General features: G+C 45.5%; 2 protein-coding genes across 4 annotated transcripts in view; both read left to right on the top strand.

The window, feature by feature from the left end:
- The first annotated feature begins 21,298 nt into the window (after positions 1 to 21,298).
- Positions 21,299 to 25,296, top strand: PTAFR (platelet activating factor receptor). 3 transcript variants are annotated; one of them, XM_040338038.1, is made up of 3 exons: positions 21,299 to 21,663; positions 23,531 to 24,507; positions 24,966 to 25,296. In XM_040338038.1, exons 2-3 carry the CDS (start codon positions 23,535 to 23,537, stop codon positions 25,016 to 25,018), a joined length of 1,026 nt encoding a protein of 341 aa, XP_040193972.1. In that variant the 5' UTR covers positions 21,299 to 21,663; positions 23,531 to 23,534; the 3' UTR covers positions 25,019 to 25,296. The 3 variants fall into 3 exon arrangements, with proteins under 3 accessions (XP_040193972.1, XP_040193973.1, XP_040193971.1); XM_040338039.1 differs by having other exon boundaries at positions 24,969 to 25,296; XM_040338037.1 differs by having other exon boundaries at positions 21,305 to 21,663; positions 23,531 to 25,296.
- A 17,954-nt stretch (positions 25,297 to 43,250) lies between these two features.
- EYA3 (EYA transcriptional coactivator and phosphatase 3) overlaps positions 43,251 to 72,089 on the top strand; it is a 103,799-nt gene continuing 74,960 nt past the window's right edge. The window contains 1 exon segment of the mRNA XM_040338040.1: positions 43,251 to 43,395. The gene's annotated coding sequence lies outside the window, so the exon portion shown is untranslated.

Genomic DNA, 72,089 nt, shown 5'->3' on the forward strand with positions numbered 1-72,089 from the left:
CCTCATACAAAATTCCCAGACATTCCTCCGGGCCCCCCTCGGTCTCCAGGCAGTGGGCCGCAGAGGGACGTGATGGAGTGACTTCTGTGTTGGGTGTTGTACGTCTCCAATTGTTATTTGTAGCTCTTAGAGGGCAATAACGAGCAATATGTCCCGTGTTGCTGCAGTGATGGCACGTCACCCTAGACGAATCCCGGGGGTAGTTGTTAGGCCCCTGAGGACGTGGTGGGACTGGAGCCCGAAACTCTGGGCGTGGGGTGACGGTTGGAGTACGCGGTTCTACCTTCTGAGCCAGCCGCATAGTACCCTGGCTTACTTTCCTTGTCTCCGCGTACTCATCTGCTAGCCGAGCCGCCTCGTTTAAGTTAGCGGGACGGCGATCTCGTACCCAGTCTTGTATGTCTGCGGCCAGGTCTTGGAAGAAATGTTCCATTAGGAACAGCTGTAATACTTCCTCCCCGGTGTTGGCCTTGCACCCTTGGACCCAATGGGATGCCACCCTTTGTAACTGGTTTGCCCATTCCATGTGGGAGTCCACAGCCTTCTTCTTGGACTCCCGGAAGCGCCGGCGGTAGGCTTCTGGCGTTACGGCGTATCGGGTTAGCAGCGCCTTTTTAACTTGCTGGTATTGTAAAATATCCTCTGGGGCGAGAGCCCGAAAGGCTTCATTGGCTTTGCCCGACAATTTCCCAGACAAAATAGTGACCCATTGGTCTGGTGGTACCTGGTGTAGTGAGCACTGCCTCTCAAAGTCCGCCAAATATCCATCGATTTCCTCCTCACTTTCCACAAAAGCTTTAAATGCAGTGAACGGTATTTTCTTTTCTGTAGCAGCAGGTGGGGGGTAGGAACTGCAGGTGTAATGGGCTGTCTCGCTCTTACCAGTTCCAGTTCTTGTCCCCTCTTCGTTTGTATCTCTTCCCTTGCTTCCCGGAACAGCTGGTTGATTAGTTCCACGGACGTTTCTGGATACAAGGATAATCTCCGCTGTACAATCCCAGTAATTACATCTTCTTCGCTGACCGGTGCAAGGGGCTCAGTTCCTTCCATGGATCCATCCATTTCGTCCAGCTCCAGCAGTTCAGCTATCAGCTCCCTCCGTGGTCTGTTGCTGGCGCTCCTACCACGAATCTCCAATAGATCTTTCAGTGTGGATCTTTTCAGCCTGGCGTACTGCGACTCCATTCAGAACTTGTTCTTTGGATAAAAGGACCATCCCACCGCTGCCAACCAATGTAACGGCTACCCACTGGTAGTGAGGGGTATCGGCCGTTGGAGACGTCCTTTTTGCTGACAAGTTATGATATGCAGGTACCGCTGGTATATCCCATCGAACGCCCTTCCAAGAAACGAGACGTGCTACGTTTGAAGGGTCAAGCAGACTGTCTTTATTTGGCATATTTCACCTGCTTATATCTGCTTACAACTGTTACAAGAACAATGACATCTCCTTGAATTAATCACTTGGCCAGTTTCTAGCCGCTTCGGCACCGCAAATCACTTAACATTTCCTGGCCAGGCACATTCTTTTCTCAATAGAATTCAATTAACTTTTAAAACAATTATCACTCACACATAATCCCCATCAGCATACACCTCACAGGGGGGCTGTTTACCTGCACACAAGAGAGAGTTCTCATTATCTATGCGAAGGGAACATTAGCATTCAGCAATGAAAGAGACTTGAACAATTAACCCTTTGAGCTCAGAATACAATGTGGTACATCCAATTGTGACAGGCCATGCAGTTCCTTGTAGTCCCCCTGCACGAAGATTATAACTGTCCCGGCAGCATGCATATGTCCGTTACAGACCCCGAGCTATTTCCCTTCATTGAGGAACTGAAAGATCTCATTAAAGATGAGTGGGAAAGGTCAGACAAGCGGCCTAGTCTTTCCAATAACCTTGCCAAGATGTATCCTTTAAAGGAATCCAAGGTCAATTCCCTAATTAATGCTCCCGTTGTCGACTCGTCCCTAATGCGGCTTGCTAGGCACGTTACCCTGCCGATTGAGGACGCGGTCACCTTCCGAGATATACTCGATCATAAAATCGATCTAGAGCTAAAAAGGCATATTCAACGGCAGGAGGCGCCTGCAGACCAGCTATCACCACAGCTGCAGTAGCTAAGGCCATCTCTGCATGGGCGGCCAATATTAAGAGGTCCCTTCTAGAGGGAACCGACCAAGAAAAAGTAATCTCTTACTTACAGGAATTTAGATTAGCAGGCGACATCATTCGGTCCTCTGCTAGATCCATGCTAGCCTCAGTGATGGCACGAAGAGCCTTATGGCTGAAGCCCTGGATAGCTGACGAGGCGTCTAAATCAAATTGGTGTAAGATTCCGTACGACAGCGCAAACTTTTTTGGTGCAAAGCTGGATTCAGCGATTTCCAAGGTCACTGGAGGAAAGTCGGGGCTTATCCCCTCCGACAGGAGACCAAAACCTCAAAAAGGTCCTGCCTTCAAACGTATGGAACTTTTTGGGGACATTACCGGGGAATGTCTTCCAGCCTACCAAGATACCATCTTCCCCAGACAAGAGGGAGTTACTCCTTCAGTATGTATCGAAATTAAAACAAAAAGGGGGCAGTCATAGAAGTTCCACCATACCAAAAAGGGAGGGAATTTTATTCCCCTTTATTTTTGGTACGGAAAAAATCGAGGGACCTACGTCCTGTCTTGGACCTAAAGAGACTCAACAGAAGAATCAAGATAGAGGCCTTCAAAATGGAAAGCCTCCAATCCATTCTGCTGGCAGTGAACCTGGGAGACTGAATGCTGTCAGTAGATTTATCGGACGCTCATCGTCACTTTCCGCTTCGTCCCGCATTCCAGAAGTTTCTCTGCTTCTCTGTCAACCAACGTCATTTTCAGTTCAGGTGCCTACCATTTGGCATCTCTTCGGCTCCCAGGACATTTACCAAAGTCCTCCTACCTCTGATCGCACTCTAATGGAATGTCATCCATTACCTGGATGACATTCTGCTCTTAGAAGATTGGGAAACTCTGCTCCGTCAGCGGGAGATCCTAATCCCGACTCTTCAGGACTTCGGCTGGCTAATCAACCAGAAAAAGAGCAGTCTTCAGCCTACACAAGTCATGGTGTTCTTGGGGGCTGAATTAAATACCAGACTGAACAGGGTGCAGCTTCCTCAAGAGAAAGTAAACCCCTAGGTACTGAAGATACAAAGTCTGTTGTCTTCCAAACGCCTGCCGGCCAGAACCTGCCTCAGCATGCTGGGGTCCATGTCATCAACCATACCCATGGTGCAGTGGTCCCAGTGGCACATGAGAATTCTGCAGAATGTCTTTTTGAGGCAGTGGAATGGAGTATCAATGCTTCAGACCATCCGTATCCCCAGCTGGGTAAAGCAGTCGGTATGGTGGTGGACACACTCCTCCAACCTCAGAAGGTTCAGACCAATAGCTCCTCCAAACCTGGAGGTAGTAACGTCGGATGCCAGCCAGATGGGTTGGGGAGCGCATTACCGAGATCAAGCAGCTCAATGACAGTGGCACTTTCCAGCTCAGGGGATAGTGTCGAATATATTGGAGCTCCGGGCAGCCTTCCAAGCCCTCATAGCCTATGCACCTCTGCTACAGGGGAAGAGCGTCCTTATCCGCATGGACAAAAAAGTTGCGGTAGCCTATATTCAGAGACAGGGCGGTACCAGAAGTCGCAAGCCCCTGTTGGAGGTTCGCCCCATAATGGAATGGGCCCAAGTACACCTGTTGGATCTGAGAGTGGTATATGTTACGGCAGCGCAGAACATGCTGGCCGACTACCTGAACTGAGAGACTCTCTCAAACAATGATTGGTCTCTGAGCCACCATGCGTTCTCACTTCTTACAAAGGCGCGGGGAGTCCCAGAGATCGACTTAGCGGCAACGCCAGCGAATACCAAATGCCAGAGGTTCCTGTCCAGAGCACCCTTTCCATCAGCCATGGAAACAGACTGCCTAGTCCACCCATGGGACTTCGAACTGGGGTACATCTTCCCTCCAACTCCCCTGATCGTGAGATTCCTTTCCTGGCCCCGGAGATCCTCGGCCACAGTAATCGTGGTGATACCATTCTGGCCGAGAAGACCATGGTTCACGACCCTCTTACAGCTCAGTACCCAACCTCCAATCCACCTACCGGTATCAGCGGACTTCCTATATCAAGGTCAGTTTTTCCATCCGGCTCCAGACAGGTTGCACCTGACAGCATGGAGGTTGAGAGGGTTAGGCTAAGAGAACAAGGTTGCTCCCAAGAGGTTATATCAACTCTAATACAAGCCAGGAAAAACACCACGAACACCACCTACACAAGAGTCTGGGAAAGGTTCGTCTTGATGGCACAACAAAAAGCTTGGGACCCCATCTCTCCAAACCCATCCCAAGTTCTGTAATTCCGATAAAGGTCTAAACTCGAGTACCTTAAAAGTACAGATATCCGCCCTTTCTGCCAAAACAGGTACTAAATGGGCTCTTCACCCTTTGGTCATCCAATTCATGAGAGCTTGCATGAAGATCAGACCTCCTAGAAAACCACCTTTCCTTGCATGGGATCTCTCAGTGGTTCTCAAAGTCCTTTCCAATCCACCTTTTTTTTCCATTTGATTTGATTTCACTGTGGGACCTGACTTTAAAGCTGACCTTCCTCATCGCTATTACTTCAGCAAGAAGGGTGTCAGAGATACAGGCACTTATGTCTAGAGAGCCCTATTTAGTTTTCTTATGTGACAGGGTGGTACTGAGACCTTCAGATCATTTCATAACGAAGGTAGCCTCATCTTTTCACTACAACCAGGACATCGTCCTTCCATCCTTTGCTAACGAGAATGGCGAGCCTCATGCTTTGGACATTAAATCTACTATGTCCAACTATCTTTCAGCTACTACCCACCTTCGGAAGACGGATACCCTCTTGGTTATACCACACGGGAGCAGACGAGGCCAAGCAGCGACTTCCCGTACCATCGCCTCTTGGCTGGTCAAATCTATTGAGAAAGCATATTCCATCCAACAACTAACGATCCCGGAGGGCATCAGGGCCCACTCGACCAGAGCAGTGGCGACCTCATAGGCAGCATATTGTGGTATTTCATCAGAAACCATCTGCAGAGCAGCAACCTGGTCTTCCAGGCATACCTTAATTTCCCACTACAGAGTGGACGCTGCTCACTTGACTACAGCCGACTTCGGTAGATCTATCATTAGAGCCAATTCTTCAGCATTATAGGGAATAAATATTATTTTCTGGCACCCTCGCGACTGGCGAGTTATTTCCCAGTGTATGCTGCCATGAATGCGTCAGGAAAATGGAAAATTGTATACTCACCTTTCCGTAATTTTCCTTTCCTGACGCATCTTTATGGCAGCACACAGATGCCCACCCTACTGTTTAATGATGATATGTACAGAGAATGGTGTGGGGTGTCTCCTCTTCAAATTTATAGTTAACCAATCCTGTAAAACAACAGACCCAAATAATTAAGACAACATTGGCTGCTTGGGGCCGAACGTATGTCACTAATTAGGTCAGGGGAAGGGGGAAGGGGATTTTGGTGGGGACTTTTCACGGCACTGGTTGGAAACGGTATGGTAAAAAGTAACAAATGTTTATTTGACATAAAACAAGTATCATAAAACAACATTTAGGGACAGTCCCCACATTGCACATCAGAAATTTAAAACAATAAAATAATCTAAACAATGATTCCTAAAGTATGAGAGTGAGTCCGTCCTCTACTGGGGTAAAATTGTGTTCCACTCGAGATCTATGCCCAAAGAATACCATCCAACATCAATAATTAGATGTGGAAGGAACTGCGAGTGAATAAATAATGAAATCCAATGGATAAAAGTGCCTAACTGGCCGCACAGTGTACATGGGATAATAATCCTTTTTTTAAAAATATGTGTCATAAATCCTTAAAGTGCTTGATAAAAAACAAGTGCAAAGTGCTAATAAATAAAACAATAATAGCAGTGAATGAAAGCTCCAGCTCTCCTGGAAAGTGGTTAATTACTAATTAGCAAACACATGCAGGAAAAAGAAACAACTGAAAAGAAGTCCAAAAATGCAAGTGTCCTAAAAACCTAAACGGTTCAATCATAAAACTGTTGTTTTTCTGTGCGATGAAAATAATATAATAATAAAAAAAAAAAAAAAAAATCATAAATAATAGTCCAAAAACAGATAGTACAATATCACTGCAGGATTAATGATAGTGAATAAAACTATATCCAGTGCACAATCAAGTGATAATGATAATATTAAAAATAAAGTGCAAAGTGCAAAGTGCAACTGTGCTCCATTTAACAATTCAGATGATCAGTGGTTAATTCAGTGAAGACTTGTTACATTGTGCTCATTCAGTGAAGACTTGTTACATTGTGCTCATATGTCTGTGAATCAAACCAGCCCGATTTTCTTCAGTGTGGGGATTATTTTTACCAGCCTCTTACCTTCCTGAGGCTTTTACCAAGCCTGTAACAGGAGCTGCTCTGCAGTCACATAGATAAAATCCAGGATCCAAAGACGGCTCACACTCCTCCCCATTCAGGCTCTCAAAAAGAAACACAGGAATGCCTCCATAGCATAAAACCACAGGATATCAGTTTAATAAAGAAAAACGAATACACTCACAAACATTGCTGTGTTAAACAGCGTGTGTACAATCGAGTGTCACCGCTATGCGGCCGCAAAGCAGGTGACTTCACCAGCAAGCCCTCTGTGTCCTCCTCACGCGTATCGCGACAGCCCTACGTCGCTTAATCATAGGATTAAATGCATAAGCAACGTAGGGCACTTTTATCCATTGGATTTCATTATTTATTCACTCGCAGTTCCTTCCACATCTAATTATTGATGTTGGATGGTATTCTTTGGGCATAGATCTCGAGTGGAACACAATTTTACCCCAGTAGAGGACGGACTCACTCTCATACTTTAGGAATCATTGTTTAGATTATTTTATTGTTTTAAATTATTGTCGGTTTTTAGTATTTGCAAGCGCCACTACATCCCCCTGTCTATCATCTCCATCCCTGTGTAGTATAAAGAAAACTAGGATTGGGACTTTTAATGAGGCATATGAAAAGCATACACCTCCATCCCTGTTGGTTAAAAGAGAGAAAGGAGTTTTTGGGACTTTGTATGAGATGCGTTTTTAAGCAAACAGTAAGTATAAATAAAGTTGTATATGTAATAACCAGGCTCACACTAGATCTTTTATAGAGACAGTTTTTTCCAACTCTAAGCAACTAGAAAATTATCTATTGCAGTGGGGTTGAAAGGGTTAATTGCTCATTTAAGTCTAGGAGAACAATAAGGGGCCTTTCACAGGGACGGATAGAATGGTGCTTTTAGCTGCGGATTTTCTATTTTTCTACCGCAGATAAAAGCACACAATGCTTTCCTATGGCCCCATTCACACACAACGTTTAGCTGAGATTTTGTTGCATGCGGTTTGGTGCGAATAGAAAAAATAGAATTGAATGCGTCCAGGTGCCATTTAGCGCAGCTATATGCACTTAACCGCAGGTAATCGCAGTCTTTTGTGTCAACTGCGGATAGCAGCGTGAGAAAAAAAAAAAAGAACAGGAAGCACATCATAATCAAAAAAAATAAAAAGGGTTGCTATGGAAATCACGTAACCACACGTAAACGCAATGTACAAATGCAGCTAATCGCAGTGCCCAGAGCCTTGAATTTCACTGAAAATGTACATGCTTTTAATTGCGGCAAAACTGACGTCCGTCTGAAAGGGGCCTAAAAGAAGATTTACTTACCAGATCCTTTTGTCATCCCCACAGCTAGACCAGTTCCATTGGTCTAGGGTCCTGGTATCATTAAGACCAATGCAGGGTCCATAGCTTTGCACTGAATATGTTGACGCTGAGGAACAGTCCCCCTCTGGAGCATGGGGGAGTGCCATCCGCTCGGTGAGCGGAGGATCAGGTAAGTTAAAGTGTTTCTCCCCTCTCCTGTGGTTGCAGCCCCACTGCAATACAGACACAAGATTAAGCCCGGGGGGGGGGGGGGGTTTACATCCCTGGACCAGTGAAGTGGCTTCTCAGTGTCTGACAGTGGGGGGATCGTGGCAATCTGGTACAGCGGGACCAGGTAGGATGGAAAGGGGTCCAGTGTAAGGTCACCTTAAAGATTTTCTGTAAAGGTGAGCTAACATTTTGAAGCCTTGTACACGCCAGCATTTATTTTTTTCATTTAACCCAGTAAGGCTAAACGGGAAAAAAAAACTAATAGCTTAGGAAGAGCCGCTGTACTGACTATCTGACATTAGTACAGCGATCTCCCCTGCTGTGCTATTGTCTTCTGACAGGGGTTGGCTTACCAGCCAGAACACTCTAGTCAGCGCTCTCAGCCACTGCTAGTTTTGTAATAGCCCTTTTTCTATTTTTGTCCCTTGACAAAAAAAAGTAATGAGCCATAAACCAGGTGGAGACAGAAAATGCATTTAAAATCACACCTTTAATAAAATAACAAAAAATAACACAATTCAGGAATGTAGTCAAAACTGAAGCCAGGGTTTGAATGCCAGAGCGGGGTAATCAGACGAGCCAGGATCAGGAAGTCAGCTTCGTAAGGAGCAAAAACAGGAACAAGTATCAGAAGAGAAGTCAGCCATGCCAAGTCATACACAGGAGCACACTGGAGATCAAGGACCATGCAAAATCACAGAGAAAATTAGCAAAGCTAAACCTGTTTAACCCCTTGCCGCCCGCCGCCAAATGACGCAGGGGTGGTGCGGCTCTCATTCTGGGACAACGTCATATGATTTATAGCACAGTAAATATAGAGCCATTTTTCTGTTGTGTCGATCCATAAGCCCAACTCTCTAAAAGCCATGGTTCCTTCAACAGGTCATGTTTTTAGGCCTTCCATTATTTTGCACAGGTGATTTAAACAGTTTGACTGCCTTAGTAATTACCACAGCCGTTTCATCTGAGGGAAATTCTGAAAACATAACTTGTTGGGGCACCCTGAGGACTGGAGTTGAGAAACACTGCTTTACACTACACTGCTCATAGGCAACTGATCTAAAACAGCTGTATGCAGTTTGAAAATCAAATATCTTTATAATAAAATGTTTATTATATTCACTCCAGCAAGTGGTGCAAAGTGAGCGTATGGGATAAAGGCTCTGTAATGTGAGTAGGTGGTTTGCAAGTGAAATGTTGTCTTTTTTGCATTAATAAAATATGGCAGGATAAGGGTGAACAACCAAGAGGCGCTCCGATAAACATCTTTATTTTACATAGGACATATTGGGCCATATTCTCAGTAGAGTTACAACGGAGTATCTCAGGAAACTCAGTCGTATCTCTCTTTTTTGACCCGCGTATCTATGCGAGTGATTCCTAGAATCATTTTCGCATAGATGCGCTGAAGATCCGACATGTGTAAGTCACTTACACTGTCGGATCTTAAATGTAATTCGCCGCCGGCCGCTAGGTGGCGTTTACGTTCAGGTCTCATTTGTTTATGCAAATGAGCCTGATACGCCGATTCCTGAACGAAATTGCGTTGCGTAACCATCGCTTGCGTAAGCGTAAGGTTATCCCTGCTATATGAGGGGTAACCTTACGCCAGTCCCACGTATGCCATGTTAAGTATGGCGTCGGGTCCGCATCGTCTTTTCCCGTCGGGTACGTCGTTCTTGAATACGACTTTACGTCAATGACGCACACGTCGGCGTCATTGACGTTTTCCGCCGAGAACTGGAGCATGCGCACTGGGCTATTTTTAGCCCGGCGCATGCGCAGTTCGATCAGGACGGGGGTGCGCTTAATTTAAATATAAGCCGCCCCCTTTGAAATACGCGGGGATACGCCGGGCCTTTTACACTACGCCTCCGCAAACTACGGAGCAAGTGCTTGAGGAATACGGCACTTGCTCCATTAAGTTGCGGCGGCGGCGTAGTGTAAATAGCTTACGCGAGGCCGCCGCAGATTATTGGAGAATCTGGCCCATTGGCCTTAACTCATCAAATAGCACCCCCAATATTTAGTTTCCCCACATCCCTGCCACCCTATTCATCTGTTGTACGTAGTCTAATTAGTAAGATTAGTTGAAACGTTCACAGGCTTAGCCTTCTCTCCATTCCCATGTTACAGTATTTAGGCTTGTAAATTCAGGCCTAGAGCCGGTTCACACTGGGGCGACCTGGGATCCGACTTCAAGACGCCCCAAGTTGTACGGTCCAGAAAATTAATGAAAGTGAATGGGAGCTGTCTTAATGTACACTACTGAGGTCGCTCCGACTTCAGAAAAGGTTCCTGTACTACTTCAATCTGACTTCTAGGCGACCTGTACCCATTGATTTCAATGGAAGTCGCCTCCAAGTCGGATCCCCGTTCACAGTAAGGCAACTTTACAGGAAGTCGCCCCAGTGTGAACCTGTTCTAAGGCAAGCTCCTCCCGCCCACAGGGGAACTCCACGCCAAATTTTTAATAAAAAACCGGCATGGGTTCCCCTCTAGGAGCATACCAGGCCCTTAGGTCTGGTATGGACTTCAAGAGGAACCCCCCTACGCCGAAAAAACGGCATGGGGGTTCCCCCAAATCCCTACCAGACCCTTATCCGAGCACGCAGCCCGGCCGGTCAGGAAAGGGGGTGGGGACGGGCGAGAGCCCCCCCTCCTGAGCCGTACCAGGCGGCATGCCCTCAACATGGGGGGGTGCTTTGGGGCAGGGGGGCGCCCTGTGGCCCCCCCACCCCAAAGCACCTTGTCCCCATGTTGATGGGGACAAGGGCCTCTTCCCAACAACCCTGGTCGTTGGTTGTCGGGGTCTACGGGCGGGGGGGGCTTATCCGAATCTGGGAGCCCCCTTTAATAAGGGGGCCCCCAGATCCCGGCCCCCACCCTATGTGAATGAGTATGAGGTACAACGTACCCCTACCCATTCACCTGGTGGTAGAAAAATGTAAATAAAAAAATACACTACACAGGTTTTTAAAGTAGTTTATTAGGCAGCTTCGGGGGTCTTCTTCCGACTTTGGGCGTCTTCTGCTGGGCACCACTGATGTCTTCTTTCAGCTCTTTTACCAGCGGTGGCCCGGTCTTCTCCCTTCTTCCGACTTCGGGGGGTTTTCCAACTTCTCCGCTCTCTTCTCCCGCTCTCCGGTTCCTTTTCTCTTCTGCCGCCCAGGAGCATGCTGGGACTGTGACGTCATAAGAGGCCTATATAAATCGCTGCGCACCGCACACCGGCCATTACAGCGGAAGGGAGCGTTGAGTCAACATCGAAGAGGAGAAGAAGGCGACGCAGAAGACCGGGCCCCCCGCTGGTGAAAGAGCTAAAAGAAGACAGTGGGGGTGCCCGGCAGAAGAGTGGGAGAAGAGAGCGGAGAAGTCGAAAGACCCCCCGAAGTCGGTGGTGCCTGGCAGAAGACCCCCCGGAGCTGACTAATAAACTACTTTAAAAACCTGTGTAGTGTTTTTTTTATTTACATTTTTCTACCACCAGGTGAATGGGTAGGGGTACGTTGTACCCCATACTCATTCACATAATAGGGTGGGGGGGCGGGATCTGGGGCCCCCTTTTTAAAGGGGGCTCCCAGATTCCGATAATCCCCCCCGCCCGCAGACCCCGACAACCAACGGCCAGGGTTGTTGGGAGGAGGCCCTTGTCCCCATCAACATGGGGACAAGGTGCTTTGGGGTGTTGAGGGCATGCCGCCTGGTACGGCTCAGGAGGGGGGCTGCTCGCCCGTCCCCACCCCCTTTCCTGACCGGCCGGGCTGCGTGTTCAGATAAGGGTCTAGTATGGATTTGGGGGGAACCCCACGCCGTTTTTTTGGCGTAGGGGGATCCCCTTGAAGTCCATACCAGACCTAGAGGGGGAACCCATGCCGTTTTTTTATTTAAATTTTGGCGTGGAGTTCCCCCCTCCTGGAGGTGACCTTAAGTCCTGTTGTGGTCGCATTGTGATTCATACTCAAGTCGTGTTGAAGTTGCCTCACAAAGTCGTGCTGAAAGTCGTATTGCCCTTGTGTGAACCGACTCTAAGGCCCCGTACACACGACCGGATCTGTCCGCTGAAACTGGTCCGACGGACCAGTTTCAGCAGACATGTTCGGTTGTGTGAAGGCCCGACCGGACAATTGTTCGGCGGATCGGACAGTTTCCAGCGGACAAAAATTTCTTAGCATGCCAAGAAATCTGTCCGCTGGAAACCTGTCCGTCGGACATGTTCGGTCGTCTGTACAGACTCGCCGGACACGTCCGATCGGCCGCGATCCCTCGCATGCGTCGTACTGATTTGACGCATGCGTGGAAGCTTTGAACTTCCAGGGCCGCCCACGTCGCCGCGTCATTGTCTCGGCCACGTCCCCGCGTATTGTTTACGCGTGGATTTCTGTCTGATGGTGTGTACAACCATCAGACAGAAATCTCCGGGCGGACATGTCCGCTGAAAACGGTCCGGCGGACCGTTTTCAGCGGACTGTCCGTCCGTGTGTACGAGGCCTAATAAGAGTACTGGTAAGTAACAGATTCTTACAAACAAAATCAGATTGCCACACTTGTGTTAATGTCTAAACAGGATTTGTGCCTGTTTTGCAGAACAAGGAAGTGGCATTGCTCAATAGCTCAAAAAACAACACCCTAACAAGTATGATCATAAAGATACAGAGAGAGCGTGTTCAGGGGATAAAATATAAACGTAAAAATGTACAGCATGAGAGCGATATTGTCATAATATCACTGGGCTATATCATTGCTTTACTAGAAAAGGTCTGACTCAACAACATTAACTCATGACCTAGCTTGGAAAACACCAATATGTATCACTTATGTTTCAAATCCTCAAATGCGGCACAGTCTTATTTGTTCACAGTTCTTGACATTTTTCAATCTTACCTTGCCCTTTTGTTAGCATTTCATGATCTCTATTAAAAAAAGGAAGCACAAAATAAATAACCAGGAATGAGACACAAAAATACATACAGTATTTCACAAAATGAGTAAACCCTTCACATTTTTATAAATATTTTATTATATCGTTTCATGTGACAACACTGAATTAATTACACTTTGCTACAATGTAAAGTAGTGAGTGTACAGCTTATATAACCGTGTAAATTTGAATGTCTCCATTTGGACATTTTCACATAGGGGGTGTACTCACGTTTGTTGCCAGCAGTTTGGACATTAATGGCTGTGACTTAAGTTATTTTGAAGGGACAGCAAATTTAGGAGAAGGAGCTTTTGCCATTTGAAATAGATTTTTTTGTAAGTTGTCTCTACCTACTGTAGGCACTCCAGTCAAAAATTTAAACAAGCATGCCACCAAACAGGTTGATGGTGTTCTTAATTTTGGAGATTTTATTGACAGACAACTGGACTCTCTACTTAGGTCCCGGTCAACTGGAATAATTCTGTTGGTGCTACCTTTGGTTGGTGAAACCATATAATGATCGGTCACATTCCTTGAAGAGGCCCCCTCTATTAAAACAAACTTGTGTTTCCAGAAGTTTTTGGAAATAATGTCTGGAGTCCTGAATCTCAGCTTTGATGATCTCTCACAAGCATCTCAACTTTTGTCTCTTATAGGGGTGCTCTCTGTTTAAATACATAGGGCATTATTTTACATAGTTAGTCAGGTTGAAAAAATACACAAGTTCAAGCATTAAAATAAACTAAAAAATATCGTACAATCCCATATACCCAATTCTCTACCCAGAGGAAGGGGAAAAACCCCAGCAGAGCATGCTCCAATTTGCTACAGCAGAGGAAAAAAATTCCTTCCTGATCCCCAGGCAATCGGATTTTCCCTGAATCAACTTTACCTATAAATGTTAGTACCCAGTTATATTACGTACATTTAGGAAAGTATTCCGGCCTTTCTTAAAGCAATCTACTGAGCTGGCCAAAACCACCTCTGGAGGGAGTCTATTCCACATTTTCACAGCTCTTACTGTGAAGAAACCTTTCCGTATTTGGAAATGAAATCTCTTTTCCTCAAGACGTAAAGAGTGCCCCCTTGTCCTCTGTGTTGACCGTAAAGGTAATAACTCAACATCAAGTTCACTATATGGACCCCTTATATATTTGTACATGTTGATCATATCCCCCCTTAATCTCCTCTTCTTCAGTTCCTCTAATCTTTCCTCATAGCTGAGCTCCTCCATGCCTCTTATCAGTTTGGTTGCCCTTCTCTGCACTTTCTCCAGTTCCCCCAATATACTTTTTGAGAACTGGTGCCCAAAACTGAACTGCATATTCCAGATGAGGTCTAAGGCCCCGTACACACGACCGAACATGTCTGCTGAAACTGGTCCGCGGACCAGTTTCAGCAGACATGTTCGGTCGTGTGTAGGCCCGAGCGGACAGGATCGTTTGCTCGTCTGTATGCGGCCTTACTAATGATTTGAACAGGGGCAAAATTATATCTCTCTCTGGAGTCCATATCTCTCGTAATACAAGAAAGGACTTTGCTCGCTTTGGAAATCGCAGCTTGGCATTGCATGCCAATTATTGAGCTTATGATCTACCAAAACCCACAGAATCTTCTCCACTATGGATCCCCCCAGTTGTACTCCCACTAGTATTATGTATGATGCGTGCATATTCTTGGCCCCCAAGTGCATAACTTTACATTTATCAACATTAAACCTCATCTGCCACATAGTCGCCCAATTAGACAGTGCATTGAGGTCGGCGTGTAAATTGTAGACATCCTGTACGGACGTTATTCCACTGCATAGCTTGGTGTCATCTGCAAAGACAGAAATTTTACTTTTGATCCCAGACCTAATATCATTTATAAAGATATTAAAAAATAAGGGTCCCAGCACTGAACCTTGGGGTACACCACTGATAACCTTAGACCATTCAGAGTAGGAATCATTAACCACTACTCTCTGAATTCTGTCTTTTAGACAGTTTTCTATCCATTTACAAACTGATATTTCCACGCCTGTAGACTTTACCTTACACATAAGCCGTGTGCAAGTCATTTGACTAAGTGCCTGGGACATTGAGGATATGCACAAATAATATCTGATTCACTTGCCCTATAAGGGAATGCACCTCTTCAGACCTGTTCTTGACAATGTCAATACCAATGTTACTGTAGTGTCTCAGTCCTCTTTTATCTCTCCCTTGGAGTTAGGGATTCTGTAATTTGGGCAAGGCACCAAGCTGGGGATTGTCTCTTTCCTCCACCCTGGAAGGACTTCCCTATGGGATGGATACTCTTGTCTAGTCCTTAGTCTGACTTTTCAAGAAAAGACAGTTTCTGAGTCACTGGGGATTAATCTAGTGGTTAATCTTTGATAATTAAATATTTGATAACTCCCCCTGCAACAGACCAGGTGATCTACTCTCTGCGCTAAATAGCGTTGACTGTGTAATTTGTAATGACACTGGGGTAGATTCAGGTAGATGGGCGCATCCTTATTCCGGCGTAGCGTATATCTCATATGCCTGCGTAATCGTTCGAGGTTATCATAGTATTCAGCAGGCATTTTCGCGTAACTTTGCGCCAGCGTACCAGAAATTTGAAGGCGCAAGTGTAAGTGGGTGTGCCCTTATGCAAATGATGGGCTGAACGTTGAGCAGTGGATTACGCCCGGCGTATCCTCGACGGAGCATGCGCAGTCCCGTGGATGTCTGATCGCTTCCCTGTGCGCATGTGCACAACTACGCCCGTCCTACTTCCTGGGATACGCTGGCCCACCTGCTTAAGCAGAGCGCATAAATACACCCAGACATGCGCCTGTTCTGCGCAACATTACATCCGGCTTTTTTCACCCCCCTGAGCAAGGTAATTTTGCAAACAACTTGACATGGCAACTCCTCAGAAGGAGAAAAAGAGGAAACGCAACTTGAATGCAGCGGAGATGGAGGTCATGTTGGCGGCACTGACCAAATATGACGCCGCCTTGTATGGTGCCCAGCGCAAAAACACGAGCACGTCACAGAGGAGGACAATTTATGAGGCTATCACCCTGGATATCAATGCCATTGGCAATGAAGAGCGGAGTTGGGATGATATCCAAAAAAAACTTAACAACATGTGGCGTCGGGTCCGGGACAAATTGGTCCTTATTAGAAAATATGCCAGGGGCACGGGAGGAGGACCAGCCTGCCCACTGCGGTTAACACCGGAGGAGGAGATAGTTGCACAGTGTTTGTCGCAGGAGCAGGTGGAGGGCTTCCCAGGATACGACTCCACTGTTGGGGACTTGTGGACAGGTAAGTGTGTTTTATCTCCTATTTGGTGTGTAGCATGGGAGGGGGTAGAAGGGAACATGTGACAAGTGTGTGGCTCTACCAACATGTGTTTTTTTGTGTCATCCACAGATGTTGAGGATGAAGCTGGGCCGTCGTCGGCTGCAGGGCGACCCACAACATCATGTGGTCCAGTCGGCCCCCATGGAAATCCTGGGCATGTTGGTGGAGGAGAGCGCCCATAGAACATCTATGGAGATTGTTTTGGAGGAGTCCATTGACCTCCACCATGAGGACTCAATATATCTTGAGGAGGATTCCACCATCCCTGAACTCCCCACCACCTCCCCGACCATCACGTCAACCCCCTCCAGGGCAAGCCCCTCCCCGTCTTCTCCATCAGCACGGGCCCCAGCCTCTCCTCCCAGGAAGGCTCTTTAAGACGAGGGGTGTACCCGGAGGCCTCCAAGAAGGGCTGCAGGAGGAGCAGGGCCGTCAGACCCGCCATATTGGGGCTATGGTGGGAGACTTGCGGCGGGTGGCGGACAGCCTGGCCTCCTCTGCCAAGTCACAGGCTGCATGCGCAGTGTCAGTGCAGCAGGCCCTCACCCTGCATGCGGAGCTGGGAACCAAAAATACTGCAAGCCTGCAGGAAGTCAGGCGATGGTCACCTGCATGGTGGAGCAGCAGGCTACCACAGCAGTGCTCACAGCAGAGGTGAGCAGGTTGGCAGGGGCTGTAGAGGCCAACACTGCTGCTGTGCGTGAGGAGGGGAGACAAACACGGCGGCACCAGCACCAGAACACCACCCGGCAGCTTCGGATGCTGGCGCAGACCAATTCTGTGCTCACCCGCCTGGCCAACGCAATGAAGGGCAGGCAGGCACCACCTGCCAGGAGTGAGCAAGTAGGGGATGATGCTCCTCCCCCCCACCCCAGGCTCCATCACACCAACTGAGGAGCCATAGCCGGGGGACCCGTGGCACCAGCCTGGGCAAAAGAAAAAGAAGATGAATTTTTTTTTGGCCCCAACTCTGCTTTTTTTTGTGTTTTTAATTTTTTGGCTCTGAATATGAGCTTCTTTTTGTTTATATTTATGCTCTGAATATGAGCTTCTATTTGTTTATATTTATGCTCTGAATATGAGCTTCTTTTTGTATATTTATGCTCTGAATATGAGCTTCTTTTTGTTTATATTTATGCTCTGAATATGAGCTTCTTTTTGTATATTTATGCTCTGAATATGAGCTTCTTTTTGTATATTTATGCTCTGAATATGAGCTTCTTTTTGTTTATGTTTATGCTCTGAATATGAGCTTCTTTTTGTATATTTATGCTCTGAATATGAGCTTCTTTTTGTTTATATTTATGCTCTGAATATGAGCTTCTTTTTGTATATTTATGCTCTGAATATGAGCTGGATTATTTTTGATTTTCATGCTCAAAGTTTGTTTGTTCTTGTTTATTTTGTAGTCCCTACACACGGTGAGGAGTGTAAACTACAGTGTGACTGGTGTGTGAATGGGGGGTGTCACTCCTGCTGGCAAAGGGGTGTCACTCTCTGCCGTGTGAAAGGTGTATGAATGTACAGCGACATAATTGGAGCCTTGGCGTGGCGTTGCTGCTCCCAAGTACCGTGCGGTGTACTTTGGTCTAATCCAATTTGATGTGGATGTGGGGTGTGTGTGCTAGGGACCACAGTGGTGTGCATGCGTGCATTCTACTTCTGACATGATGAATGTGTGTGTTTAACGTGCAAAGAGGCGTTCCACGAGACAACTCCTGACTGCTCTTCCCTCAGTAGACCGGGTAGAGTTGGTTAGGGGGGATTGCGTGGGTCGGGGGTCAGGTCATCACGTATGTCAATCTGCAGGCCCCTTCTCATGGCGAAGTTGTGCAGAATACAACATGCACCGATGATCTGGCACACAAAGTTTGGGGAATACAACAGGGTCCCCCCAGACTTATCCAGGCATCGGAAACGGGACTTCAGGAGGCCAAAGGTGCGTTCCACCACTGCACTGGTACGTATGTGTGCTTCATTGTATCTTTCCTCTCCTGGGGTTTGGGGATTCCGGAATGGAGTCATGAGATGGGGTCCAAGTGCATATGCCGCGTCACCTGGAAGGGAAAAGACAAGTTGATGTTAGTCTTGCATGTGCCCCTCGTGATGTCTGCATCCTGGGGGGAGGGGGCAGTCATGCTTGACACCCATGTCACTCACCAACCAGCTGTCCCTGTACACGTTCTGTTCAAATTCTGTTGGGATGCTGCTCTGACGGTATATGAAGCCGTCGTGGCAGGACCCTGGGTGTTTGGCACGGACGTGCCATATGAGGCATTGGGCATCGGCTATCACCTGTACGTTGATGGAATGCCAATGCTTCTGATTGCAGTATATGTGCTCTGTGTCACGGGGGGGCCGTAGTGCCACATGTGTGCAATCAACGGCCCCCACAGTGCGTGGGAATCTGGCAATTTGATAGAAATCTGTCATTGCCTTCTGCCGCAGATGCTCCTGGGTGGGTTTGATGATGTGGTGGGACATGCGTCTGAGGATTGCGAGGACAACCTGGTGCAGACATCTGCTCATGGAGGATTGTGACATCCCAGCCACCACTCCACTCGTACGCTGAAACTAGCCACTTGCCAGGAAATGGAGTGTTGCCAGTACCTTGACCAGTGGCTCCACTGCATGTGCACGATGTGTCTTGCTGGTGATGTCATCATGCAGGATTGTGGCTATTTCCTGGATGGCTTCAGGGCTGAATCTGAAGATGCGAAACACCTCCGAATCCCCTATGCCAAAGACGTTAATGCACGTTCGGTATATCCTCTCCTGTGCCCTCCTACGAGTCGGTCCACTCAGTAGTATTGCTAGAGTCATGGCTGCCCCTAGCATGTTGGCACACAGATGTGTTGTCCTGCAAGTGTGGGTGCTCAGCTCGTCCGTATTGGTGCTGCTGTAGCTGCTCTCTAGCTGACCTGTGTCCGTCTGGTGCTAAGTTGCCCCTGCTTTTATGAGGAACAAGTTTGCGCTGGCCGTACAACTTGTGCGCAGACTGCGGATGACACGCGCATGTTTGAATCAGCGGATCTCCCTCATTTGCATAGGAAAACAAATGGGAGCGCAAGATGCGCACAGCGTAAAAATGCACATAAAATGCGCCGGCAGAGAAAAGTTACGTCGGTCGGAAGATGCCTAATTTCAGTCGTATTTCTTTTTGTGGGTACGGCGCAGCGTTACGGCGGCGCAATTTTTGACTTACGCGGCGCATATCAAGATACGTCGGCGCAAGTCCTACCTGAATCTACCCCACTGTCTTTCCTAGAGATAAGATATTGTCTTTTGGATCCCCTGCTCTAATAACCCCCACTTTGATCAGTGAGATTTCTGCTTGTGAGTGCCTCACTCTCCCTCCTTGTAAGGAAGTATCCATCGCTGGACAGTCATGTACTCTATTTTTTTTTTTTTTTACAACATTAGCTTTTGATTACCTTTTCAGGTAATGTGCTGTTTCACCTGATGTTCTGTGATGGTTAGTTAGTGCTCCACTTCCTTGATTGAGGTCCATCACTTCTTCAGGTTGCAGTGTTTCCCCTTAGTGGCAATTATCTGTCATGGTTTAGAGCTGGAAAGGTAATCCTTGGTGCCCACCCCTTGGCAATGTCAATTTCCATAATTTGTTGGCCCTTGTTCATCCAACCTTTGTTCAGAAGTTGAATCCTTTAGGTACTCTTTTTAATATAATTCCCACATCTGTTGGATCTCTTACTGGCTATTGCCCACCCATCAATTGGGATGCTTTTGGATGTCCAGATTTTTTAAGAATTTTTTAAATTCCTGTGTCCTTCAGTACATGCTAAAGAAAAAATATTTTTATACTTACTTAAAGGGATTGTAAAGGCACAATTTTCTTTCCTAAATCGCTTCCTTTACATTAGTGCAATCCTCCTTCACTTACCTCAACCTTCGATTTTGTTTTTAAATGTCCTTATTTCTTCTGGGAAATCCTCACTTCCTGTTTTTCTGTCTGTAACTCCACACAGTAATGCAAGGCTTTCTCCCTGGTGTGAAGTGTCATGCTCGCCCCCTCCCTTGGACTACAGGAGAGTCAGGACGCCCACTAACACACAGCTCCTTTCTCTATCTGCAACGTAGAGCGCGTCCTGACTCTCCTGTAGTCCAAGGGAGGGGGCGAGCATGACACTCCACACCAGGGAGAAAGCCTCACATTACTGTGTGGAGTTACAGACAGAAGAACAGGAAGTGAGGATTTCTCAGAAGAAATAAGGACATTTAAAAGCAAAATCAAAGGATGAGGTAAGTGAAGGAGGACTGCACTAGGGTAAAGGAAGCTATTTAGGAGAAAAAAAAAATTGTACCTTTACAACCCCTTTAATCCATCATTCTGTCCTGTCCTCTGTGTTATTGGCTCTTGTACCGCTTGCTCACAAAACTGAGGCAGGATGCAAGGTTATATGGGGGCTGGCTTAACATTTTTTGTCAGTGTCCTAACCTCCAGTAGGTGGCAGTATAACCAGACTGTTTAACGATTACCAATATTCTTGTGTCTCTCAAACTGAGATAAAAAAAAAGTAATTTTTGGCAAGTACAAAAATCTTATTTGTTTGCAGCAATAAAGCTGTGTGGTAAAGTTGAATATATGTGTGTAAAGTGTACTAATATATAATCTGATAGCAGCAGACTGCACTGTAAAATAAAAAGGAAAAAATGTATATGTGCATAACTATACTGGGTTATATTGGATTTACATCACATGTTTACAAAATTGCATATTCTTTTTTTTACGAAAAAAAAATCATCAACTCTGCAGACCCCCCAAACACAGGAAAGGAGAGCTAGTTTAATTTTTTTTATTGAAATGCAAAAAGTCCTTGTAACATTTTCTGCACCCCATTACCAGTTGTCATGCTGAATTTACTACAAATAAATGTCCAGTAATAAACAGATGGAAACAAAAACATAAAATGAACTATCACCATTTGTAAATTCTGAGGCTTGGTGCTCCCTTCTCTAACCAGGTTTGGCCAGGCACTGGTACAATAAATGTCATAGCAATTATACAGCCTTATCTATGATACGATCTGGAGCCATAAAAGTACATTTTTTTCATTATCACAAACGGTCTATACTGTGTAATAGATCATTTCAGCTATAGGGCTTGGCTGCACAATGACTCGGAAACTTGTGCAGTATGACGAGACTGAACTCTCAATCACTGTTACAAAAACCCAGCTTTATGAAATACTTCTTACATCTTACCACTTCTCCTTTTTTATCTATAGGTGCCGGGGGTTTCCTGTTACTCCCCAGAACATTTACTCTGCAATCAGTGTATATCGACATATTTCAGCAAAAGGAGCATCTTTGCAATAACCAATATCTATAACGAAGTGAGAAGACCAAACCACAGGAGGCACAACTCATTTTGTCTTTGGTTAGAAGGTAATCTCTTTATTTATTTCTGTATACAGCCGCTAATATTGCAGAATTTATAGTCAATTTCACATTGTTTAAGAATACAAGAGCTCAGAAATGTTCATACAGAATTACAATTTACATCTTTATTGTAGCAATATTTATACCTAGGTTTTGTTGATTCTTCAACTGATCAACAGCATTATCAGCCAAGCCCTTCTATAGCTGCGGTAACCCCTCTATTTGTATGTATTGTTTCTTGTAGGTAGCTCTCCTATTGATTCCATATAACTAATATCTGCAATAATTTGGCTCATTATGTCTACTAGCAGGCCTCCTTTTTATACCCAAGCATAAAATACCTTCAGATTAGCCACTGCAGTTCTTCACAGATTGAAGCCCAACTGAATGTACCCTGGGGGGGTTGATTTACTAAAACTGGCGAGTGCTAAATCTGGTGCAGCTGTGCATGATAGCCAATCAGCTTCTAACTTCAGCGTGTTCAATTATTCTTTGACCAAAAAAAAAAAAAAATCTGGAAGCTGATTGGATTTTATGCAGAGCTGCACCAGATTTTCACACTTCAAGAGGAAGTAAACCCTGCAAGACAAAGGCATAATGAGCTAGTATGTATAGCATACTAGTTAATAATGAATTACTTACCCGAGAACGAAGCGTCCACAATGCAGCTTCTTAAAGGGGATGTATATATACGTCCTTTTGCCTGCCAGTGCCATGCTGCAGACGTATATCTGCGTGCAGTGGGCGGCAAGCGGTTAAAGGGTTAACTCCACTTTTATGGGACTAAAAATAACAAATAAAAAAATAATAATATAGGATATAGAATTGCGACAAAAGTTATATTGTAATTGAATGTTATTAAAAATGATCTTTCCTTTTCAATCTGCGGCTCTGTAATTTTCTGCAAAGTGTAATGCAATATGACTACCTGTACAGAACGTCCCCCAGATACATAATTTCCTGCTTGTGTGATTGGCTCACTGATTTTCCCAGAAGTCTGCACTAAGATTAAAGTCAGATTTTTGGCATCCCCTGCAACAAAAATCAAATTTTTGGCAAGATACTCCCAATAAGAAATAATGTCTAAAGGGATGCAGATCTAGCAGCTTTCCTCATTAGAGCCCTGATTCTGCAGCAGCTGGTTGATAAATTATAATTATGAAACCACTCCCATTAGACTCAATCAGTACAGAGGAACAAACAGAAGGTAGGAATCTGCAATAAAGTTTGTTAAAACCACTGCAATGTAAATAGATCACCTAGGTGGGAATGTTTTTTCTCAACAAAGGTGAAGTTACGCTGTAAAATAATTAACATTACATACTTGTATACACTAATGCAAAAGATAGAACTTGGTCAATTTCTTACTGGTTTTTAAGCTTTCCTTGGCACTATGTTTGTTGTAAAACATACTGAATCTCAAACTAGTTCATTTTAGGGCAGGGGGTCTCAAACTGGCGGCCCTCCAGCTGTTTGCGAAACTACAAGTCACATCATGCTTCTGCCGGTGGGAGTCATGCTTGTAACTGTCAGCCTTGTAATGCCTCATGGGACTTGTAGTTTCGCAACAGCTGGAGGGCAACCAGTTTAAGACCCCTGGTAGGGTAACTCTGTTGTCACTGGTCTTGCAATCTCTCCCCAGATTTAGCATTAAAGAATTAACTTTAACTGCATCTATTTTCCCATAAATATGAACACATCAGATAAAACTAGATAAAGAGGAAGGAGACTTTGCAGAGAAGATTGAGCTGAACTGTGTAAATTTAAAACAAGAAAACTGTCATACCCATTGCTATGTTTTTGGAAAAGTAGAAAAAAAAATGACCAATCAGCGTATTTCTTATCTACAGATCACTTTTTTTTTATGTTTCAGAAAAATGTCTCTGGAAGGTAATACCAGCATAGAAGACCCATGTAACGTGGATTCTGAATTTAGATACAAATTCTTTACAGTGACTTACAGCATTATTTTTGTCTTTGGCTTTATTGCTAACAGCTATGTATTGTGGGTCTTCGCAGAGGTTTATCCTGCTAAAAGGCTGAGTGACATCAAAATTTTTATGATCAATCTTACTGTGGCCGACCTGTTATTCATAGTGACTTTGCCCCTGTGGATTGTTTACTATAATTATGGAGGCAACTGGGTAATGCCACATTTTCTCTGCAATGTGGCAGGCTGTTTCTTCTTCATCAATACATATTGCTCAGTAGCCTTGTTAGCAGTCATCAGTTACAACAGATTTCAGGCTGTAACAAATCCTGTGGAAGTAGCACAATCAACAGCCAGGAAAAAAGGACTGTGCATCTCTGCTTTTGTTTGGATACTTGTATTTGGAAGTTCTTTGTTCTTTCTTGTTACCCCTGGCACCAACCAGGTAAAGGCTAATGATGGGCTTAACTACACCCGCTGCTTTGAAGGATACAACCCTGAAAACAGAGGTCCCGTGGCTGTCATCCACTTCATTCTAATTGCCGCTTTCTTTGTTGTGTTCCTCGTCATATTGATTTGTAATGTGGTGATTTTTAGGACCTTGACCACCCAGTCAGTGGCAGCCAAACAGAGCATAGAAATGAAACGTCGTGCTCTGTATATGGTAGTCACAGTTCTTGGAGTTTTTGTGATATGTTTTGTTCCGCACCACATTGTGCATGGACCCTGGACTCTCACAGTGCTGAGACTGTGGCACGAGAATGACTGTGGCTTTCGACAGGTTCTGAATGATGCACATCAAATCACATTGTGCCTTATGAGTACCAACTGTGTGCTGGACCCTATTATCTATTGCTTTCTCACCAAGAAGTTTCGGAAACACCTCTCTCAACGCATCCAGACTATGACAAGAAGAAGTCGTAAGTTCTCAAGAAATACTACTGACACTAACTTAGAAGGCACATTACCACTCAAAGAAAGGCACACTAGCACATGTGACCTTTAGTATGAGGAAGCATTAATAAAGGATTTTCTTAATAGTTGAGCTGAAAAAACATAATACGTCTGGCTTAATATTTGCCCAGGGACATTTGGTATATATGGGTTGGCTGTCAACAAATTAACCCACAGAAAAAAATGTTTTCTGTATTTTTTAGCTGAGCTGCAACAATTGTAATATATGCAAAACGAAAACATTATCATGCTAATTTAGGTTCTACAGTGCCTAAAAGTTGCATTATCAGTATTGTTTTTCAGAGAAAATCCATTTTTAGCGTAGTGACTAGAATAAATATATATCTATTTTCGTATTAAAAATGGTGTATCTTGTTATACTGCAGTGACCCTTCTGTATAGCATTTTTTCTTTGTGTCTTCAGCAGATCAACCACAAGCAATTGAAGAAATGCAAAAATGCAGTATAGATTCCTGAATAATTTATGAGAAGAAGCCATGACATCAGCCTATGTGTTAAATTTATATTTATACTTAACATTCAATAGGTGTGACCCTGTATGTTACAGGTCAGCTCCAAATAGAACTTTTAATTCAGTTTTGGTTGAACCACCAACAAGTTTCTTATATCTCTCAAAGGGTAGGCCGTAACATTAGTGTCATGGTATCAAGCCTTGTATACACGCACGGTTTTCTCGACCAGAAACAGCAAGACAACTGCTGGCAGAGCTTTCTTGACGAGTAAACCATGCGTGTGTACGAGGCTTTGAGGTTTCTCGTCAAGAAAACTGCCCAGAATCTAGACGAGAAAAATAGAGAACCTGTTCTCTATTTTGTCGTCGTGATTCTCTGCATTGTTTTCCTGACGAGAAACCCGAGCTTGTGTATACTTACCTGCCTCCATGGAAACCCGTGCATGCTCAAAATTACTTTGACGCATGTGCGGTAGCTTCCAAGGCATAGGTAGGGTGAAGCAAGATGGCGGCGATGGCATCGAATGTGATGAACACATGCTCGTCGTAGTCGATGACGTCACCGCGTTCGTGCCATTCAAAAGAATGGCGGTTCTTTTGAATCGTACGTGTGTACACTCGGCCGGCAAGAATATCTTGCCAGGAAAAACAAAGTTTTTTTCCTGACGAGAATCCCGGTCGTATGTACAGGGCTTTACTCTCTTGCATCTGAAATGTCCTTTCTACATTGTGGAAAATCTATCAAGGAACATTTTCATTTAGCTTTGCAATGACTACTGCAGTTGGGGTAACAGAAAAAGCAAGTGTGAATACTTTATCTTGCATGATATAAGGAGGCAGAATGTGGTTCAACTTGCCAGCAACCGACAACACCAAACTGTCCTTCTTTTAAGGTCCCTATAGACATTGAGGCAATCTCAGCAAGATCAGACAAGAATCTTTTTCCACTTTTACTAACATAAAACAGTTAGAAAGATATAAACTTGGTAACAAAACCGATTCTATCTCTAATCATGTCAACTCTGAACAGTACTAGCAAAGCATAATGTCATCTTTTGTACTTGTATAACCCATTAATGGGCCGTTGTGTCAATGAAAAGCAGTGTGCACCACAGAACTGAGGAAGTGGCATTTTCAGCCACCAAACCTGTCTTCTGGGTGTTTTAAAAAAATTCATCATGTGAATTACAAGGACTCTGATTCCATTTGTAAATATTTCAGTATTATTTAAAACACCCATATAAGGAGTTTTGTGGCTCTATGGTGGACACCGCTTTCCAGCAGCACCAGCAATGGCCAGTTGCCTTACACAGAATGTACGGTGATGATCACTGGTGAATCAGAAAGCATAGAACTTTGTATGTAACACCATAGATCTGGGAAAGTGGCACGTTCAGGTACGAAACATGTCTTTTGGATGTTTTAAATAATATTGATGGTTCATCATGTGAACTACTAGGACTTTGATCCCTTTTGTTAATATCACTGCATGTCATCACATGTGCCTCTAATGATTCAACACTTAAAGTGTTACTAAACCCACAACAATAAAATCAGTCTGTATATTCAGTAAAGCATGCTTGTTATACATACTGTGGAGCCTAAGGGGTTTTTCCTCCACATTGTGTAAAAGGGTTGTTTGATCCTGCCTTCTCCTATCCTGACCTCCTTCCATTGTCCCCAATCCATATCTTGATAGTACAGAGCCTTGGGGGCACACTGCACATGCTCAGTTTGGTGTGTATTACTAGAGAGTTTTTTTGGGGGGGGTGCATGTGATCAGCACGGGGCCAATCAGCACTGTCCAGACAGAAAGTCAGGGGTCATGTAGCCTCATAGGACAGTCAGAGGAGAATGGAAACTCCTCCTACAAGCTCTAACCAGTGCTCAGCTGGACACTGATAGAAGCCACAAAACTACTATATACGGCTGATGAGAAAAGGTATTTATCTGTTTTATATTTAAAAAAAAAAAAAAATTCCATGTTCTGAGTACTGTGATATAGTGAATGCAGGGACCTGGGTTTAATAACACTTTAACGGGTTGACAGGGGTATTCTCCACATTCCTACTCAGAAGGTTGCGTTTACCATTTTATGACTTGCAGCCTATCCAGATTTGAGCTATATTCACCAAATTCTTCAGAATAGTAAATATCCCATAAAACCATTGTAGAAATACTACCCTATATGGGCTTTCTCGCTCTTCTTCTTTTTTGATTGGTCACTTCAGAGCTGTTCTTCTGCCCAATACATGACTTGGAGGACTTCTAAACACACAAACGGCTAAATACACAGTAGAAAAACATTTCTCAGCTGTATTATCCACCACAGAATTTGTAATTATTTTCAACCAACCTTTATAATTCAGTTATCCCCTACCAGGCAGATAGCTAGATCTTGGACTTATCTTAGGCTGGCCATACATTATACAATTTTCTTGTGCAACTTTCCTTTAGATTTACCAAAACCATATAATAGGAGGTCAAACCTAAAGACTTTCAACGTGTATGCAATCAGGCAGGCCCTTCTACTACATAGTTGAAAGTAAATCTAAAGAAAATGTAATAGGAAAAGTGTATGATGTATGGTCAGCTTAAGAATGGCACTGTAAATAAAGGAGTTATAAAGGAAAAAGTTTTTTCACCTTAATGCATTCTATGCATTAAGGTGAAAAAACTTCAGAGTATACCGGCCCCCCGTTATACTTATCTGACCCCTCGAAAGTCCCGTGCTCGGTCCCGACATCCTCTTTGCCACTCAGCCTGGCCGCTGATTGGTAGAGCGGATGGATTAAAAGCAGCGCAGCCATTGGCTGGCGCTGCTGTCACGGGAGCGCGCCCGCAAGGACTACACACAATGCAAGCTCTCTCGCATGACTGTGTGTAGTTCTTGCGGGGAGGACCAGATACAGCCGCCGATGGACCCGAGAAGTCGTGGATCGGGGCCACTCTGTGCAAAACGAGCTGCACAATGGAGGTAAAACATTTTTGTTGTTGTTTACAACCCCTTTAAGCAGTACAACTAGGTCCAGGACGTACCCAGCCTGTAAATGAAGGAGTATCAGCATACTGTACTCTGTTTCTGCTGTAACCATGTTCAGAGGTGCCATTGACAGCACTATGCAAAGCAACAAATCCATTACTTGCTGAACCTCTGACTCTCATTTCTGCTGTGCAAAGGATTACATGAGTTCATTAGTAAGACTGATACAAGTCCTAATATTACCTCTATGTAAAATATATATTTATATTGCAGGGTCAAATAATGTTTTACCTACCTACAACAAATGCCAGTGCATATACTGTACATTGAAAAAAAATCTATGTATTTCAATAAGAGTAGTTCACTCCAATGTGCTATGCTGATATGTGCTGCACTGCACTGAAATAAACTGTAAAATGTACACTTTTTTCAGTGCAACACGCATAAACGCATGTAATGCAATAAGCATGAACACAAAACAGTCAGTTGAAGTTTCCTTTACAAAACTTAGTGAACTATAACAAAAAATATAGTTTTTAAAAGTATTGCAGCGCATTCTGAAATGCAACACAGCATGTGAATGCATAACGTTTACTTCCACTTAACACACACTTTGTGGTGTGACTGGACCCTAATAATATGCTGTAAATATAGCTGAAACTTTAAACACAAAGCAAGAGGTGAAAGGCATGTGCACTGCATACCTGTGAGAGTACCGCCATTAGAATAAATACGTAATGTAAATATTAGTAACGATAAACAGCTTTTCTACTTCCACTTTTCGGCTTAAATAGTATTTATGGAGTTCGTTTTTCATTCATTTACAGGTAATAAAACATAGGAACAGAGATATTGTGTAGTCTTTACTAACATTGTGTACAGAAGGTCTCACAAGGCTATCATAAAACAATACGGGTCATTAGCTTGTTTCAGCATTCAGAATGTGCACTAATCCCAGGGATAGCTCATACTGGAAATGGGGGTTAGAAACAGGTATGCGTATAGCCTCTGTAGAGGGCAATGATTGGGGGGGGGGGGGGGGTTGTGACAGAAAAGGGATAGTATCTAGTAAAGACCAGCTGGGGGAAGGGGGGGTGAAGTGGAAGACAGGACAAGAAAATGGGAAGGAGGGCGGTAGAGAAAGAAAGTGGAGCCATTGATTTTTGGAATGCGATTACTCCACTTTTGTAACAGACTCATTGGGCCAGATTCAGAAAGAATCGCGGCGGCTTAACGTATTGTCTTTACGTTACACCGCCGCAAGTTTTCAGCGCAAGTGCCTGATTCACCAAGCACTGCGGTGTAACGTAAAGCTGTCCGGCGCAAGCCCGCCTAATTCAAATGGGGCGTGTACCATTTAAATTAGGCGCGCTCCCGAGCCGAACGTTCTGAGAATGCTCCGTTAGTAAATTTCCCAACGTGCTTTGCGTGAAATTACGGCGCCCCGACGTGTTTGTGAATGGCGACGTGCGTAATGAACTTACGCCGAAAAAAAAAAAATTGAAATTCGTCGCGGGAACGACGGCCATACTTTAACATGGCTGCTCTAATGTTAAGCCATGAAAAAAGAGGCTTAACTTTGCGACGGGAAAAAATGACTTGCGACGACGTAACGCACGCGAGTAGCTTCGTGGATCGCCGTAAAAGCTAATTTGCATAACCAACGCTGGAAAACGACACGAACTCCACCCAGCGGCAGCCAAAGTATTGCAGCCTAAGATCCGAAGGCGTACGAAGCCGTAAGCCTGTCGGATCTTAGCCAAAAGCCGTCGTATCTTGTTTGTGAATCACAAATTAAGATACAACGTGGCAAATTTGAAAATACGCCGGAGTATCAGTAGATACTCCGGCGTATCCCTTTTGTGAATCTGGCCCATTGTCTTTAGTAAAAGCAACAGAGTATTGAGCTTCATAAAAAATATTTTTTTACCTATATTATTGGTTTATAATGGTAACGAGTCTAAAACCATAATAACCATCAGCTACAAATCTAGTAAAGTGCAGATTTGAGTAAATCTAGTATTAAAGGCTATGTTCACCTTTTTTTTTTTTTTTCTAAATTCCAGCTTCCTTTGATTGGCTCCTGCTGTGTCCAATCACAGTGGGAGCGGGTGGCCGCAGCGCACGCGTCCCAGATCCGAAAGTCACAAACTTTCGCACAGCCGGGCCGCACTGTCGCCAAAGTGCGGTGGGCGATCCGGAAGTAGTTAAAGCGGATGTCCGCTGAAAAAAAAAATATTAAAAGCCAGCAGCTACAAATACTGCAGCTGCTGACTTTTAATATTAGGACACTTACCTGTCCTGGAGTCCAGCGCCGTCCGCAGCAGAGGACTCTGCTGCCCCCCGCCATCCTCGGTGAGGGAACCAGGAAGTGAAGCGCTCCGGCTTCACTGCCCGGTTCCCTACGGCGCATTCGCGAGTCGCGCTACGCCTGCCGATTGGCTCCCGCTGTTTTCTGGGAGCCGAGTGTTCCCAGAACACAACGGGGGGGGGGGGAACGGGACGGAAGGTGATGTCATGCCCGCAGTTTACCCGAGACTGTGTGGCCGGAAGTAGGTGCAAATACCTGCACCGGAAGTAGGTGCAGGTATCTGCACCCCCCTCCCCCCTGAAAGGTGTCAAATGTGACACCGGAGGGGGGGGGAGGGTTCCGATCAGCGGGAGTTCCACTTTAGGGTGGAGTTCCGCTTAAATACTATATTGGTACACAGGGGAGCTGGAATTTAGAAGAAAAAAAAAAAAAGTGAACAAAGGTGAACTTAGCCTTTACGCCACTAGGTGGCAGCAGTACATTTTCTGTCAACTAGGAGCAAACACTCCAACCTTGCCATTTAAAAATATAAAAGATTTGTGTTTACAATTTGTAAAAAATATATTTTTTTTTGTATAAAATGTATATTTCAGTTTGTAAAGAAAAATTAAAATGTCTCTATATTTTTGGTACATGTGTAATAAATTGGTAAACTGCATAACTGATTCTACAATGGTTTTTCTTTAAGCTCCACGCACGTCTCCAAATCCAGTGTGACTTTGATGCGACTCTTGGTGGGATTTTGATCCAACTTTACATTCTGTGGATCGAAGTCACATCAAAAGTCTAACAAAAGTAGTGCAGGCAGCTTTTTAAAGTCGTTGTGACCTTAAGTCGCACCAATTTGAACGAGTGACATTGAAAAGAATTGGTGTGATTTGTCATGCTGTGAACTCACAGCGTCTCCTCGCAGGGATGTAGTCCCAAGGGAGGGGACGAGCACGCTGACTAACCCCTAGCCAGAACGGCTCGGATGATGGGGGCAAGCTTACTGAGGAGAAACAGGAAGTGAGAAATTCAGACAAAGAAAAAAAACATTTAGATGGGAAATCGAAGGAAAAGGTAAGTGAACCAACAATGCACTAGCTTAAAAGGAACATATTTAGAAAATAAAAAACAAACCTTTACAGTCCCTTGAAGTCTCCCGAGAAGACCACGTTTCATGGCTCTGTCCACCTCACTTCAGCTGTTCTTAAAACAAACAAAAAAAAAAGCATACTCCCCCAACACCAACTGTAGGTTTGGTACGATTGTACATCTTGGCTCTTTCCACAGATTTGGGAGGTGGGTGAGATGTCACATGAAAACTATCACCATCCAAACTCTGTGTAATAGAATCTGTTACCTGTTAAGACCTGTATTCCTGAAATTGCTCTTTTTTATAATGGTGAATATGTTACTTTGTCATTGCTTGAAAATATATGTCATATAGTTTACAATATTTTTTATACATATGAAAAAATGAAATTAAAATCACCAAAAAAAAAAAATCAAGTAATTATTTTGTATTTTATTACTGCAAAATCTGTCTATGTGACTGAATAAAAAAAAATTCTTACAGACCAAAGCAGTTTGACCTATGCTTGTAAGGATTGTCTTTCAAACACAAAAAACTTACACACACACACAGTGGTTGAACTTGATGGACATGTGCCTTTTTCAAACGTATCTACTATGTAGGTAAGAACAATAAAAAATGTGCAGAATTCCTTTAAAGGATGACAGCATACCGAGTAAACCATACAATAAAGCTCTCTCACACACTACAATCTAACTATACAATTTCCTATAGATGTTCTAACAACTATGCAGTGCAAAGATCTACCTGAGTTAATAGAGATGAATTGGGAAATCTAGGTGGGTCCTTAAAGAATAGTTTTGGTAATTCTAAAGTTGATTGTACATTTAGACGGTACCAAATTTATTTGTATTTCGCTCACTATACATATGACAATTAGGTGAAAAAGTCTCTCAATATATGCATCATAAAGGCAGAATCTACACAAATGAAATATATATATATTTTTTAAACTTTGTTTATTTGTTTTCTGCAGATACAATCATCAAAAAGGCGCATTAACGGTTACATCTCTTACATAGAATCAACAATATCTTCACAGACATATACAGTCTCCTGAGAGTAATTACCCCGGTTCCTCAACCGAGGAACCCAGAACAACAAGTGAGTCGGGGTATTCACCGTGGATCACACTGGGCCCCACACCGCATAACATTACGTATTTAACAGTTGCAATACCTTGCAATCTTAGTACATTCAGACTGACCACACACACACACACACACAGCCATGCAACTAGCCCTGAACATTTAGAAGGGAAATCGAAGGAAAAGGTAAGTGAACCAACAATGCACTAGCTTAAAGGAACCTATTTAAAAAATAAAAAACAAACCTTTACAGTCCCTTGAAGTCTCCCGACAAGACCACGTTTCATGGCTCTGTCCACCTCACTTCAGCTGTTCTTAAAACAAAAACAAAAAAAAGCATACTCCCCCAACACCAACTGTAGGTTTGGTACGATTGTACATCTTGGCTCTTTCCACTCCAGAATCCGCTCACACCACAACCACCCCCCCCCCCTCCAAACATCAACCACCAGAACAACCGTCACCACTCCTGATTGTAGCCCACTATGGCTGAGAGAGCGGAGTATCCTTCCAGAAGGAATCCGCAATATCAAGCCAGGGCTGCCAGATCTTGGTAAACTTTTTGGAACAGGCCCTGCCCTTATATATACATTTAAAGATGGGTATAACCTTATCCACCATACGGTACAACATTTGGACTTCCGGAGCAGAGGCACTCTTCCAGTGTAACAGAATCAATTTCCTAGCATAGAATAAAACTGTACCTTTTAGAGTTCGAGCATGAATTGTAGATATAAAGTCATTAAGCACTCCCAGCAATCCAACCTTCGTTGTGAGAGGAATGGGGAAGTGTAAGTTGTCCTTAAAAAAAGAAAACAAGTCCTACCAATACGTTGATAAAGCAGGGCATGACCAAAACATATGTATATAATCGGCCTCAGTGGAGCCGCACCTAGGACAAGAAGCAGTAGAGTTTAATCCCATGCGGGCCAGCCTGGCAGGAGTATAATGTAACTGGTGTATAAATTTAAATTGTACATACCGATCGTTAGACCCAATAAGATCGAGGAAGCAGACCTCCGAGGCCTCCTCCCACCCCTCCTCGGACAGCCCCCGGAATGTCCACCTCCCATTTCTGCTGAGCAATCTTGAAGGACATATGAAATTGTTAGCTGACCCCTTACTCATTAGGGCCCATTGGCATCCTGGTGCACGGTGTTAAGGCAGCCAATCCAAATGAATTGGCTGGCATTGCACATGCACTATTTTTTTGCAATGCAGTGCACCATAACACATGGTAGTGCGTTAAAACCTGTGCATTGTGGTGCCCTGCAACAAATGTGTACTGTAGCTTATTTCAAAATTAATGGCACTGAAACTTGTCAAAGATGCATGTACCATGCGTTTCCACAACTCTCCACACTAGGGAGGAGTGAATGGGCACATAGAGGGGGGAAAAAATATATTAAAAGAATGAATATGTTCCTCACAGTCAATAAGAGACCAATTTAAATATATGCCCTGAATACCGCTGTCCAAGTAAAAATATTCAAAAGAGGACCTGTCTGTTTGGGAAAAAAATATAAAAAATTAAAATTGAGCATATAATAAAAAAAAGCATAAGCAGAAGTTGCTTTCTGTGGAAAAAGCCTGTCAAAAATCAGTTGATCCAAAGAAAAAAATATATTTAGATCTCAGAAAAAAATAAAAATGTAATCTAAACAGCCCCACCCTTCCCCTTTACAGAAAAGCTATACATTTGTGTTTTAACTTTAGCTGCCTGTACCTCTGGATCAATTTTTTTTTATTTATCTTTAGAAAAAGTACCCTTTAATCACATATATTGTATCATATGCACTGCTTGAATGGCCCAGGGCTGTGACAACCAACCACCCCCCCCCCCCCCCTTCTTTACTTCTACCTGCAGTAGGGTTGCAACCTTTTCTTTAAGCCAAACCTGAACACTTTAAAGGCACATGGCATTTTTTTTTTTGGAGTATGCAATAGAAGATTGTAAAAGACCTGGGAAACTTTGTGTGACCCCAAGGAGATTAGTAATGCCACGCGCCAAGGCGAACAGTGTGTGTGGCCGAATTCTGAGTGTTATGCATGGAATGCAGCGGACAGAAATTGGGAAGAGGGAAAGTGCTAGCAGGTGGATGGTGGGAGTTAGATATGTACTGGGGGAACGCTTTGGGAGAGGAGAGGGCTAGTGCTGGATGGGGGTCAGATATGTGCTATGTGGTGCTTTGGGAGGGGAGAGGGCTAGAGCTAACAAGGGGGGGGTCAAATATGTATCAGGGGGCGCTTTGGGAGGGGAGAGGGCTAGAGCTAACAAGGGGGGGGGGGGGGTCAAATATGTGTCAGGGGGTGCTTTGGGAGGGATGAGAGCTAGCGCTAGCTTTGGGAGGGGAGAGAGCTAGAGCTAACAAGGGGGGTCAAATATGTGTCAGGGGCACTTTGGGAGGGGAGAGAGCTAGCGCAAGCTTTGGGAGGGGAAAGGGCTAGTGCTGGGGGGTCAGATATGTGCTGGGTGGTGCTTTGGGAGGGGAGAGGACATTGCAGGGGAGATCGGATATGTTTTGGGGAGACACTTTGGGAGGGGAGAGAGCTAGAAAGGGGGGTCAGTATGTGCTGGGGGACGCTTTGGTAGGGGAGAGCTCTAGTTAGTGCATGATGGGGTTTGCCGGATATGTGTCAGGGGGCGCTTTGAGAGGAAAGAGGGCTATTGCAAGGGGGGGTTGGATATGTGCTGGGGGCGCTTTTGGGAGGGGAGAGGATTTGGGCTGGAAGCGGTTGTCAAATTTGAAATCCAACCCACACGTCTAGCATAAGTCCTCTCCCCTGCCAAAGTACCCCCCCCCCCCCAAGCACATATCCTCTTAACTCCCCAATCACTCGATATTTTTTAAGGTATTTTTCTTCGCAGTCACTCTCACCCCCTCCCCTGTCCATCTACAGAGCATATAAAACCTGTATAATAAATATTAAAAACTTTCTACAGACCTCGATTAGCATGTGTCCCTGCTCCCCCCTCCTCTTCCTGGGTGTGTATTCACTGTGCTGTAAGTGAGACAGGCTGCTGGCGGAGAGGGGACACACACATCAGATGACAAAGCAGACTTGTCACTCCCGGTGCAGTCCAATCTGAATAATGTGTCCAGGACTCTGGGGGTGTCTCCTAAGTTGAAGGGCATTAAGGAGGAGGGTCAATAATGGTTCACTGCAATGCTGATAACTCTACCACACAGCCCCATAGTCCTATAAACTACACCATATTTTTATTACATAAAGCTAAAATCACACATTAAAAGCATATCAATTATTTAGTCAATATGTATTTTTCATTAGATGTTTTTCAGATTTACCTATAGTTCTGTTTTAAGTTGTAATAAAATAAATCCCTGGGCAATCAGCTAAATGTGCAGTTCAAATCCAAACATACCTTTGCTTTTATCTAACTGAACTTGTAAGGCCCCATACTCACGAGCAAACATGTCTGCTGAAACTGGCCCGCAGGCCAGTTTCAGCAGACATGTTTGGTCGTGTGTGGGCGCGAGCGGGCCGAATTCCAGCAAACATTTGCCCGCCGGGCCTTTTCCCAGCAGACAAATATTCCTGGACTTGTTTTAAAACAGTCCGCTGGAATTCAGCCCGCTCGGACATGTACGGTCGTCAGTACAGACCTACCGTACATGTCCAGGCGCCCGCCGTCCCTCGCATGCGTCGAATGACTTCGACGCATGCGTGGAAGCATTTTAAAGGCGGGCCGCCCACGTCGCCGCGTCATTGTCGCGGCGACACCGCGTCATCGACGCGGCGACACCGCGGACACGCCCCGCGTATTGTTTACGCGCGGACTTCTGTACGATGGTGTGTACAACCATCGTACAGAAGCCCTCTGGCAGACATGTATGGTGGAAACGGTCCGACGGACCGCTTTCACCATACATGTTTGTCCGTGTGTACCCGGCCTAATTGTCTCCAACCAATCTTGTGATTTACACAGGTATTTCAGACCTCAGACAGGTGACACACAAGCTACTAGTGAAGCAATTAAGCAATTCAGCGTCCTATGTCACTTCCTTCCAGTGAATGTGAGATGACACAGAACGTAGTAATGTAGTAATGCTAAATTATGATGTAACAGAGTGGGCTCTCTGACTAGCAGAAGGGTGTGTGAGGGGCTGGCCAGAATCACAATTTCATCTGTCCTCAAAGCCTTGTGCACACTGGGATGGGCACTAATAAAAAAAATTATATTTGAAAAAGAAAAAAAAAACCTAAACCCATCCCAGGCAGTATTACATAGTTACATAGTAGGTGAGGTTGAAAATATTATTATATTTCAGTATTACATTAAATATCCCTGTATGTTGTGGTCGTTCAGGTGCTTAGCTAATATTTTTTTGAAACTATCGATGCTCCCCGCTGAGACCACCGCTTGTGGAAGGGAATTCCACATCCTTGCCGCTCTTACAGTAAAGAACCCTCTACGCAGTTTAAGCTTAAACCTCTTTTTTTCTAATTTTAGTGAGTGGCCACATGTCTTGTTAAACTTCCTTCCGCAAAAAAGTTTTATCCCTATTGTAGGGTCACCAGTATGGTATTTGTAAATTTAAGTCATATCCCCTCTCAAGCGGCTCTTCTGCAGAGAGAATAAGTTCAGTGCTTGCAAACCTTTCTTCATAACCAATATCCTCCAGGCCCTTTATTAGCTTTGTTACCAGTCTTTGTACTTGCTCCATTTCTAGTACATCCTTCCTGAGAACTGGTGCCCAGAACTGGACAGCATACTCTAGGGGAGGCCGGCCCAGAGTCTTGTAGAGTGGGAGAATTATCGTTTTATCTCTGGAGTTAATCTCCTCTTTATGTTTGCTATGTTAGCAGCAGCTTGGGGCATCAAAACTTACACCACAGGTAGAGGTCGACAGATATATTGGCTGATTTTTGCATTTTTTAATTAATCACACCGGCCGATTGTGCTGATAAAAAAGGCTGATTTTAAACTTCAGCGCGACTTGCAAATGACTTCTGTAACAGAAGTCAATGCAAGTTGCCTGAAGTCTTCCTGTGGAGCGACTTTTCTCTCCTATATGGGCAGCCTGCCAAGTAGGGATGAGCCAAACACCCCCCCGATCGGTTCGCAACTTTGAACGGACAGAACGTTCGTGTGAACATTTAGAACCCCATTGGCGTCTATGGGATTTGAACGTTCAAATTCAAAAGTGCTCATTTTAAAGCCTACTATGCAAGTTATTGTCGTAAAACGGGTTTGAGAATCCGGGTCTTGCCCCAGGGAACATGTATAAATGTGAAAAAAAGCTTTCAAATGGGTCGTTTTTTCTGGAGCAGTGATTTTAATTATGCTTAAAGTGAAAAAAAAAATATGAAAAATTCCTTTAAATATCATACCTGCTGGGTGTCTATAGTATGCCTGTGAAGTGGCACGTGTTGAAAATCATTGAGAAAAATAGCATGGGTTCCCCCCCCCTCCCCCAGGTCATTACAAGCCCCTTTGGCTCTACATACTTTGAACAGCAGTATACAGGCGGTGCAAACAAGACAGGGACTGTAGGTTTGTTGTTAAGTAGAATCTGTTTGTAATTGTGAACTGGTACTTTTTTAAAGCGTAGCACCAGCCATAAAATTTATTTTTAAGCTTCTCTGAAGACATAGAGAAGGGTTATCACCCCTGTAACATTTGTTTTGCTGTCTGTGTGCATCTGTTCAGAATATTGCAATTCACTTTCTGTCCCAATGACAAATGATTTTTTGAAAACGTGGGTTTTTTACTGAAACAAGGATTGGTGATAAAGCATCAGTGGACAGGAGACACCTCTTTCAGAAGAGAATTTCCCTTCCTAGGGGTTGATTTCCTCTCGCTTCCTGTTGTCTCCTTCCGTTTGCAAGTAGGAGTCGTTTGTAAGTTGGATGTTTGAAAGTAGGGGCCTGCCGTATATACTCTGCATAAATTTGGGCCCTAGGTGTTGGTGTTGCCACAACACTGTAAGCCCTCACAGTTAGTCTTGGTGGGCACTGGAACGCCCTGCTGTGTGAACTATTATATCAAGAACTGCAATTACATGCCATTGTTGAACAGTGGTAGAAAAATTGGGCCTTTGGTGATGGCGCTGGTGCCACAACACAGTCCTCACAGTTAGTCTTGGTGGGCGCAGGAATGGGCCCTGCTGTGAAATATTAGATCAAGAATTGTAATTACATGCCCCTGTTGAACACGGGCAGAAAAATTGGGCCTTTGTTGGTGGTGGTGCCACAACACTGCAACCTCTCACAGATACTCTATTTGGAGAGCAGGAATGAGCCCACTGCAAAGTATTGCATAAAAAATTGTAATTACACGCCCCTGTTAAACAGGGGCAGAAAAATTGGGCCTATAAAAAGGGGGGGGGGTTGGGACTTTGAATGAGATGCGTTTTTAGCAGTTTGCGATTAAATATATATATGCAATATAAAAAATGTTTCCATAATGGCCAGGCTCAAAATTACCAACCAAAAAAGCACTAAACCAAATTAATCTGTCTAGCTGTATGCATTAAAAACAGAGGTTTAGTTGCATGTATTTACAAAAACCTTTGTAAGCTGCAGGCCAACGTCAAGGCACTCCGTGTACTGCAGTTACTAACTATGAATTTTAAAGTCTCCTAAAAAGGAGCACAGGTGTGCTAATCAATAGATAGGGGGCAGGTGATAACCTAAACCCGCCCCTACCTATAGTTGGTCTAGCAAAAAAGAGAACTGGAAAAACAAAAAAAAATACAAGAGTGGAACCAAACATGCCTACCAAACCAAAATACCACCAAACGAAGGGCGGACCACATCAACCTGGGTCAGCTAGTCAAAAAATGACAATGCATAATTAACTGTTGGTGGTAGATCTGTGGAGGCACTCTATTCCACTGCTGAAACGCATCTCCATCCCTGGATAGTGTTGAAAAAAGGGGGGATAGGGTTGGGACTTTAGATGAGGCATATGATAAAAACTACCACAGGCCTCCATCCCTGTAAATCTATAAAAAAAGGGGGGGGGGTTGGGACTTTGAATGAGATGCATTTTTAGCAGTAAGCGATTAAATATATACATGAAGTATAAAAAATGTTTCCATAATGGCCAGGCTCAAAAGTACCAACCAAAAAAGCACTAAACCAAATTTTCGGTCATATGTTGTGGTCCTGTCCCAAAGTGCACTCTTTCTGAGTAGAGGTGACGCAATTTATAGCCTCGCTGTTAACAGTCCCGCAAACTGTACCAGTCTGCTTGCTGGGCCTGGTGGGCGCTTTAGCGCACCACATAGCAACTAAGACCCTCATAGGACTTCTGCGCTTTTACGCCTGTAAAGCAATATTACTAAAATGGAAACAATCAGATGCACTCTCTCTGAATTCTTTGAAAGCTTTAGTCAATTCTACAATATCATTATATAAAGCCACATATGACTCCCGTGGGTGTATTGCTAAATTCGACAAAGTGTGGAAATTATGGCTTGACTTTGCCTCCACCAATGCTTCTCAAGAATAGACGGTTTATCTGATACACATTAAAGGAGTTGTAAAGGGGAAAAAAAAAAATGTCACCTTAAAGCGGGAGTTCAACCAATTCCTTTTTTTTTTTTTTCCCTTAGCTTCCTGCTCCTTTTGTCTAGGGGAATTGGCTATTTGTTTTAAAATATGATCCGTACTTACCCGTTTTCGAGATGCATCTTCTTCCGTCGCTTCCGGGTATGGGTCTTCGGGAGCGGGCGTTCCTTCTTGATTGACAGTCTTCCGAGAGGCTTCCGACGGTCGCATCCATCGCGTCACTCGTAGCCGAAAGAAGCCGAACGTCGGTGCGGCTCTATACTGCGCCTGCGCACCGACGTTCGGCTTCTTTCGGAAAATCGTGACGCGATGGATGCGACCGTCGGAAGCCTCTCGGAAGACTGTCAATCAAGAAGGAACGCCCATTCCCGCAGCCCATACCCGGAAGCGACGGAGAGGATGCATCTCGTAAACGGTAAGTACGGATCATATTTTAAAACAATTTGCCGATTCCCCTAGACAAAACGAGTATTAATCTAAAGGGGAAAATGTGCTCTCTGAGGGTGAACCTCCGCTTTAATGCATAGATTGAAAAAAACATCTGATGATGCCGCCCCCCCCCGAGCCCCTGTTTTACTTACCTGACCCGTCGAAAGTCCCGCGCTCGGTCCCGAGATCCTCTTCGCCCCTCAGCCTGGCCGCTGATTGACTGGAGTGGATGGATTGAGAGCAGCGCAGCTATTGGCTGGCTCTGCTGTTAATCACATCCAGTGAAGCGGCGCGCCGAGTGATACAGTGAGCGGCTATGGCCGCTCGCTGTATCACGGGAGCGCGCCCGCAAGGACTCATCACCATGCGAGCTCTCTCGCATGAATGTGGTGAGTTCTTGCGGGGAGGACCAGAGACAGCTGCCGAGGGACCCCAGAAGACATGGATCGGGGCCACTCTGTGAAAAACTAACTGCACAGTGGAGGCAAGTATAACATGTTTGTTATTTTAAAGAAAACATTTTTTTTCCTTTAGTAACCCTTTAACTACCCCTTCCGTGCTTACACCTGCCAAGACCCCCCTGACACCCATATAGCTGAACCCTTAGAATTCTAGGCCTAGTGACAAAAGTTCCCTCTTGGGAAACCTCACCTTTATCGAAAACGAGTAGCACATACTCCTTTCATAATTTCTCCAAATGGAGTGGCTGAGCAGTGATGTTTTGTTCTTTGTATCTTTGTTCTTGTTTGTTTTTCTGTCGCCAACAGCACTGTTTAGGCAGATAACCTGTTTTTAGGTACCGATTAACGTGGTACTATTTGAGCCGGGGAATGCCCCAACACAGGGCATTGTGGGAAGTGTAGTCTGTTTCTCCTAAGAGTCAATGGAGTCCATATCTCCCGCTACTCACAGTCCCACAATGCATAACTCCTTAAAGGTATCTTACATATTTACAAGCGTGAATAAAGTTCCAGCGGGATTCAGGCCTGTCATTATGTTCTGACAGGGCAACCCCGCTACAAGGCCCTGTTTTTGTAAATTGAAAATCAATAAAAAGAGAATTAAAAAAAATAAAAATTAATAAATAGGACACTTACTTGTCCTGAAATCCAGCGATGTCAGCATCGCAGCTAATGTTTCTGTCAGCTGCCAGGTGCTGCTGCCGCCATTGCCGGTGAGGGAACTTATTAGTGAAGCATTACAGCTGACGCGGCAGGAGAAGGAGGAGAGAACCGAGCTGCTGACGCAATTCGCAGAGGCCCGGACTCCCGGAAGTGGGGACAGGGTACCTGTCAAAAGCATCCACCCCCCCCAAAAGGTGCCAAATGTGGCATCGAAAGTGGGGAGGGGAGAAAAACTTGCGAAATTTCCACTTTTGGGTGGAACTCCGCATTAAAGGGGTTGTAAAGGTAAAAGTTTTTTCACCTTAATGCATTCTATGCATTAAAGCGGATGTTCCACCCCAAAAAAATATTAAAAGCCAGCAGCTACAAATACTGCAGCTGCTGACTTTTAATATAAGGACACTTACCTGTCCTGGAGTCCAGCGCCGTCCGCAGCAGAGCACGAGCGATCGCTCGTCACCCTGCTGCTCCCCCCGCTGAGGGAACCAGGAAGTGAAGCGCTGCGGCTTCACTGCCCGGTTCACTACGGCGCATGCGCGAGTCGCGCCCGCCGATTGGCTCCCGCTGTGTGCTGGGAGCCGAGTGTTCCCAGCACACAACGGGGGGGGGGGGGGGGGGGGGGCGACGGGATGTGACGGAATGCCCGTCTTTTGCTCGTGAATGCTGGGCGTGGGTGCAAATACCTGTCTTTAGACAGGTATCTGCACCCCCCACCCCCCTGAAAGGTGTCAAATGTGACACCGGGGGGGGGAGGGTTCCGATCAGCGGGACTTCACTTTAGGGCGGAGAACCGCTTTAAGGTGAAAAAAACTTCAGTCTACACCAGCCCCCCGTTATACTTACCTGCCCCCTCGAAAATGACACTCGCTCGGCCCCGACATCCTCTTCGCTGCTCAGCCTGGCTGTTGATTGGCAAGAGCGGATGGATTTTATAGCAGCGCAGCCATTGGCTGGTGCTGCTGTCAATCACATCCAATGACGCGGCGCGCCGAGTGATACAGCGAGCGGCTTTGTCCACTCGCTGTATCATGGGAGCGTGCCCGTAAGGACTCCACACAATGCGAGGGAGCTCGCATGACTGTGTGGAGTTTTTGTGGGGAGGACCAGAGACAGCTGCCAAGGGACCCCAGAAGACGTGGATCAGGGCCACTCTGTGCAAAACGAGCTGCACAGTGGAGGTAAGTTTATCTTTAATGTTTTTTATAAAAAAAAAAAAAACGGAATTGTCGCGATTCTGAATCACAGTTAAATTGCGCAAACAGAATGGCGGTACGCCTGTTGTCAGAACAGGGAAAGTGAATCAGATAGAGAAACAAATCTGACTAATTCCTCTCCACTCTGTCAAAACAGAAAATAAAAGGTTTTCCCTTTAGTTATACTCTAATGTGCGACAACAAAGCATTCGATAAACATAAGTCACTTCCAGTTCACATTTCGGTAGTTGCCTGCCTCGCAGTACGTGTGTGCAGTAAATGAAGCATAAAACCCCTTTTACCATTGTAGTAAAGCCCCTCGTCTAGCTCACTACACAAAGCAGCCCTGGTACACACTGCTGGCACGCCAAGCTGGCACCCAGTCACTGGGTTTCGCTTGGCGCCGACAAGACAGCATGAACCGCCCAGCCAACCAGAAGCTCCTAACCAGTAGCTCCGACATCTCACTGGCCACGGCTTTACGTCGCGTAACGTCACGACGCTGGGGGCTGACGCTCCTGGCGGAAGTACCTTTGAGGTAGTTACCTGTGGGAAGCAGTGGAGCCAGTTTGAGGAGTCGTAGTGTTGAGTCCCGGTGACCGGGGTTGTTGTTCTCCCGCCCTGCCTCGGGAAGCAGGTAAAATGGAGGGAAGCGGCGAGAGAGGTGTATATGAGCGCCTGCATGTGGCTGGGTTTGTTTGGTGTGGGGGCTCCGCCTCCTTCTCACCCACACACCCCCCCACACACACACTGCTCAGGGCCTTACAGCACAAATGGCAAAGGCCTGACCACTCACACTGTCCTTGTCTTTTATTATTTGGCTCTATGAGAGGTTACCGAACCTAATACAATGCCATTGGTGTGAAAAGAACATCTTTGTGAAGCTTTTGTTGTATTGTTATTATGGGAACTGCTTCAGTGCATTCTTTGGTAAAAATAGTTATTCTGATATGTAAAGGATGAACATGTAAAGGATAATACACCCTTCCAGGCGATTAAAAAGGAAGTAACCTGCTTGGCGTTAACTTTTTTTTTTTTTTTCATCTGACTTGCAAAGTAAAGGCATAATGTGCTAGTATGCATCGTATACTAGCACATTATGTGAAACTTACCTGCAAACAAAGTACTTGTTGTCACCGCTGGAGGGCGCATCCATCTTCATCTTATCTATCTTGCAGGTCCGTGGACTCCGGCTGTGTGATTGGCCAGAGCCACGTGGCATCACTCCTGGGCATGAGCTACAGTCATGGCACAGGGCTTTGAAAGAACAGCATGGGTGCATGTTCCTTCAGAGCGCATGCACAGATGATGTCATCAGTAAATTTCTCCATAAATGGTGCAAGTTTAGAGAATATTTACAGTACCTATAGGCGTGAAATCGTACCAACGTGAACCAGGTCTAAAGGATGGGTTCTCCCTTTGAACACCCTTATTTGGAATGTAACATATCATATTCAAGCAAACACCAATCCCCCCCCCCCCCCCACCTGTGACAGTGGATAGAGGTGCCTCTCCCCCACAGCAGCTGTCACATTTGAAATTGGCATAGGGCTTCACAGTCACATCATTGATTCACAGAGATCTGCAAATTAAGGATGAGCTCATGTGTGTTCAACTCCACATGCCCACCAGGAAGCTGATACTCCGCACCGCTATTCGCAGGCAGTGAGACATTTCCTGACTCGCGGCTGCACAAATCGCGAAATGTCTACCTGTGATTAGCGCTGCAAAGTGTCGGCTTCCTGGGGAGTTGCGAACACTCCTGAGCTCATCCTTATTAACAAACTACAAGATTGCAAAACACAGTGCGATTGCCAGAATTGAACACCCATGCGATTCAGGTGCGGTGGGGAAAAAAAGGGTCCTGCACCATTTTGGTGTGGATGTGATTTCAGCCATACAAAATGTAAAGTGCACATGAATGCAGTGTGAATCACAAGGTGTGGTGTTTGTTCCACATGCACCAGTGTTCACCTAGGCTGGAGCTGGCAGCCCGTATAGGGTAGAAAGCTGGAGGGAGACTGACATTGCACCCGATATCCTCTGATTGCAGGTACAATGCTCTGCAGGCTCCAGTGTAAAAAGAAAAGAAATGATATTTTTTTTCCTTCAAAAATATGTACATTTATTTTTTCATACAGGTGAACTTGGTCTTTAAAGGATAAGTTCACCTTTTGTAAAAAAATTACAATCATGCACCAGTTTCCGCTCCCCCTGATCTTCTGTTCTGACAGCTAGCAGGGATCTTCTTCTCCTCCACCCCCCCCCCCCTCCCCTCCCCCCCATACTAGCTGTCACATGGAAAAACGACAAGGTCCGACAACCTTTGCGGCTGTCGGCTTGAAGTTTTAAATGAACTATTATGACTAGAGGTCAACCGATATGGGTTTTTCTCTGGCCGATGCCGATATTAAGAAATGTGGGCGGCCGATATATGATGCCGATTTTTGTGGACGATATTTTAGGCCGATTTTTTTTTTTTTTTTTTTTGGTGGCACTGGCTCGTGGCACTGGAAGATGGCACTAGCAGAAGGCACCCTTTGGCACTGGCAGGTTGCACTGAAAGATGGTACTAGCAGGTGGCACTGATTGGCAGGTGGCACTTATTGGCACTGGCAGATGGCACGTGGCACTGGCAGGTGACACTGGCAAGTGGCACTGGTTGGCACTGACTGGCAGGTGGCACTTATTGGCACTGGCAGGTGGCACTGGGTGGCAATAGTTAGCACTGGTTGTCGATTTCTCCAAAACGGACAAATATCGGCCGATATATCGGTCGACCTCTAATTATGACACCTTTTTGTAGTTCACTTTCTCTTCCTGTCAAATTGTGTCTGCTTGCCCATAAAATAAATAGATGCACATTTCATTTTTTACCTGCAAAAAAAGTGCATTTATAATTTTTTTTTCTAAAAAGTGAACTTATCCTTTTAATCTTTTTGTGGAAAAAAAAAAAATACACCTTCTAATGCAGAAGGTATGGTTCTACAGAAGCACTGAGGTCCCACCTTCAGCTTGGCATTTTTGCCCTGCAGACCTTAGGCTGTCATTGAGTTCTGCCTCTCCCACCAAACTTGCTGAGTGATGGGGACTAATTACAGGGTAAATGTGCCTTTTTGAAGAGGGCGTCTCAGTGTTTGCATTTGTATGGAAACCTGATAGCTGACTTACAGGGCACTGTACGGGGTACCTGTGGAATTATTTTTGTTTACTGCGAACAGATGAAGAGGGCTATGATGGAACTTATTTTGTATGTCTAATTGTTCACCAATCCTTTACTCCAGAGAAATAAAAAAAACGAATTGACCTAGCTTGGTTATCTGTAATGTTGTACGCCACTTCCAGTGGGCTGTTAATGCTAAGGCCCCTGTCACATGGGTGGACCGATTGGGTTCACCTTTCAGTTTTTTAGGTGGACCTGATCAGACCATCCATTGCCCTCCATGGAGCGGCGGATGTAAACAGACATGTGTTCCTTTACACCCGTCGACATCCGATGCGATCCTGTCCGCAAAAAAACAGACAGATGGGGATATATTCCCCATCCATCTGGCAGATTGGGTGACAAACTGGACATGTGTAGAGATAGACCGATATGGGTTTTTCTCTGGCCGATGCCGATATTTAGAAATTGGGGTGGCCGATGGCCGATATATGATGCCGATTTTTGTGGCCGATATTTTAGGCAGGTTAAAAAATAGAAAAAAACAACCTCATCACTCCACTCCTTCCTGCTTACTCCTGTCACTCTAGCACACACTTGATGTTCTCAGTACAGGTGGCACTGGTTGGAAACTGGCAGGTGGCACTGGTTTGGAACTGGCAGGTGGCACTGGTTTGGAATTGACAGATGGCACTGGCAGGTGGCACTGGTTGGGAACTGACAGATGGCACTAGTTTGGGACAGATGGCACTGGCAATTGGAACTGGTTGGCAGTGGCAGGTGACACTGGCGGGTGACACTGGTTGGCACTGACATGTGGCACTGATTGGCTCTGGCTGGTGGCACTGATTTGAGGTTTCACACTGGGCCGAGTGTAACTGTAACTGTGTGAAACTAACAGAGAAGAGAGAGAGGAGCTGTCAGCTCGATGTCGGGGTTGGGCAGGACCCAGCAGCTAAATTACACTAGCCGATGATTGGGCTGCTTTAGAAAGGGGGCAGGGCCACATACATGTAGCGGCCCGCCCGGATACTATCCCATTGGCTGGTGTAATATAGCTGCTGGGTCCCGCCCACCCCCGACATCGAGCTGACAGCTTTTCTCTCTCTCCCCTCTGTTAGTTTTACACAGTTACAGTTACACTCGGCTTAGTGTAAAACCTGCCAGTGCCACCGCATTCTGTGACTAGACCAAGGATGGTCTTGTTTGTTTGTTCCTCTTCTCCCTTTGTCCATATGCAGAATGCCCAGTATTCTGTGAATAGCAGCAGTGCCAAGTCAGCGACCCCAACCCCTGTGTTCACTATGTAAAAGGGAAGCCCCTTGGCACAGGACTGGGAAGATTGCAGTCATCACTTCAGCCACAGTAATTGCTACCTTCCAAAGCAGTTCCTCAGGTATGGGCTATGCATTCTTATTTGGTCCAGGCTGCTATGCAATAAAAATCATACCTAGACTTAAGCTTTAAAGAGGGACTTTGCCCCCCCAGGGTTATTTTTGCTTTTAATTCTGTCTTTAAGCGACAGTAAACCGACGAAACCCCCCCCCAAAAAACAAAAACCTGCAAATCAATAGATTAATGTGCTAGTATGTGTCTCGTACTAGCACATTATGAAATGCTCACGTTAGAACGAGGCTCCTGCAGCTCACTTGGTCACCACCGAAGGGGCTGACATGTTCCCTCTGCGTTTCTTCCGAGTTCGTGCTGTGAGTGACTGGAGCCTTGATGACGCCACTCCAGCGCATGTGCACAGGAGTTCTTTGTTCTGGCATTAGCCGCCGGACCTTCAGGGCACAAGTCCTGCTGATGTCAGCAGCTGAATGAAGGGTGAATATCTCCTAAACCGTACCAGTTTAGGAGAGATTCATTTTACCTACAGGTAAGCCTTTATTCTAGGCTTACCTGTAGGTAAAACGACCAAGTGTGCAATACAAATGCTCTAAATAGACTCAAATAACATATTTGCATGCCCAGCGAATCCAGCATTGTCCCGCTGTGATCCACCTCTCCCCCCCACTGCAAACCGAGTTCTGCACCACCATCTTCCTTTCTGACCTCATCTGGAGCTGGCTGTCTCTTCTGGGTTCTTGCAGCTGACCTCCGATGATGCGCCTACAAGTCCGTCCTTCAGTTGCTGTATGTAAGCTGTTGCCTCCTGGGATATCTGATATGGATATCCCAGGAGGCTGCTGGGGCAGAATATGCATTCTCACCTAGGTGAAAATGGGGAGGTGGGGGAGAATGTGCTGGAGCACAAAAAAAAATTGTAGTCAAGGTCTGCTGTAAATTAGTAGGGGGGGAGCTCTTTATGACATAAGTAACCTATGGTGATAAAGTTGCATTTCTTGTGCTGAATTGATGAGCTGTTTATTGATATTACATGGACAGGTTAGATTCTTGGTCAGGTTTTTATTGCTGCTGGTTTCTTTGTTGTGGGGATTTTAGGAAGTGAGGGCAAATCTTTATCTAGGACACAGACAAAGATTAACACATTTTCAGTAGAGTGGTATAGAGTTAGAACTGATTTTGCCTTTATTGCTGTCCACAATGACGATCTGTCACTGACACCACGTGATAGTACAGCATCTGCTTTTCCGATGTCTTGGCTGCCTACCAAATACAATGTTATAAAGTTGTAAAAGCATTTCAGCAAGGGGATGCAGATCTCCAAAACATATTGGTTTCCTGCATGCACTCAGTAAACATATTAAGTTATTTTGTAAGATTGTGTAAGTATCAGAAGCGGCAATCCTCCACTATTTAAATCCTCTGCAGATTCTCACCCTCCTGGATGGATGGATTGGGTCAAAAGAAAAGCTTACACAGAGTAAAATTGTCAGCCTGTTTTTTTTTTTATCAAGTAACTAACTTTTTATTGAAAATAAGAAAGAGAAGGAGTACATTTCTTACAGAATACAGAGCCAAATGTCGCAGCATGAGGAGACACAAGTACACAAGGCACAGGTCAACTTTCCTTTGGTTTCCTACTGCTTCAGTGCAGATAATAACAAGTATGAACCGTCTACACGATCCTATATAATAACAGGCACATAACTGGGGTTAAGAATGTCGCCGCACAGCGACCAATGTTTTCATGTTGCGAGACTGCGCACACAAAAGGGTAGAGATGGATAAAGAAAGTGAGAAAAGGAAAAGAAAAGGAACAGAGAAAAGATAGGAGGGGAGGGGTGGGAAGAGGGGGAATCGATCATCGGAATAGCACAACTATCTGATTGTTTTTTTTTTTTTTTTAATGCAACAAATATGCTCACATTTATAGAGAGCATAACAAGCATATCTTTCACAAATTCTTGTTAATCTTCTGTGACCGGACTGGCAATAGGCAGGAGCATGAGAAAACCCCTGGCTGCTGCGCTCCTCCACCTTACACACATTAACTGAAACAGAAAAAGCTGTGTAGGAAGCTTAAAACTGGCTGAGGAACAGCCAAACTCTGCCACTAAGCTGAGGTTGTGGAAGACCGTTTAATGTCACAGGTCATACGCCATGGCAAGACTAAGCGCAGCAACAAGACACAAGGTAGCTTTTACTGCATCAACAAGATCACTAGAGAAAAAAAACAGGGAGGGCGCACCGACCTAGTGCATTACCACTAAAATGTTTATTAAAAACAATGGTCTTACTCACAATGAGAGCTGAAATAAGCGCTTTTCAGACAGCTAGGAACTGGACCCCATGGCACCTGCCAGTGGAACCTCGGACATATAGACGGCTTACGTGTTTCTGGGGTGTACCCCCTTCCTCAGAGCCTAAGTGGTGATAGCTCTCTCCTGTGTGTCCTCAGTTAAATATGTGCGCAAGTGTGCAGGGAGGGCCCCATCTCAGGTGGCCTTTAATTGGCAGGCCCCGCCCCTCTTAGCCAACCACACCCGCCCACAGGGATGGGCGGGTGTGGTGGGCTAAGAGGGGCGGGGCCCTTCTTTTCTTTTTCTCTAGTTTTATGAACACCCTTTGTTCTGAGGAGAGCTGCAAGATTATAGACTTTGCCGTGAGACTACACTACATCACCCGGGTTTGGCGGAACACCAGAGCACAGGAGAATTTTGTTTCATTCTTCAACAAGATCACTCACAGGCACAGATTTCAAAGCAGACTGGAGTTTCAAGTTGTGCCGTTCAAGCTCTTTTGAAGAAGCACAAAGAAACTGGAAATGTTGAGGCCCGAAGGTGCAGTGGTCAACACTTAATGCAGCAGATGAGACGCATCATGCTTACTTCCCTTTGACATCGGAAGATGTCCAGCAGTACCATCAGCACTGAACTGGCAGACATCGGTGGAACCCAGGTACACCCATCTACTGTCTGGAGAAGTCTGGCCAGAAGTGGTCTTCATGGAAGAATTGCAGCCAAAAAGCCATACCTCTGACATGGGGGGGAAAAAAAGCTGCATGTCTCAACTATGCACAAAAACATTGGAACTGAGGTATAGAAAAATCACAGTAGGTGCTCTGGAATGATGAGTCCAAATGTGAAATATGTTGCTGTAGCAGGAGGCAGTTTGTTTGCCAAAGAGCTGGAGATCGGTACAATAATGAGTGTGTGCAGGTAACATTGAATCGCGGTTAAGGTTCCTTGCTAGTTTGGGGCTGTATTTCTGCTAATGGTTTTGGTCAGGATCAATGGTGTCCTCAATGCTGGGAAATACAGGCAGATACTTATCCATCATGCCATACCATCAGGGAAGTGTGTGGTTGGCCCCAAATTTATTCTGAAGCAGGACAACGACCCCAAACATACAACCAATGTCATTAAGGACTATGATCGGCATAAAGCAGAACAAGAAGTCCTGCAAGTTATGCTTTTGCCTCCACAGAGCCCTGAACTCAACATCATCAAATCTATCTGGGATTACATGAAGAGACGGAAGGATTTGAGGCAGCCTACATCCACGTAAGATCTGTAGTTAGTTCTCCATTATGTTTGGAACAACCTACCTGCAGAGTTCCTTCAAAAACAGCGTGCAAGTGTACCTGGAAGAATTGATGCTGCTTTAAAGGCAAAGGGTGGTCACACCAAATATTGATTTTATTTGGATTTCCCTTTGTTCATCTACTTTACCCCCCCCCCCCATACCTGCGAAAACATTTAGCACAGTAGTGTGTCTTTACCAATCCTGCTATATTGGGGCTGCATTATTTTTATTTTTTTTATAGTGTTTTTTTTTTGTTCTTTTTTTTCATCTATTGGTCTGGCACCATTTTTATTTTATTTTATTTTACATTTGGCATACAGGTTTTACAAAAGTCGACCATTGTGAACACTGACAGGTTAAATGGTTTGTCTCAACACTCTACCTTCCACTTTTGCTAGACAGCTGGTCTGTTAAAGCAACAGACTTACTGGCCATATCACCAAGTAAAACTGAACAAAAAGCCTTAAAATGCAGTTAGCTCCCACATCTAAGAATTTGGTAAGCTGCAATGTTTTTTTTTTTTTTGGGGGGGGGGGGGGTTTAAAGCTACTTTAACAGTCTTCATTGCTAGATGGAAGCCTCATCTCCTGGGATAACAGCTGGTCTGTCGGTTCCCTTAAATCCATTTCTAATTATTGCCCTTTACTGAGAAGGCAAGTTCACTTTTTAAATTGTTATTAAGGGGAGGTTAATCTTTGCGTGGGTTACTCTAGAAACGTTTTGGTTGCCTAGTCACAGATTGTCCAGTGTTATCCCTGGCAGACACATAAATCCTTCTGGTTATTGCTTAGTTAAAAGGAATTAGATGAAATAGGCTAGGTATTAACTCGGGTAGCTGAAATGATCAAAAGTAAATCTTGGCACCATCCATTTGTTTGTAATGATCAAAAGTAAATCTTGGCACCATCCATTTGTTTGTAATGATCAAAAGTAAATCTTAGCACCATCCATTTGTTTGTAACTAGTTACAGAATTGGAAGAATTTCTACATAACATGTGTTTTTAAAGTGCAATAACAAATAAGGCCCCTTCCACACTGGGACAGATTCGCTTGCAGCTGTCCGCCAGCTCAGCGGGTGATCTCTCCACTGAGGCGGCGGATGACATGTCCCTCTCTGCTCACTGAGAGTTGAGGGGCTTGTCCAGCACCGCTGTCTCCTATGGAGAGATCGGACGATCATCAGATCACACCCGATCCGCCATAGACGTGTCGCCAAATGCCTGATTTTATCGGATTGGGTTGGGTCGGATGTCAGCGGACATGTCACTGCTGACATCCGATGCTCCATAGAGAAGAATGGAGCAGCCATTCAGGTCTGCCAAAAAAACTGTCAGGCGGACCTGAACGGCCCGACCGTTTCGTGCATAAGCAGTGTGGCTCAACGCGATTGGCACTGCGCTGACGAGCCATTCACCTCTGCAGCTAGGGGTTCGGATCCCGGTCTCTGCTACATGTGAATTGAGTTTGGTGGTCTCAGCCCGGCTCCCGGTGGGTGTGCTATGTGAGGTAAGCCTGCGCTTAGTACGCCCACCCCCCTCCCACAAAAACCACCACACTTGCACGCACCCGAAATTGGGTTAACATGCACGCACTTTGACCACGCGGTCTCTAAAAAAGAGAGGCGAAGGACTAACGGGGCTGGTTGAGCGGGCAAATCCTCTCACTCTCTTATAGGGAGTCCCTCTGCCCCGTTGGGCTTCAAAGCGGAGCAGGTAGGGCGGGCTGTGTGGGAGGACCCCCTCACACACCCACCATTGCCACCCGGGGCATGGAGAAAGGTGGCAGATTGCCTCTGGGGGAGGCCTGCCTACTCCCAACTCCTGCAGTCCGGCTCCTCTCTCGAGTACACGCACAAAAATACACTTAAAAAAAAGGAGAATAAGGAGTTAATAAGGCCATTAATTGGGCAATAAGGATTAGAGTAAATTAAGGCTTAATAAAGGATAATATGGGATTAAACAGAAGAACAATTTAAACAAATTTTTTTATTTTAATGAAAACCAACTTTTACTTTGACAAGGTTGTTATAAACTGACTTAATTTACAGACCGAAGTGTATCCCTTTGATCTGTAAATGAACAGAAAGATACAACATTTCTTTTTTGTGTCTTTCAGTGCTGAGCAATGTTGCTGCTAAACGTTGCTGGCTGTTTATTTTTTATTTTTTTGACAGTTGTGAGCAGATAAATGCTCTGCACTTGTTAGGCTTCATTTACACTGCTGCTGGTAAATGGATGTTTAGAAGCAGTTTGGTGTTTTTTCAGCTGCCCCTGATCTCTCCTCTGTTATTTGTACATGTACACAGGGTCGTTTATAGCCATTTTTAGGCAGTTGAGTTTATAAGCATTTTTTGGAAAACAAAAAATGCGTTTAGGACAGATGTTCAGAGGCATGTGAAACGCCAAAATTCTGTAACGGCTTCTAAACGTGGTAACTCGCATTTAGCCACGTTTCGTTTACAGGCGTTTGTACCTTGTAGTAGAAAAAAAGCATTACAGGACCTCTTAAATATGATATTTGGGATCAAAAATACCTCAGATCTCATATTTACACTAAATTGCAATAATAATAAAAAAAAAAGTCGCTTCTGCCCTGCAATGATATGGAGACGGGTGGGGGGCCATCTTCCCCTCGTTGTCTGGCTGTTCTGGATGTTCTACTGAGTACATTGATACCTAGCATATCACTCTTTAAAATTGGGCACACTCTCAAAATTGTGCCAAACTTCCATACTTAAAAATCTCCGTGGGCTACGCTTTAAAAATGTTTACTGGTTTACCAGTTTAGAGTTACAAAGGTATTTTTTCTAGAATTATTGACTTTGCTCTAACGTTCGCAGTGATACCTCACGTGTGCTTTGAACGCCGTTTACATATGTGGGCGTGACCTACATATGCTTTTGCGTGCGAGCACGGGTGGATGGGGGCGCTTTATTTATTTTTTGTGTGTATTTTATTTTTACACTTTCCCCTGAATTTTCTGATCACTTTTATTCCTATTGCAAGGAATGTAAACATCCCTTGGAATAGGAATGACAGGCCCTCTTTGCAGAGAGGTCTGGGGTCTATAATTCCCCACATTTCTCCTCTATGCTGGAAAGCCTGAAATAAAAATAAAATGGATCTTGGGCTTTTACATCTGCCAGTGACGGAAGTCATGATGTCACTTCTGGCCTCCAAGGGTCATAGAGATGGTCCATGGTCTACGGCCATTCATTCTCTGGCTCCCATTCCACTGCCTTTAAAAGCAATCAAGCGGCTAAACGGCAACTAAGATGGATTTACATGTGAGGGAATCGCCGGATGATAAAAAAAGATATCTGGAATGATACCTGTAGCTGCAGGTATCATTCAGATATCTCCATTCAAAATCCAGGATGTCATATGATGTCCTACGGGCGGGAAATGATAAATAAGTGATCACATACCCTCTGTTCTCGGCTACATAAGAGCTGGGGGGAGGAGAAGCAGTATACTGCTCTTTCCAGTAAATGGCTGTGGTGGGGGGGTATCAGGACAAGTCTGATCATTTAAAGCAGAGCACACGGAGTTCCCAGCATAGTTAGAGAACTGACTACGGTGTGTTCTCCTGCTTAGTGTGGTCAGTTTTTGATAGGAAAACAGAGGGACTGGCAGGAACAACAGGGATTTTACATAAAGGAAGCAATACAAAGAGAACATGATAGATTTTCATACAGGTATATCAGGTACATATCGGGAATATAAAATGTTGGTTTAAATAATCTTTAAGGTCAAATCTCACTCAAATGTAAGCTCTAACCAGCAGGCCCCTCCTGTATTGAATTGTATTGTAACTGTAAGGTCTGCCCTCATGTTGTAAAGCATTGCGCTAACTGTTGGTGCTTTATAAATTCTGTATACCGTAATAATAAATGCCTCTGGTCTCAACAATTAATGTTTTCATGCCATGGTCCTTTGAGCCATGACCTAAATTTCTAATTGTCGCATTTCCCTGTGGGTTAATTCAACACAAAAGACGTTTATTCTAAAACCTAAAAATTCCCCCCATGATCAACAAATTATTATGCCTTTTGGTTTGATTTTTTTTTTTTTTTTTTCTTCTTTTTACAGTCGCCCTACTTTTTTCTTGTTTTGAGGCTTTTTTTGTAACAGTTATATAAATGGGTGGATTATAGAGTAGGCCAGATGTTTATCACATTGTATAAACAGAAGAAGTTACATGTGCGCTCATGTTCGCAGTTCTGTTTAATGTTTTCTTATTAACAGCCTGAACAAATCCGTAATTCATATATGATATTGCTAATTGGAGCTTTGTGTTATATCATTCCTGGATATCCTTAACCACTTGAAGACTGACATGTTAAACCCCCTTTTTTGCCCAGGCCATTTTTTAGTATTTAGTGCTGTCACACTTTAACCACTTACTGACCGACCGACCGTTGTTGTACGTCGGTACTTTGACGCTAAATAACATTGTTATGGCAGAAGATGGCTACCATAACCTCGGTGTATTTAAAAATGGCAAACGGTCCTCTTTCAGATAAAAGTGGTCTCTGTAGTGGATTCGCCTCAAGATCACGTTTATCAGGAACGCCATGTTCTGGTCATCTCCACAGCTTACCAGAGCCTTCAGTAGCGATGGAGACAATTGGTCTTTTCCCCTGTGAGGCTGGAAGTCGAGTGAGGAAAAGATGGCCCACACTCGACTCCATACCATTGGATGATGGACGCAACGTCAAACGTCACTTCTGCCCAGTGGTTTTAAAGAACAATTGTTTTTATTGCATTTTAGTGTCAATTTGAGATCTGAGGTCTTTTTTTTCACTGTAAAGAGATCTGAGGTCTTTTTGACCCCAGATGTCACATTAACCGCTTCCATACAGGGCTTTTATACACACATCCATACCAGGCCTATTCTGGCACTTCTCTCCTACATGTACAAATCATATTTTTTTTGCTAGAAAATTACGCAGAACCCCCAAACATTATATATGTTTTTTTAGCAGACACCCTAGGGAATAAAACGACGGTCATTGAAACGTTTTATCTTGCACGGTATTTGCGCAATAATTTTTCAAACGCCTTTTTTTTTGGAAAAAAATTGTTTCATGAATTAAAAAAATAACAAAACAGTAAAGTTAGCCCAATTTTTTTGTAAAATATGAAAGATGATGTTACACCGAGTAAATAGATACCTAACATGTCACGCTTTAAAATTGCGCACACTCATGGAATGGCGCCAAACTTCGGTACTTAAAAATCTCCATAGGCAACGCTTTGAAAATTTTTACAGGTTACCAGTTTAGATTTACAGAGGAGATCTAGTGCTAGAATTGTTGCTGGCACTCTAACGCACGCGGCGATACCTCACATATGTAGTTTAAACGGCGTTTACATATGTCGACGGGACTTGCGTGTGCGTTCGCTTCTGCGCGCGAGCTACTGGGGACAGGGGCGTTAAAAAACAAAAAAAAATGTTGTTTTTTTTTTTTTGTTTTTTTTTTTTACATATTTATTTATTTTTTTACACTTCTTCTTTTTTAATTTTTTTATTATCACTTTTATTCCTATTACAAGCAATGTAAACATCCCTTGTAATAGGCTGGAAAGCATGAAATAAAAAAAAAACTCACCGATCTCATGCTTGCTGTTGCTTAGCAGCCGCAATTGCGGCTTTGTTTACTTACGGGGACCCGGGCGTGACGTCATCACATCGCGCCCGGGTCCTCCGACGGTCATAGAGATGACTGGTGACCATCTGGTCATCAGTCATCTCTATGCTTCCTGCCAGCGCCGGACGATTCGTTCTCCGGGCCCCCGATGGCACGGGAGAGCCCGGAGAAGCACCGGATGGCGGTGGGAGGGGGAACCGCCGCTATAATTGCTTACGTTGTGCAGAATCGCCGGCAGAAGAGAAGGATATCTGAATGATGCCTCTAGCTGCAGGCATCATTCAGATATCCCCCCACAAAGCCCAGGACGTCATATGACGTCCAACAGGATCAGTAGAGGTCCTTTGTGGACGTCATTTGACAATGGGCCGGGCGGGAAGTGGTTAAAGAGGTCCTGTCATGCTTTTTGTTCTATTACAAGGGATGTATATACATTCCTTGTAATAGGAATAAAAGTGACCAAATGATTTTTTTTTTTTTTTTAAATGGACAATGTAAAAGTAAAAAGCGCCCCGTCTCGCCGAGCTTGTGCGCAAAAGCAAACGCATACGTAAGTAGTGCCCGCATATGAAAACGGTGCTCAAACCACACATGTGAGGTATCGTTGGAGCGAGAGCAATAATTCTAGCACTGTATCCTCTAACTCAAATCTGGTAACCTGTAGAAACGTTTAAACTTTGCCAATGAAGATTAAGTGCCAATGTTTGTTGCCAGTCCACAAGCGGGTGCGGTTTTGAAGCATGAAATGTTGGGTATCAATTTACTCGTAACATTATCTTTCAGAAACCAGAAAAACTTTGGGTTAACTTTACTGGTTTTAGTTTAGTTTTGTGTTTTTTAAACTAAAGTGTATTTTTTCCAAAAAATTGCGCTTGTAAGACCGCTGCACAAATATGGTGTGACATAGGGCCCTTTCACACCAGCGGACCGTATGTCTGTCTGTTTTTTCATCCATCCGTTAATGGATGAAAAAGGGACATGCATGTATCCCTATGGGATAGCGGGTGTCGGAGGATGAACATCTGCCGACATCAGATCTCATCGGTCGCCGCTATGCTCCGTTTCTGCAGTCTGAGGAAAATCCTATTTTTCCATCCGTTTGCTGAGCAGATGATCTGTCTCTCGGGTGGAGGCGCCGCCATCGCATGCGTGAGTCGCGCTGCATGATCCCACTGGTCCCTGTCTTCTGGGACCTGTCTCCCAGAAGACAGCAGGCGGGGGCTGAGGAGGTGCAGGACGTGGCGTAGGTTGCCGTGGCGACCTATTCCCAGAAGTGGGAGCAAATACCTGGATTACACAGAACTGCTCCCCTGAAAGGTGCCACATGGGACACCGGAGCGGGGGAGGATTCTGAAAAGCGAAAGTTCAGTTTTTGGGTGGAACTCCGCTTTAAGTTTGGTGCGTCGGCCCGCACACAACCACAGGTGTGGTGATGTCACCATCTCTCTTGTATCCCGATGGACGGGTTTGTTTGGTGTTTAATGTATGTGAGGTCTGTTGCTGAATACCCAAAAAGTTTTCCAGAAAGAATTAAATAAAATTAAAGATGGTACAGCGCTCCCCTATTGATCATAAAGTGAAAAAAAAATTTATATTATATATAAACCCTATATGTGAATCTTCTGTGATGGGTATCAATACAATAGGTAAATAAATGAATAGGAAAAATTATATAAACAAAATATTAGAAATACAAATCAATCAAGTGAATACTCGCCTTACTCTTATGCGCTCACCTCCAAAGCACCTGGTAGGATCCAGGACCACTCAGGTCTATTTCAAGCACCTCTAGAGGATATTGCCATTTGCTAACTAGAGGATTTATAAACCCGTTAAGGGGGAAGGCGCATGGTGACCTGTATTGGGTCCAAAGTGGAGGTGAGCGCATAAGCGTGAAGGTGGAGGGACACTGAGGGTGTTTGCGTGCCAGCACTGTACTATCTAATTCTTTGGATGTTTATGGACTGTATTGTTGTTACCACCTAGATATACCGGATATTGGTTGTATGTTTCTGCACACGAACTCTGTTGTCACAGTGGTATTTCACTACATTACTACCACTAATATATTATAATTTATGATGACCTATCACATTTTTGGAGGCCCTGGAGCACTAGGACAGTGGAAACACCCATAAAATGACCATGTATTTGAAAGCAAATACCCCAAGGTATTTTCACCTCAAGAGGCATGGCAAGTTTTTGGAACATGCAAAAAAAAAAAAAGTTAAGTGTGTTCCTTACACACAATTGTCAGTTTAGTAAGATATTTTTTCACACAGTATATCTCCGTGAGAGGAAATTATAGTACAAAGGCTGTATTATATTGTATGATCGCCGTGATTAGTCACAGCTTTCACATTGTACAGTGACAATAAAATTGTACACAGCAATAACAGAGGGCGCATGTGAGTGAGAACCGAAGGAGGTATAAATACGCCTTCCCCATCCCAGCCTTTTATTTGCAATGCTCAGTCAGGAGTAATTCAACAGAAATAAAAATGTATTTGTTATAATATTCTTTGGCTGTTTTAAGTATTAACATCCCCCCCCCCCCATTTGTCTTTTTTCTTCTAGATCATATGTGATATTTTATATGGATATTTAAACATTCCATTAATTGTAATTAGTTTGGTCAATGGCATTAAAAAGCTGTTTCTTCAGATATGCTTTTTTTTTTTTTAACAGAAAAGTTTTATTAATAAAATAAAGAAACAAAACAAAAGGTAAATCAGCAAACTGTGGTACAGCATGGTTTGTCATTGTACGGATTAGCACATACATACATTCAGCATAACAGGTACAGGGCAACACACCAGAGATAGATCTGAATGGGTCTAGGTTGAATCGCTGGGTATAGTGAGGGTCAGCCAGTCAGGCTGCAGGACGGTGAGTCATGTCCCAACCCCCTGGGGGGGGGGAGTGCGCCTCCTCCACACGATTAAAGGAGAAGCACCAGGAATTCCCGGAGCATACAGGAGCATTCTCAGACAGGCAGTGCCCTAGCTGCCACCCATGTCCCCCAAACCTTGTCGAATTTTTGGGGGCACTTGCGGCCCATGTAGGTCAATTTGTATAGAGGCAGAACGGAGTCCACCAGTGCAAGCCATTGAGCCACCGTTGGGGGGCTCGCCAGCTTCCACTGTCGTAGCAGTGTTTTCCTAGCGTAGAAGCAGAGAAAGAATAGTAGCAAGCCGGCGTGAGTAGACTGTGTCACGCCCTCTGTGATACCAAGAAGGAGAATCTTGGAGTCCAGTGGCACTCGGAGGCCAGTAGCAGCGTTAATTTTTTCCACCACCCCTTCCCAGTATCCCTGCACGACCGGGCAGTCCCACACAACGTGGTAGAACGTTCCTGTCTCTCTCTGACATTTAGGGCATCGGTCTGACTGGGTATTGAATATCTTGGCAAGGCGCTGGGGGGTGTAATAGGCCCTGTGTAAGAATTTCAATTGGATGAATCTGTCTCTGGCAGATATGGTTGTTGGTATATATTGGACCAGCGCAGACTCCCAATCCTCTTCCGAGAGGTCGGGAATGTCCGCCTTCCAGACTCTGTGAAGGGGAGAGTCCCCCTTTGAGTCGTCGCATGTAAGTCGGAGGTAGATGGAGGACACTATTCTATCAATTCCACGGGATATAAGGAACCTCTCTATCCTATGTGGCTCAACCGTAGTTGTCCTCGAGAACTGTGCCTGCGCCGCATGTTTCAATTGTAAATACCTGAACAGCATCCATGAGGGGAGCTCAAACGCTGTGCGTAACTCCGGGAAGGGGAGCAGCGCCCCCGCTGGCATAATATGTTGTATTTTCACTATTCCATATCTGGCCCAGACACTAGGGTCCGGGATGGACCCGAAATGTGAGAGTCTTGGGTTGCCCCACAGCGGGGCGTGAGGCGAGATGGAGTCAGGGCTCGCGACCGCTGCAGTGACCTTATCCCAAACCTGAATCGTTGTGCGCATCGGGAGAGTAACCTGTGGGGCGGCCCTGGGTCCTCTATAGACCAGGTTGGTGAGGGCTGAGTAGGAGCCCATGACTGCGGCCTCCAGGTTTACTGCTGGGTTGGACCTAGTCTGCTGGAACCACCACCGGACTGTTACTAGCACTGCCGCCCAGTAGTATTTTTTGAAGGAGGGCAGGGCCAGACCCCCCGAGGACAGAGGTAGCTGAAGCTTGCGTTGCGCTATTCTGGGAGCTCCCCCACCCCAGATGAATGAGGAGACTACGCTATCCAATTTAGTAAAAAAAGAAGCGGGGATAGGGACCGGGGTGTTACGGAATATGTAGAGCAGCTTGGGGAGGAACACCATTTTTAACAGGTTCACCCGCCCCACCGGAGTAAGGGGTAGTGTCTTCCAGGCCTGGCATTTTGCAATTAGAGTCTGTAGGACCGGGTATAGGTTGTCGTGTAAGTATTGACCTAGATTGTTGTCAATGTCCACTCCAAGATAGCGGAATTTGGAGACCTTACTCAGCGGCGTCAGGTCCGCTGTGGGGGGGGGCAAGGTCGGACAGGCGGAATAGACTGGATTTGCCCCAATTAACACGAATCCCGGAGAACCCGCCGAACCTATCAACGATTTTGAGGGCTGCCACTAGGGACTGAGAGTCATCACCAAGGTACAAAAGGGTGTCATCCGCATACAGCGACACCCTTTCGGTCAGTGGTCCCACCTCCAGGCCCCTCACCTCGTGCGTCGAGCGAAGCATAATAGCCATGGGCTCGATGGCCAAGGCAAAGAGCCCCGGAGATAGTGGGCAGCCCTGCCTCGTCCCCCTGCATAAACGGAATGGGGCTGAGATGTTGCCCCCCGTGCGCACCCTGGCCGTGGGTGACCCATACAGCAATTTGATCCAGGCAATGAATTTAGGACCGAACCCAAACTTAATCAACACTCGCCACAGGAAGGCCCACTCAACTGAGTCAAAGGCCTTCTCTGCGTCGAGTGAGGCCACAGCCCCGGTAGTATTCTGCTCGCGGAAAATTGCAATATTGGTGTGGAGCCTGCGGATATTTATATCCGTGCCCTTCCCCGGCATGAATCCCATCTGGTCGCCATGCACCAGCGTGAGGATCACTGTGTTCAGCCGATTGGCCAGGATCTTGGTCAGGATTTTGGCATCCACATTGAGCAGAGATATAGGCCGATAGGATGAACACAGTTCCGGGTCCTTCCCGGGTTTAGGTATGACAACGATCACCGCCTCCATCATGGAGGCCGGAAGGCTGAGGCGCTCCAGTGCTGCTGTGAGCGCGGAGTAGAAGTAGGGGCCCGTCACCTCCAGGTTAGACTTGTAGAACTCCGTGGGGAGTCCATCGGGACCAGGGGTTTTACCTGCCTGTAGAGACTTGATAGCTCCCTGGACCTCCTGCAGCGTAATGGGAGCTTCAAGCGTCCGACTGGCCGCCGAGGTCAGGGAGGGAAAGTCCAGGGAGAGCAGGAATGTGTCCAGCTCATCCAGGGTGTATGACGCCCTGGACAAGTAGAGGTCCTGATAGTATCTTTCAAACCTGGCATTTATCAATAGTGGGTCTGAAATTAAGACATCATCCTCATCTCTTATATTGGCTATACACGAGCTACCTGATCTCTCAGTCGCCAGCCAGGCCAGTAGTCTACCCGCTCGTTCCCCCTGTTCAAATATTCGCTGAGTCTGAGCAAGGAGGAAACGACGGCATGAGGCAGCACGGATGAGTGCCAACTCCCTGTAGGCAGTAAGCATGTCAGCGTGCGAGCCTTGGTCAGGCGAGTTTGTGTACATATTTTCCAGTCGCACCGCCCGTCTCTCAGCCTCTGCTAGTTCCAATTTAGCTTCCTTCCGTACTTTGGCTATATTGAATTGATACCTGCCCCTGGCGTAGGCTTTGAAGGCATCCCAGGTCACCTCAGGGGGGGCTGAGTGGTCATTATGAACCCAGTAGTCTCTAAGCTCCGTGAGCATTAAAGGTTCCAGTCTGTCGTCAGTGATCCAGTACCTGGATAGTCTCCACAGGCCCCGCATTGCAGCGGAGTCGGTGGAGAGGTCCAACATAACCGGTGCATGGTCCGATATCCCCCGCGGCAAGTGAGACACCGCCACCACCCTGGACAAGACGGGGTCGGTGGCATATATCAAGTCTATCCGAGACATGGTCGCATGGGTTGCAGAGTGACACGTATAGTATCTGTCATATGGATATTTCCACCTCCACACATCACTCAAGCCATATGTCTCCGCCCACCGCGAGAGCGCCGAGTCAGTCGTCCGGTCGGGGTTCAATCTGTCAATGCTGGGATTGGGAGCCATGTTAAAGTCCCCTGCCCAGACTACAGTTGCCGAGGGGAAGTCGGCAACAACAGCTTGTGCCCTACGGAGTGCTGTCATACCCGTCGTGGGGGGCAGATACAGACCAACAATTACTATTTCTAGTCTATCACAGAGAGCATGAATAATGACATATTGCCCATCCGGGTCCAGGCGGAGGTCCAGAAGAACAAACGGGAGCGCCTTATGAATTAAAACACTCACCCCACGGGAATGGGTAGAATGGGTAGAGTGAAAATAGGATCCCACCCAGGGTTTCTTAAGTGCTAGGACCTTGGACCCAGTGAGGTGGGTCTCCTGCAGTATGCAAATGTGTGGGTGGTATCTCTTCAAGAAGGAGAACACTAGGGATCTTTTAAATTTAGAATTTAACCCGCGCACATTCCAGGACAACACTCTCAAGGGGGCCATGACAACCATGGGAAAATAGGCATTGCTCCGTCATCACCTGGACCCCCGCCCAGCAAAAAGAACAGATTCCCTCCCCCCAGCGGCCATCCCACACCCATCAGCAGTAGCATGTAAAGGCAGTGCATTTGACCATACTTAACATTAAACAATTCACAGCTGTACCAAAAACAGAAAAAAAAACTAAAATGAAAAATAAAATTCCCTCCCCCCCTCCCCACGCAACCCCCAAAACTTAGGCGCGTTTTGTAACCCAAACAATGCATGACTATCAGCCTTTGGGAAGCAGTGCACCAACAGGGCGCCTAGGAGGCCCAGCAGAGTATGCTCGCCAAACGGACCAGCATTTCTGCCACCCGCTTCAGTAAGCAAGTGGAAAAAAAAAAAAACGAAAATATAAAAATAAAAAATCGGAGAGTCAGTTATTATTATCGTTTTCCCTGCGGGGGAAGTTAATCACCCAGAAGATACTGGGGGCACATTCTTATAGCAGCAGGCCGCTTGGCGGTTCAGTACCTTGTACAATCATGCCATAACAGTCAGTTCCTCAAGTGGATAAAGGAAATTATCCCTGATCCCCGGCACAGGGTGTAGTAGGTGCCTAAGCATCTGCCCCCCCCATGTACCCCCATACTCACAGGTGAGTCCCGGTCAGCAGTCCCAGTGTATGTAGGGCATTCCACCTCGAGGGGGACATCCAGGCAGCACCCCCTCCACAGCCAACAACAGGAACAGAGGCTACAGCCCCATCCGTCCAGAAACAAAAAAAGGGGGGAAGGAGGGGGGGTGGGGGGGTCCATCTATACAGGGTGCTGGGTGTGCACAAGGCAGGAACAGGGATAGTCAAGTAAGGGGACTAAGCTGGCATAGGAACAATGTAGAGCAAAACAATGGTTTCGGCCCCATGAGATCAGTGGCGCGGGAGAGTCTCCAGCCACGCGGCCGCCTCATCCGGGACTGTGAAGAAGCGATGGGTCTCTCCGTCTTGGACCCGTAAACGGGCGGGGAATAGCATACTATATTTCAAGCCGCGCTGGCGTAGGGCTTGCTTCACATGGTCGAAGGATTTTCGCTGCTTCTGCGTCTCCACAGAGAAGTCGGGGAAGATCATCAGGCGGGTCCCCTCGAAGCGCAGCGTCTCGATCTTCCTGCTTTCCCGCAGTATCGCGTCTCTGTCCCTGAAGTTCAGGAGACGAAGGATGAATGTACGCGGGGGGGCTCCGGGGGGGCCGCGAGCCGCCGGCATCCTGTGGGCCCGTTCCACGGCGAAGTATGGGGAGAAGGCAGCTTGGGGGAGCAGCTGGCGGAGAAGGCGCTCGGTAAAGGCAGTGGGATCCGGATCTTCCGCTCGCTCGGGGAGGCCGATAACACGGAGATTATTTCTCCTATTGCGGTTCTCCGCGTCTTCCGCACGATGCTCCAGGGCTCTTACCTTGGTGGTAAGGGTGCGGAGAGAGGAGGCATGATCTCCCAGCACTTCCTCGACATCACCCACCCGGCGCTCAGCCTCCGTCAGCCGGGTCCTGACCTTGTCCATGTCTTTCCGGATGAAGCCCATCTCCAGCTGCATGGTGTCTATTTTTTCGGTCAGCGTGGACTGGCAGGTCGAGATGGCCTGCATCAGGGCAGCAAAGTGATCCTGGTCTTGGATCGCCGGGTCTGCGTCCTCGGTCTGCGACGCCATGTTGGACACCACGAGGAGTGCGGCCTTCCCGCCGCCGGGATTAACACGGGGTGGAGACGGCTTCTGGTAAGCGGTTTTCTTCCGCTTATAGGGCATACCAGTCCAGGGGGCACTCAGCTAGCGATCCAGGTCACATAAATCAGGGTAATCCGCAGGGAAACAGGATGTTTAGCGGGTATGGCAGCGGAGCTCCTCTGCTAAGCGTCCAGTCCGGTCGCCATCTTGGACACGCCCCCCTTCAGATATGCTTTTGATAAGGTTGCTTGGAGTTTTGTGTACTTAAAGCGGAGTTCCACCCATTTAAAAGTCAGAAGCTACAAAAAGTGAAGCTGATGATTTTAATAATGGGATACTCACCTGCCCACGTTTCAGTGATGCGTGCGACCGAAGCCCCGCTCCTCTCCCCCTTCTCTCTGTGGTGCTGACATCACTTATGTGGGTGCCCGGCTGTGGCTTCAGAGCCGTGCACTTACTGCGCATGCACGAGTCGCGCTGCACACTGTGATTGGCTGGACAATCTTCTGGGACCTGTGATGCGTCCCTGAAGATTGCATTGAGGGAGGGGGAGTGGTGAACTTCCTTCAGGCACAACTGAGCCCTGGGAGGAAGTGCCTCTAAAAAGAGGGTACCCCCCCCAAATAAAAATGACATGCCAAATGTGGTCACCGTCATTTTAAAGTGGAAGTTCTATTTTTGGGTGGAAGTCCGCTTTTAATGCATTTTCCCTCTACCTGCAAACTTATATTTAGAATTGAAATTTGTTTTGATGAGTTAAATGGCTTTCAGAATAGAATGTAAAAGATGCAATTTAGAATATAGTTGTGGAAATATTTGTATACTGTACAGTGGTTTTCACACACTTTTAGTTAAAATGGTGGTATTGCCTCTCAGTTTTCATATAGCCAAATACAAGTTTAGACTTTGTTATCCAAAATATTCCTGAAAATTCCTGTTACCTGTAAATATTGTCTATTTGTTTTCTTGCTAGGTTCTTGGCATTTCTGTATACTTTTTTGACAAGAATAAGTGGGGTACAGAAGAAAGATAGGGGGGGGGGGTTAACAATGAGGGGGAGGCTTACATTTTCCAGGGAATTTATAATGGCTCAGGAATTTAGTGTAATGCCGCGTACACACGATCGGTTTGTCTGAAAACGGTCTGATGGACCGTTTTCATCAGACTAAACCGATCGTGTGTGGGCCCCATCGGTTATTTATCCATCGGTTAAAAAATTAGGAACTTGTTTTAAAATTATCTGATGGATAAAAAACCTATAGAAAAAAACGATCGTCTGTGGGTACGTCCATCGGTTAAAAATCCACGCATGCTCATAATCAAGTCGACGCATGCTTGGAAGCATTGAACTTCATTTTTCTCAGCACGTCGTTGTGTTTTACGTCACCGCGTTCTGACACGATCGTTTTTTTTTAACTGATGGTGTGTATGCACGACTGATCATCAGTCAGCTTCATCGGATAACTGATGGAAAAATCCATCAGACCGTTTTCATCGGATAGACCGATCGTGTGTACAGGGCATAAGAGGTGTGCGCCATATTAACAGAGCAGATAGACTTGTTTAAAGCGGATGTGCCACTTAAAAAAAAAATATTAAAAGCCAGCAGCTACAAATACGGCAGCTGCTGACTTTTAATATTAGGACACTTACCTGTCCTGGAGTCCAGCGCCGTCCGCAGCAGAGGACGAGCGATCGCTCGTGTCTCTGCTGCTCCCCCCGCCATCCTCAGTGAGGGAACCAGGAAGTGAAGCGCTCCAGCTTCACTACCCGGTTCCCTACGGCGCATGCACGAGTTGCGCTGCGCCGCTGATTGGCTCCCGCTGTGCTCTGGGAGCCGAGTGTTCCCAGAGCACAACGGGAGGTGACGTCATGCCCGGAGAAAACCCGAAGCTCTGTGGCCGGAAGTGGGTGCAAATACCTGTCTTTAGACAGGTATCTGCACCCCCCTCCCCCCTGAAAGGTGTCAAATGTGACACCAGAGGGGGGGAGGGTTCCGATCAGCGCGAGTTCCACTTTAGGGTGGAGTTCCGCTTTAAGATCTATCAGAGTGAAATCAAAACCTGTTGCGGGTTCTGCACCTAATTAACTAAGGTGATCAAATACCACCAAAAGAAAGCTCTATTTGTGGGGAAAAAAAGGACGTCAATTTTGTTTGGGAGCCACGTCGCACGACCGCGCAATTGTCAGTTAAAGCGACGCAGTGCCGAATTGCAAAAAGTCCTCTGGGCAGGAAGGGGGTTTAAGTGCCCATTAAGGAAGTGGTTAAAGGGGTTGTAAAGCTTTGTGTTTTTTTTCATCTTAATGCATCCTATGAACTCCTGCCTCCCAGCCCCCCGTTTTACTTACTTGAGCCTGGAATCTCTGTGGGCGTGATGCTTTCCCCTAGCTTGAGGCAGCTCTTCATTGGATGATTGATAGCAGCGCAGCCATTGGCTCCCACTGCTGTCATTCAAATCAATGATGCAGGGAGAGCGCTTCCCAGAGCGAGGTTGGCTCTTGCGGGGAGGAGCCGAGGGACCCCAGAAGACGAGGATCGGGGCCACTCTGTGCAAAACAAACTGCACAGTGTAGGCAAGTATGGCATGTTTGTTATTTAAAAAAGATAAACCTTTACAACCCCTTTAAAAGGTATACAGAGAGATTGGTGCTTGTAACTACCCACACCGATCATCTGTGAGGCTGCCCGGCCCCCTGCTATGCTGAGGATGCAGGTATCGGGTCAAGTATCGGAGCATTTGCACGAGTACAAGTATTTGTGCAAATGCATGGTATCTATACTGATACTAGTATCGGTGCAACCCTAGTTAGAACCCTTGTTAGGTTTTTATTGCTGTCTGTGCCCTTCTTTAACCACTTGCTTACTGGGCACATATACCCCCTTCCTGCCCAGGCGAAAATTTCAGCTTCCGGCACTGCGTTGCTTTAACTGACAATTGCACGGTAGTGCGACGTGGCTCCCAAACAAAATTGACGTCCTTTTTTCCCCACAAATAGAGCTTTCTTTTGGTGGTATTTGATCACCTCTGCGGTTTTTATTTTTTGCGCTATAAATAAAAAAACAGCGTCAATTTTGGAAAAAAAACACTATTTTTTACTTTTTGCTATAATAAATATCCCATTTTTTTTTTTTTAAAAACTATTTTTTTTCTCAGTTTGGGCCGATACTTATTCTTCTACATATTTATGGTAAAAAAAAAAATCGCAATAAGCATATAGTGACTAGTTTGCGCAAAAGTTATAGCGCCTACAAATTAGGTGACATAATTATGATTTATTTAGAATTTAGAATTATTGCTCTCGCTCTACCAATCGCGGCGATACCTCACATGTGTGGTTTGAACACCGTTTACATATGCGGTCGCTGCTCAAGTATGTGTTCGCTTCTGCGCGCAAGCTCGTCGGGACGGGGCGCGTTTTCTGGCTCCTAACTTTTTTAGCTGGCTCCTAGATTCCAAGCAAATTTGTCAACCCCTGCCTTAAGTGGTTAAACTTCATCTAATGCTGGCCATACACTATACGAAAAATCGGGCGAAAATCGATCGTTCAGACAGTTCGTTCATTTTTCGATCACTTAATGGGCACAAAATTGATAATCGTTGGGACATATTTTCGAGCCGGATAAACGAAGGACAAGTTTGGAAATTTTCTGCCGAACGAACGATAAATCGGAAGGTTAATGTGTTTCCCGTCCGAACTTTCTGCACTAGGTATATGTAAAATAAACAAACCAATTTTTTTATTTATGACCACTGAACGATTTATCGGTCATTACATGATGGCACTATCGTTTTCGCTCACGATCGCACGTTCGTTTTTCAAAAGTTTGTTCGGACGATTTTTTGTAGAGTGTATGGCCAGCATTGGACTACTAAAGTCTTTAAATAAATACAAACAAAAACATGTAAGGAGAGCCTTACTATACAGCAACCTTGAATCGCTATCTTAACTAGAATAAAACAAATCATGCCATTTGCTGTGGTGCAAGAGAGTCAAATTCAATATGATTAACCACTTGACCTCTGACCCCCCTTCAGGCCCGTGCCATTTTTTGCCATTCGGCTTTACTTTTAACTGACAATTTGCAGTCATGCAACGCTGTACCTAAATGTATGTAATTTTTTTTTTCTTCCCACAAAGAGATTTCTTTGGTATGTGATTACCACTGCGTTGTGTTTTTTATTGCACTATAAACAAAAAAAAGGCCGATCATTTTGAAAAAAACAAAGCCATATTTTTTATTTTCTGTTTTAAAACATCCAAAAAAAATGTTTTTTTTTTTTTTTTTAAATTTGGGCCAATGTGTATTCTACTACATGTTTTGATAGAAAAAATCATAATAAGTGTATATTGATTTGGTTTACATGAATGTTATAGTGTCTACAAACTATGGGATATATTTATAGAATTGTTAGTTATTTCTTTTTTATACTAGTAATGGCAGCGATTAGTGCCTTATAGCAGGACTGCCATATTGCAGTGGACAATCAGATACTAACTGGTGTTTTTAACACTTTGCGGAAACCAGAGACACTAATACAGTGATCAGTGCTCCAAAATATGCACTGTCACTGTACTAATGACACTGACTGGGAAGGGGTTAAACATCTAGGACTCCTATAGGATACATTTAGTACAGCGCAATTATCGGTAAAATAGTAATATAACATAAATACACTATAAGTGTACCAAAAATAACAAGTCTCCTTATATCCAAATATACAAACATCTAGGCTGATCAATGGGTTAACTGTGTGCCTGGTCATTGTTTTTGTGTACTGTGTTGGGTGCTTTTACTAAGCGATGTGCTTTGCAGGAACACAAAACCTCCCCCCCCACCGCCAAAATGGAGATCTGCCTTGTTTACATGCTATGGGGGGGGGGGGGGGGTCTTTAAGTGGTTAAAGCCCCACACCAGGAAAAAATATATCTTTCTAGTAGTCCAAACGTTCACTCCCCTCTAATAGAATCCTGTGAAGCCTTTTTGTGCATCAACCATGTGAAACCAACTGCCAAAGTTTTTGTTATTGTATACATGTTAAAAAAAACACAACGCTCTAAGAGCGGGTTCACACAGGCGCGACTTGTCAGGCGACAAGTCGCCTGACAAGTCGCGCTCCATTCTGTACAATGGAACTGTTCTAATAGGTGCGACTCAAGTCGCTCTGACTTAGGTTCCTGTACTACTTTGGGACGACTTCAGGGCGACTTGCATTGACTTCAATGCAGAAGTCATTTTGCAAGTTGCCTCTGAAGTCGTGGGCAGATCGCCTTGCTGAGTCGCTCGGCAAGTCGTGCTGCCCCAGTGTGAACCGGCTCTAACATGATTTACCCTGTTTTATTTAGAGAAGGGTTGGGATTAAATAAGTTTGTACTTTGTCCCACTCCTTTTCAGACATGTAAACTAAATAATTTTTCTCTTCCGTTCATGGACGGACACAGCAGCATTGACCTTAGGGTTATATACCTTTCCTTCTAGGAGAGACTAGGCAGAAAAAAACAGCACTTTAAGTGTTAAAACACTTATCTCAGTACAGCACCTCCCAGGGGGCGTGTCCCCCGGGTACATCCCACTCTCTGGAAGCATCCAGCCTCAGTTTTAACCTGCCTAGCGTCAGGAGAGCATGGCCTTTCTGGAGCCCATGTGCTCTGGAGATTTTTTTGCAATTACATTTTTTCGCATTTGTTGTTTTTTTGTTCCTGCATTTTTGGATCCTGGATTCTACTATCAACTGCCGACTGGGTGACGGGCTGGATTTTAATCCTTGTAGTCCCCCCATGTTCGGCCATCGAGCGTGTGCCGGTCTTTAGCTAGGCCGTCCACGACATGCCCCGTTGCCCCAGGGGTGGCCGGTGAACTACATGTTCCAGGGCACACATATCACCGGTCTCTATGGCCCCGCGTCAGTGTGCCGGGCCGACAGCCATGCCGTAAGCGGACGTTGGATCTGTCTGGAATGCCTCCAGCCGGTGGTCGCCGGACGGGTAAGTTTTTTTTTTTTTTTTCCCCCCCCCTGGTTTTCAGCTGGTGCATTCCTGGGGAGGTCGATTTGAGGGTGCGCCCTGCTTTCCTCTCTCCCTTCCTCTCCCTCCTTCCCCTTTTCTGGGTGACGGCCGTGAGGTGGGGGGCTCTGTCTGACCTGGGGGCTGCGGCTGCTGTGGGTGCTATTTTGGTGTTTTTTAGTGCTTTTGTGTACTGCCATGTGTGCGGGGGGGGGGGGGGGCCCGTGGGCCTAATAGGTTGCCATGTTTCACTGGGGCTTCACTGTGCATGTTTTTAAAAAAAACGCAGTTTTGGCGCCATTTTGCCGGTGACCGGCTGTGTTTTATGGCGCAGTTGTAATTACGGCGGCCATTTTCTCGAAGCCCGCAGGCTGTTTTTTTGTATGTCGGCGGCCATCTCGGTACACCTCTGGCCTCCATTGACTAGAATAACGGTGCTGACGGCCTATGCACACTTTCCTGTGGGATGACGCAGCACAGACAGCGTTTTTGGCTTCTCCGCAGCGGCAGTCTGGTCGGGCGGTGAGTCCTCCGGGGGGGGGGGGGGGGGGGTTCCCTGCTCTCTGTCACGGCCGGGAGTGTGTCCTGTGGTCCTGCCTGGCAGTACTAGGGTGGCAGTTACAGTAACTCTCACTGAGTTAACCCTTAGTGCCCCTGTTCCTGTGGCCTCCATGGATGCTGTGATGGCAGTCCCTGAGGCGTTTGTGGTCAGGATTGAAGTGGTGGGGGAAAAAGGGGGGTAACAAAGCATCCCCCCCGTCCGCCTTCTTCTGGGATGTCTCTGACACGGAATCGGGCCTCGCTGCGGCGTCCGGCTCTGGCTCCGTTATGTCACATACTGCAGGCCTAAGCCTACACGGACAGTGAGGATGACTCTGCTTCAGGGTCAGCGCATGATTATGGGTTTGTTGGGGCTCTTATCACTGCGGTGTGGGTTACTCAAGCACTTGAGGATTCGGCAGAGGCATCAGAGATGTCAGTCCCTTTTGGGTTCAGCAAGCCGCCCCGCAAAAAGTGTTTTCCTTGTGTTCCATATATGGACTGTTATACAAGGAATGGGATCGGCCGCAGAAAGTTTTTGCAGTGCCAAAATACTTTGCGGTCCGATACCCACTGTTATAGGAAATCCTCCTCAAAAGGGTATCTCCTCCATCAGTGGACCCC

This window comes from Rana temporaria, chromosome 2 (assembly GCF_905171775.1).
Source record: "Rana temporaria chromosome 2, aRanTem1.1, whole genome shotgun sequence".
Lineage (NCBI taxonomy): Eukaryota > Metazoa > Chordata > Amphibia > Anura > Ranidae > Rana > Rana temporaria.

Coding starts and splice junctions, on each gene's coding strand:
- PTAFR (XM_040338037.1), top strand. CDS start 23,535: ATGTCTCTGGAAGGTAATACCAGCATAGAAGACCCATGTAACGTGGAT.